Source organism: Musca vetustissima, unplaced genomic scaffold (assembly GCF_032173495.1).
Source record: "Musca vetustissima isolate MV318-11 ecotype Yass unplaced genomic scaffold, APGP_CSIRO_Mvet_v1 utg22263, whole genome shotgun sequence".
Classification (NCBI taxonomy): Eukaryota; Metazoa; Arthropoda; class Insecta; order Diptera; family Muscidae; genus Musca; species Musca vetustissima.
Window position 1 is genome coordinate 157358 of NW_026878523.1, and position 72089 is coordinate 229446.

Genomic DNA, 72089 nt, shown 5'->3' on the forward strand with positions numbered 1-72089 from the left:
TATCTGCACTCTGCACTGGATCAAAGGAAAGCGGTACACCTGTAGCCACCACAACACAATTGGATGAATATAAAATCTTGGCAAGGACATCCTTGGGGGCACTGGAGAAAATGGAAATGAATTTCAATGAATTACTTTTCGAATATTCTTCAGACACGTACATTTCAGCATTTTCATTGTCTTGACACAATGGCAGGCGAAACAAGACATATTCAGTCATACCCGTCCATTTATTTGTGTGAAATGCATGAATTCTAGTTATCTGAATGTAAGGGTGTGTCGGTGTGTTTGTGTGTGTGCGGTGAACCCATATGAATGTTTCCTTTCGTCGTCTAGTGACAGATGAGTGGAATTTGGATTCATGGAAGAGCACTTCCACACATTCATTTTGCGAGGGGTATTCAACGACAGCGCCAATGTTGTATTTCTGTAAAGCCCTACAAAACTAAACCCAACTACACTGACTTTTTGCTTTTAAACACAAAATAAACTAACCGACACACCAACCCATACACAATTTACACAATGCATAAACATCATAACCGGTAGGTGTGTGTGTAGCTGCGGCACAATACACGTGAGAGTGTTTGGAGCGCATTACTGTGTTACTGCTGTATAAGTACATTTCTTTCAGTTGGCTACCACACTACCACTACCAAAAGCGTATATGTAATGCACACTCGTCTTATTTGAAAGTGTAACAACAATTCACATACATTTGCGTACTAAATTTACAAGCAAATTGAAATACAGATGTGTTGAATACAACAGAGCTTTTTCACAGAAAAACTTGTGACTTAGTCTTTGCACTAGTAACTGAATACATTTCACTTTCGGTGATTAGTTTTGGGCGTTTATTGTAAACTATATTGAACCCTACATAAAAATTTAGGACAGGGTATTTGTTTGGAACATGTAAACAATTTGAAGATCTACTAAGAATCACCTTCGGAATCGATTAATGCGTATCCATCAGTCTATGATATAAAGGTCCTTTTTCGAAGAAGTTTGGCAACAAATTGGCTTGTGCAGTGAAAAATTTAAATTCATGAAAATCGTAACAGAATTAGACGAAGCTACCATATATACATTTTTGTTTCACCAATGACGTTATTGAGGTCCGGATAATATTGACATTTCGCAAATAAAATGATTTGCGCTTTGTGGGGGTAATATTATTGAACGTATGGAGTTACAACGACTAAGTTTCCAAGGTCGTAATTAATTCGGAACGAAACTCTACACAAGTTTCAGATACTGATGTCGATTTTGTACCGAAATCGGAATGAAATGGTGTGACGGTACTATCGAATTCGGAATGTTTTGTCGGCAAAATCGGAAGAATCATTAGAATTTCTTCACAAATTCTAAACCAAACTCGAGTGAAAAAGGGGAATTTTAGATGTTCTGCAAAATATCGAACAAAACTCTAAAGAATCATTCGAAAATGGGCAGAAGATAGGAAGCAATTCCAACAAATCGTTCCTTTGATTTGAAATTTGAGCAGAATTTCGAAAAATTAACGGTTGCTTGATCCAAAATTGGGAAAGAACTCTGAATACTTTCGAAAAATTTATTCGAAAATCTTAAAAAATACTGACATTTGTCGGTTGTTTTATAACCCAGAATTTCAATGGATTATAGTTTTGAGCTGTTATCGTTAATCTGATATAGTTTTAAATATTACCATGCCTCTTCAATAGCAAACGCCCCACATGTTTTTAGACCAAGTAATTTTTCCAAAACTACATATTGTCAAGTCTTTACGCTTTTATGTCTTGTGAGGATAGTCGATGTGAGGATAGTTTTTTTTAACTGTACAGCACATTCTGTTAATATAACAACATTTCTTCGTACGAATTTAAAGTGAGTAGACAAACAAGTTTATGCCATGTCGTTGTTTGTGGACTCAAATAGAAAGCCTCAACTGGTCTTCTATACATTGTTAGATTTTTCCGGGACAGTAGTGATACATCCAACAATGACCCAATCCCTTCATCCTCTTACACTGTGGCAGTAGTAGCAGTTCGTGTGCATTATTCCATGCAAAAACTTGCTTTTTATATAACCTTTTTGTATTCATGGTCCATATTGTTAGATGTCCCCTGAGTTCCTATGGTTTAGACAAATGCTGGTGTGTTTGTGTGGGAGGATGTGCGTACGTGCACATTGTCACCGAGCGGATATGCACATACTGCCAAAAGCAGCACTAGGCGACAGTAACATTTTTCTGCTCTTACTCAGAACATTATGACAAGAAATATTGTTGACAGTAATTGTAGGGAAAGTACATTCTCTTTCATGTACAGGCATGGTCCTACAATTTGAAGCATTCCTTTAACAGAAAACAGGATAATCGTCGTCCATTGAATGCAAGCAAGACAACAAAACTGGAGCCAGAGCTATATCTAAAATTAATTTTCAAATGAATGTTGCTGTTGCAGACACTCACACAGTTTCCGAGTTTCCTAGATGCACATTTACAACCAATTACGTATAGATAGTCTATGTCAATGAGAAAATGACTGGGAAATAGTACTTCTAAAACAAGAACATTGACTTCTTCTTGGTTTGTAATGTAAATTTAATTGAAAAATTTGCAAACATTTACTTAAGCCAGCCCACAAACGATGATTGATATATGCATGTTTAAATCAAACAATGAAGTATTAAAAGACTGAATGAACAATTCTGTGAAATCTCATATCAAATTATTGGAATTTAATATCTACACAATAAATAAATGTGTGTTTGTCTGTGTCTTCCATGAAAATATGAATAATACTGAATGTCAAATGAGTAATTTAAAAATGATTGAGTTTAATTAAAATTAAATGTAAATTATATTAGTTTATTAAAAAAGGAAATCACAAATAGATATATATGCATGTATGTTCATTTATAAAGACATTTAATACAAAGAAAATGTGGCATATACCTGCAAGTCTCGTCTGATTTGACTCCATATTAATATCATAGTTTATAGTGAACTGGACTTGATTATCTTTACTTTTTTAATAAGAATTAAAAATGACAGGTGTGTAGTGGTATTCCAGTAATAATAATATGTGTTTACAATGATCAAATCAGTAATCAATATATCAATCATATATACAATTTACATATGAGGAATGCTTGGGGCAAAGCTTTTCGCGATTTTTTTTTCCAGCTCCATGCCTTCTTGGCATTTTCTTTGCGATTTTCAAAATGAAACTAAATTTCAGATTTTCAACTAAATTGCAGCATATTTGTTTTGAAAACTGTTTATAAAAAAAGCTCGTATTATAAATACTTCAAATAGGTCAATTATATTTTTTGCGATAAAAATTCATCCTCAATGTGGCTTCAATAAAGGTTATACACATTGAAGTGTAAATATTATGAAGTTTTCGAAAATTTTTCCAATCCCTACATAATGCATGAAGAGAAATTTTAGAGTTAAAGCAAGAATTATACGAATGCAGTCGACAACTAGCCTTTTGTTTAAAATGCATCAAAATAAAAGATAAAATGATATTAGCCTTTTCTACACTTCTATGTTTCCATTTGTTGATTTCAACATCTTTAGATATCACATTACTAAACTGCCAAATTTTCAATAATATTTATTTAATTCAAAGTGTGTAAATCAACAATAAATATATTTACAACAGCACACTTAATTAATTAATTGCATTAAAAGATAATCAGATGAAGTATTTCGCTATGTAATTGTGGTATCATCAATAAAGCTTACAAACTTATGGATATTATATTCAAACAAAAGCCGATTATTTTCATTAATTATTTCGAACTATGCAATTCGATGAATTTTCGACATTTCGGATTTACACATTATTTTCATGCATATATTATGCCTTTAGCAACACCAAGTACACACAAACCTGAGATAAACGTGTGTGTGTTCTTTTAAGCGTATTTACAAAATGTCTACATTCCAGAGAAATGCTCTATTAAATTATAACAGTTCCTGCATTTAATGGTTTGTACGATCTGCTATATAAGCACATATTTTCCATGCATGGCTTCGTGACCCTTTTTGCCCTAATAAGTGGATCGTACAATATGTTTATATTTTAGATATTAAAAACTCAAATTCCAATTTTGCTACAATTTTATTTAATTTTCGAGGGATTACAATCTTTCGCATTCAGGAAATGTGTCCGTACAAAACCTTTTACCACACCGGGCGAATTTAATTTTTATGCAACGCCAAACATAGACAACATTGTTAAAAACTTGATAATGTCTATTTTCCAAACAATTGCTTTTTTAATCATTTTATGTGAATTACAACACAATATTGACTAAAATCGGTCAAAATGACCTCATTCTAAAAGAATTTTTATTGTGTAAAGATTTTTTAAACCTATTTTTTAATATTTTTTACATTATTTACAATCATACAAAACGTTGTTATACCCTTCACCACACTGTGGTACAGGGTATTATGTCTTTGTGATAGATAGATAGACCCATGGTTCCTTTTGAGAATATGCATAGAATCACTTTCTGAGTCGATTTATGCATGTCCGTCCGTCCGTCCGTCTGTCCGTCTGTCCGTCTGTTGATGTTAAATTGTAAACAAAGTACAGGTCGCATTTATAATCCGATTTGGCTGAAATTTGGTACAGCTCATTTATTTGGCCCAAAGACGAACCCTATTGAAATTGGGAAAAATTGGTTCAGATTTAGATATAGCTCCCATATATATATTTGTCCGATTTACGGACTTTAGTCCCTGAAAATCTTTCGATTTGCACGAAATTTGGCATAGCGTACTGAATTGAGCCTCGAAAGATGTGTGCCAAGTTTCGTGAAAATCGGTTCAGATTTAGATATAGCTCCCATATATAGTTTCGCCCGATTTTAGGTAAATGGTGCACCAAAGTCCCAGAAAATCTTTCAATTTGCACGAATTTTGGCATAGCGTACGGAATTAAGTCAAGAATGACGTGTGCTAAGTTTCGTGAAAATCGGTTCAGATTTAGATATAGCTCCCATATATAGTTTCGCCCGATTTTAGATAAATGGCCTACCAAAGTCCCTATATATCCTTAGATTTGCACGAAATTTGGTATAGCCTACTGAATTAGATCTAGAATGATGTGTGCCAAGTTTCGTGAAAATCGGTTCAGATTTATATATAGCTCCCATATATAGTTTCGCCCGATTTTAGGTAAATGATGCACCAAAGTCCCTGAATATCTTTTGATTTGCACGCATTTTGGCATAGCGTACTGAATTAAGTCTAGAAAGACGTGTGCTTAGTTTCGTGAAAATCGGTTCAGATTTAGATAGAGCTCCCATATAGTTTCGCCCCATTTGAAGTTAATTGTCTACCATAGTCCCTATATTCTTTCGATTTACACGAAATTTGGTATAGCCTATTGAATTAGGTCTAGAACGATGTGTGTTAAGTTTCGTGAAAATCGTTTCAGATTTGGATATAGCTTCCATATATAGTTTCGCCCGATTTTAGGTAAATTGTGCACCAAAGTACCTGCTAATCTTTTTATTGGCATGAATTTTGGTATAGCGTACTAAATTAAGTCTAGAATGATGTGTGCTAAGTTTCGTGAAATCGGTTCAGATTTAGATATAGTTTCCATACAAAGTTTCGTCCGATTTTGGGTAAATGGTGCACCGAAGTCTCTGAAAATCATTCGATTTGCACGGATTTTGGCATAGCGCATTCAATTAAGTCTAGAATTATGTGTACACCTTCTATATATATTTTCGTCCGATTTTAAGTAAATTGTGCACTAAAGGTCCACAGCTAGGCCGATTGACACAACGTAGTGAAATTAATATAAATTAATCTCGGGCAAGGTTTGCTTCAAATAGGTTCAGATATAAATATATCGTAGCTTCCATATATAATTTCGACTTATTTATGTCTATTGTACACCAAATAATCAATAGGTGTATGATTGAGATTAAATTTTAAACTGTGCAGCATACCGAATAGCGTGTGTCAAGTTTGCTTTAAATCGATTTACACAAATCTGTCCCACTGTGCGCAAACGACTCTAAACTTGCCCAAATTAAATGAAATTTAGCATAGGTTCCAGAAAGACATAACAATCATATATTTAAGTTCGTTCAATTTCATGTCAAAATTCCTTCGAAAAGGCGACGTCTTTTCTGATACATATGTTGAATATACCCAAGGTGGTGAAGGGTATGTTGCCCAACTTTATACTTTCCTTACCAAACGGTTTTCGATGTTGTTGTACTGATCTGGTTATATAAGAAATTTACTTTATACAATAATAAAAGTAGTTTGATTATTTAATATTTCAATGACCGATTTTATTAATATAGGTATAGCACATGTGAATACGGGGAATGAAAAAGAGGGGATGCAGCTACTATTAATTAATAAACGTAGTAATTAATAAACGTAGTTCTATGTGGCACAAAAAGTCACCAAATTTTAAAAAGCTGTGTCATAATATACACAATTGTTTTTGTACTTGAAATCGATCAAAATGACCGCCCTCGTTAATCTAGTGTCTGTGCGTACCATCGATGCAGAAAATCAAAGCTCGATTGTATGTCTTTTGTCAAGTTTCCACAGCACATTGAAATTAAAATTGCAAATTTAGTTGCTTAAATAATAAATAAAAATTGCTCGTTTCTTAAATTCTTCCTGTTATTCTTTTTCTTCCATTTTCTATTTAGAGATCAGGAGCAATTTCTGTGCATTCCACATCAGTAGATTTGCACAGAGCCCCAGAACTCAACGGAAGGAAATAGACCAACGAATCAACTACAAAAACAAGAACAACAACAGAAACCACCTACAACTCAATAATCAACCTACACGCAACCAGAATACGCACCCCAGAGAACGAACGTTGTGTAATAACTGCTTGAACACGAAAATAACAATAAGGAAAAAAATAGAAAACATATCGGACTACAAACCCCCTCCGAATACGCAAATCAAAGTGCAAGTGACATTTCGCGAATAATCCAAGTCTTGTGTGCCACAACCGGGTATGATTTCCATAATTGAACACAGCCACCAAATGTAAAGTACCAAGCGAGAAATCAACATATCTTTGGCTTAGCGCTCCGACGAAAGACATCAACGTGAAATAAGCAAAAAACTAAAATTCGATTATAGTTGACCCCATCTGACATCATCTATCATTTGGCACAACAAAGAGCATCACTTGATATCCTTGCCATGAGGGAATAAAGGAAACGACATTCCAATCGACCAAGGGAACACAAAAAAACTGAAAAAATACATGAAAAATGATACAACCTAATACGATTATGACCAACAAAAATATTCGCACAATAGCAAAGTATCATATTCTGGACCAATAACAATAAGCATTAAAAACCAGGGGAAGCATACAAAAAGCGCAGGAAAATAAACAGATCTCCACAAAAACGAAGCAAAGAAACCCATCAGCAACTATCACAAAAACGAAGAAAATGTATACAAAATAAAAAAAACACAATCGAATTAATTTTATTGTCATTACAAAACAATACAACAATCATCGCTCACACACACAAAAACGAACAAACGCGACAAAGAAAGGAAACAAAAAAACAACACTCAAGAATTACAAGCAAAATAGCACATTAAGGACGACATTTATCCCCATGCGTCATTTGTCATTACAACAATCGTAGAAGAACAAAGTGCATTGTCATTGCCAGCCAGCAATACGACCAAACGATTTGTTCAATTCGCATTTAGTTTCCTCCTGTCAGATATTGGACGTTAATATTGCAAGACAAAGATCGAATCGCGAGGAGACACGATCGCATTGCCGGCAATACACGAATAGGCCACGAATGCTAAACGTGTGACAAACGCCTTCGGGTTCTCCTCCACTGCACCAATATCATCATTGGTCTTGTAGCAGGAAGTACAATTGAAGGAGCTGCCACAAATGTTGCCCACATTAACGCCAATGCATTTGCTGGAATTACGTCTCATCTTACTTTGCCTGCCATCCATTATACTGGCCACAACACTGGAGCCAGGTAAGTGGAACCAAATATTAATAAATATATTGCCATTCGTTCAGTGCATCAGTTTTTATTTATTGATTTTTGAAACATTTTTAATCATCCTGGCAATGAAAACATAGTTCGAAGTGCTCTTTTTAAACCTATTTTAATATTTCAATAAAATAATTAACCATTTCATGGGCTATTAATAAATCAACGAAATCGATTGACAAGTTTTTAGTTTTTTATAGAACTTACGTGCAATTTAATTTTGTTCTTAAATCTCTTACAATAAATTTCATTTATATTTGTTAACAGAAAACCTTTTTACATTCTCTTTTAGGGAAATTAATTTTATAAGAATGATTTGCAAATATATATATTTTTTTACCAATATTATAGAATAGTTTAGCCAAAAAATAACAATTTTTGAAATTATACCAAGTTGTGAACCTTTACCGATAATTATTTCTAAGTCCTTAAAAACTTCAGCCAATTCGATTTGAAAATGTGACTGTGATTATAACAGCACCCAAAAGATAAACCCAGGCTACAACTCGAATTTCCCATTGTCAAAAACCGCACCCAATTGAAATCTAAAACAAATATGCTGCATGGTTGGTTATTTTTTCGTGGTGACTAAAACTCAATTTATAGTCCATGAAAAAAACAAACGCATTTTCATGTATTAGAAATTTAATAAGATCAAAAAATTACCCATATTTTCTTGCAAATACTCACCGACAAGTCTTTCGAATGTATTGAGCAGCACTGATATTTTATTAATCTCCTTTTGGTATGATGACTTTATATATCTACATATCCTTGTTATGTAATAGGGATAGATGCACACCATCCATGGCACTATAATATCCTCACCACTTTGTTCAACAAAGCCGTCTGGACTCGAATATTTGTAAGAAGAGAATCGTTCATAAACCCTTTGAAATGCTATAAAACCATTAGGTAATTAATTTTTCATGGTTTTGCTTTGATTTGGTGTTATTTGTACTTTAGCAAATACATGCATTAGACCATTGTACCTGCTTGGGTGCAACTGCAAAATCATGAAGTAGTTGGTCCGTCAATTTGGCCCGTTTGAAACAAATTCCTCCTGGTACAGGTGGCATTTCTTATCCGGATAAGATAATTTATTGGCTCAAAGTCGAAACCAATTGAAAAATCCGTTTAGGTCTACATATAGTTTCTATATATTTTTACATATAGTTTCTATTTTTTAGTAGACTTTAATGTGAATGGTGCACCAAAGAACCAAAATTTGTATTAATTTCTCTTTCGAAATGAGCAACATGATCGAAGTTGCAATGAAATGGAAAGCCAGAGCGATACTACATTCCCACCATTACGCGACGCGTTTCGCCGTTGGTTAAGCGGCTCATCAGGCATATTGTGCAAGGTGTCTTACAAATGTCGTTACTTGATATATTGTATTTATGTCGAATATTGTTGCTGAATTGCATCTACGATTTAAATTCAACCGTGTCAAGGTTCGGACATTTGGCATCACACCAGAACATTCCTTTTCATTCCTTGTCTCATTAACATATCCCGTTTACAGTTGACTCTATCATGGCCTATATTAAGTTATATATATATATATAAATATATATTTTCGTCTGATTTAATGTAAATGGTGCACCAAAGTCCCTATATATCTCTCCGTTTGCACGAAATTCGGCACAGCGTAATGAATTAGGTATAGAATAATGTGTGTTAAGTTCCCTGAAAATTGGTTCAGATTTAGATATAGCTCCCATATATATTTTCATATCGCTCCCATGGGGTACCAGTCCCTTAATATCTTTCGGTTTGCACGAAATTTGGCACAGCGCAATGAGTTTGGGTTAATTGCTGTGTGTTAAGTTTCCTGAAAATGGTTCAGATTTAGATATAGCTTCTATATCTGACCAAATGAAAAATTTAGTATCGGTTGCAGAATGACATATTTATTGATCCAATTTCATTTTACTGGTCCTTTAAAAATGCGACGTCTGTTAGGATTCATCTGTTGAATATACCCAAAGTGGTGAATGGTATCATATAGTCGGCCCCGTCCAACTTTACTATTTTCCTTACTGGTTATATTTAGATTTAAGGGCGCAGGAAGAATTCAGTGAACATTTTTTTGTTTGCATTCCTGCAATCATATCTAACATAACTAATGTTTTTTCCATCATATATATTACCTACTAAAAAATTATTATAAATTTCCGTAAAATGCCATAGGTGAGGCACATTTGAACTTGCCCAGTAAACTCCAGTAAAAAAACTGATTTATTAATTTTGGGCTTCGATTTTTCTACATTTCAAATGGGTTAATAAGACTACGAAATTAACTGTAATTGTAACTATATTCATTTTTGGTATTTAATTTCATCTCTTAGTGTCCAATTTATTCCGAATTTTCATTCATCTTCTTCATTCATCATGTTCATCTTCTTCTTCATATTTTCACAATTGAACTACGATTTTGTATTGCTTACTAAATACGTTCAGTTGATGTCTAATATTTGGTATTTAAAACATTCAATATTTTTGTTTAAACTTTCAAACATTGTGTTGGTGGTGTGCAAACCATTGTCAACCAGATAACGCAATTTATAACAACAACGTGCAGATGTACAAATAAACAAACAAGATTTTCCATTTACCTTCATTCTCGCCATTCTAGAACTGAAATGTCCATAACGAATTTCAGTTGTGACGTGTAATAATTCCTTGGCCCACTTATCTGATTAACAAAATGTAATAACTTTTCAATTTAAGTCCTTCCGCCTACCTCCAAAGATAACTTCAGTCTTGTGGTTAAGGTAGATCATTTGCATTTCCATAAGATTTGCCGCGGCCTTTTTTGGGTCCACTGTCCTCCCATTTACTGTTCGCACAAATAATTTATGCCGTGAAAACCACAACAATTGACAATGGAGCCAAAATGTGTCACTACTGTTGGTTGCCAGGGGATGTATGGTGCGGTTGGTAAACACGCTTCTAAGGCCGCTATTTTTGTAGAAATATTTTGAAATTCGAATTGAAATTTATGCAAAAAAAGGGAAGTCCAACACAAATCCCAAAAGTTAACATAAACAAGCATACCTGCCCAATCCCCTTCTACTTCGACATGGCATTAACAAACGGCTAAAATCAGTTGTTTGCCGTTGTTGTTTTGGTGATGGTGGTCAGAGCTGACAACACCAGCACAAAATTCACAGATAATGGCGACAAATGGCTTGAACTGCTAGTCACTGGCACGGGAGACAGTGGCAAGGACAGCCATGTCCTTTGTGCTAAGTAATTTTACTTGTTGGCGTAGGTATCTGTTAATCTGTCCCCAGTGTCTTTTTATTACACCTTATTATTACGCAGCTACACTTGGTGGATGTCGAAAATTCCCATCGTACGATTGTTTTTGCAGCTGCACGATGGTGGGGTATCTGTTAGCTGGGCACCGCCAAATGAGGAAAAGCAGGCGTTCTTTGTTACCAGTTAAGGTCACACCAAAAGGCCCTCCAACAAATGTCGCGACATGAGATGTACATTTCAGATACTTAATATTTTGGAATTGCTTCGCATATTCCTATTAGTTTTGTTGGTTTCCAGAGATACTGGCAACGGCCGAATTAGTATTCACATTTCAACGACACTGAAATGCTTTGTGCGGAATAAAGAGGTTGGTAATTTCTTTATTAATTTTTATTTGATAACACTTTAAGGGCAAACTTTGAAATATTTTAATGGCCATAAATTATGTTTTTGTGAAATATATTAAAAAGTTTCGCCTGCTTATTTGGTTGTGTTTGGCAAAATAAATCAAAACCTTTTTATGATTTACAGACAAGAAAAAACAATTTCCTTATAATTTAAACTTAGCAATTAAAGCAATGGTGGCGGAACACTCTACACAATACACCAGGTGCTATGGCGAAACATAATAAATATAATGGAAACATGAAAAGACTTTCAGAACCAGCAAAATATATTCAAATGGAACACTCAAACCCTGATAAAGACTACCGACAAGAAATTGCATCCAATAAATTTGTGAAACAATTTTATTGTATGCAATATAACTAAAATCTTTTAGCAGATATTTATTTTTTGTAGTGCTGCTTACCGAGAAATAAGATTTACGTTTTAATTTGAAAATTTGTTAGTTAATATAACGAAGCATATTTATAGGAACATGATTTCATGCATATGCTAAAGAGTTATTATTCATCGGGTAAAAGGGATGGAGTCTTGTAATTTTTTCTATACCGCCAATTGTTCTCTTAAACATATATATATATATATATATATATATATTATATTTGCATCACAATAGCTGGGCCGAATTAAATATTTTACAAAAAGATGTGAATTTGTATATAACATGCAAAAAAGATGATTTTATTAACTTTTAAAATAAACTAGAAATAACTATTCTTAGCCGCTGACCTGTACGACCATCCAATGCCAGCACGCCTACTGCAAATAAAAATGGGAAAGCGTGCTATATTATTATTTAAACCCAATTAATCTGAAATTTTACACTGTTTATTTATTATACCCAGGATGAAACCCAGTTGAAATTGGAATTGGAGAATCGGCTCAGGTTTAGTTGTAGCCTCCCAAAAAAGCTCTGAAAACCACATTTTTGGCCGATTTTTTGTAGAAACAAAATAATTCTATCTTTAGTCCTGCGCACATCATTAATTTACGAATATATAGTTTGAAATTGTTTCAAGTCCATTTTAGGTTCTGAAAGACATATCTTGGTTTTCTAGTAAAGTTTACAAAACATATTACGTTATATATTCTATCATGTGGCACAAAGCCACAAACAAAATACCACTTAACAATATTTTTGAAACAAATCAATACATAAATTTCTAAATAAAAAAAATCTTAAACCACATTAAGAAATTTTTAAACTGACATTAAACGGCTCAAATATTAATTTCTGACGATATAATAGGGAGAATGCATCGATATAATTCCAATATGGGAGAACTTAATAAATTTAAGACCTCCTATATGTATTTATTCTGCAGAGCGTCTTTCAGATTCACAGAACAAATTCGACTGCTTCTTTTAAAGTTTGTGCCATTTCTGGAACAAAAAAACTTGTTCGCATTTCGATATAAATTAAAATTTAATATGTTTTGACAGCGGCGAATTGAATTTTAATCTGCTTACTCTAGCTGTGGTTGTTCCAACCTTAAAGGAAATTATATTACTTCGGGCAAGGTTGATGTCTTTACATATTTTATTTCTTTATCCGTTAAATGCCGCTGGCAGAATCATATCTTGCATATCATCAAAGAAAATAAAATGGCAATTGACGCTTTGATACTCAACCAAAGTAACAAAAAACGGATATTAAAACATGTCAGCTGAACAGTTTTTTACAAAAATAATGATAATAATATAGAAGATTAAGTCAGTGGTGGTATTACTATACACAGCTCGGCCCAATTATCTATGAATGTTTCTAAGAAAACATGCGAATGTGGTGCCTATAGCTTACATAAACATAAAAACGAGTTACTCTATAAAATATTAAAACAATAAATAGGGTTCGCAACTTTACATAACATAATAATGGGAATGTGAAACATGTCTGCGAAGAGAGTTTTTATCCTATGAGAAAACGAAATACCAAATTACAGACATTCGGGCAAGACCTGGACCTACATTGACAATTTTCTGCGAAGCCTAGAAACTACAGTTACTTTGTTTAGAAAATGTAGCTAACATCCTAAAAATACAAAAATGGGGCAGTTTTAAATGTTTTATGGTGGAGGGTATAATATTCAGATATTAATTAATTAAACGCGTTTTTGTTTTAATTTAAAAATAGATAGTATTTAATAAGGAATATAATAAATAACAATATAATATAAATCTACACATGCAATGCAAATTTAAAACTATTTAACACACTGTAAGTACGAGCGAAGAAAGTAAACATAACAAGGTTTTAATCTAAAGGTACGAGCGTCTAAAGATTTTCTACATTTCAGTTGACATACATAAGTATTTGCTTACTACACAAATGTACATATCTTTTGGCAAACAAGGTCAGAGCTAAGTTAACATTCTTGGAATTCATCATTCTCGCATTGCTTCCTATGCTCGGCGCTTAAAGGTATCAATTTCCATTAGGCCGCATTCAGACACATTTGCCGTGTTTGCATTACTCTTCCAAGTTCAAATGAATTGTGTATTTTATGGTGAATGGTGAACGTTTCCTCATGTGTTTTACAATTTATGTTAAACTCAACCGATAAACGGGCCAATGACAAACCAACCAACAAATGAGGCAAGAAAATATGTTTTTATGGCCTGAACCCATTTGAAAATGATAGTCATGGTGCGATAAGTGTGATGAGTAAAAAAAGTTTGATACCATGCAAACGAATGGATACTAAAAGTAATGTGTAAGAATTATAATAGAATCATTTTGAAAAAAAAACTAAATCGAAGTTATTCTTCTCGATAAGAAACATGTATTTCGGGTTATCCAACAAATTATATATTACATATTCTCTGGATTCAATGGGCTATTCGATATTTGCAATATTACTTAACACTCGTAACTATATTGAGTAGCGAAGGGACAATATTATGTTGAGTAGCTCATATATGCATGTTAATGCATACATGAGCTAATCAATATAAATGACTGAACCGATTTAAATCCTAAATATCTTTCTTATTTGATATACGTAACGCTCTTGCTATAGGAATAATGGTACGGATTTATATAAACAGTGGTTTGTCGTTTCTTTAAACAAAACATACATGGAATGGAAGACAGACGGGCGGATGAAAATAAATACATATATCGTCACAGAATGTGATTCTTAGCAGATCATCACCCACCCGTCCCATTGTATGATGTTAAACAAGTAGTATTATTTTGCAGTTTTTAATACCCTTACTTACTTTTCAACCAGACAAAAAATTCATAGCAAAATATAATATTACCTTCAATGTTGCTAATAGCTAAAAGTATATGGTGACATTTCGACCTAACGTAGAAGAGGTTAATGCGGATTGTAATTTCAAATGACTATATACGTTGGAAAACGGGTTCTACTTACACATAAAAAACATTCAACTGTTTATAGCCAAGTGAAGTGTTTTTCTTTGAAATACAATTTCTTTTTTTTCCTTAGGGTATGTATAAAATTATTCTTCTTTTATCTTTGTTTTTTTGCCTTTATTTAAAACAAAAACGTTAAGTACGAATGTGAACTCAATCCTTATATCTGCCTTTATGCCCTCAACCGTGAGGAGAGAACTTCTTATGATGGCTATTTCATTGTAAATTTACTGATAGTAGGTTATTAACGTGGGGAAATGAAATACCAATAACTCGAAAATAGGTCTGGTCACCATGGAGAAAAATTAATAATTTTCGCAAATATACTTTTAAAATTAGGCCACTTTAGTGGGAAAATGCTTCTAAAACTTTAAACACAAATTGGTGGAACCTTAATATGCTGTCATTGTTAAAATACAGGTCTATGTAGAACATTTTCGGCATACATGTGTAATATAAGGGGGGAATCTAGTAGTACGACACTCTAATATGGGGCACCTAGTAAGGATTTTCGATTATGTTATATATTCGACATTAGTATTACATTATATCTTCCTACTATTTATATACATTATGAGAACATGAATATACCACATTCCCGTACTGCCAACGAGTTAGTTATGTATGCAAATACATGTGTATATCAAAAATTCTTTATACTTATTACTTATATATCATACATCAAGCAAAATGCCTTTTACAGTTGTTGCTTATGACTTTATTCTATCCTGATTCAATTCCATCGCCCTAAACACAGCTGTCGATAACGTCAGCGAAAAATGATTGAATGACTGCGAGAATGCTGCATAAATGTGTTCGGAGTTTCAATTCCAAAGGCATGATCCATACATCCGGTGGAATGTTTGCGAAATATAGCCAAATGTTCGAAGCGTCGTATTTACACCGACATAAAACGAGCTGGTCTCACAATCATTTAACACATACCAATGGATTTCGACGGAATTGGTATTCATAACGAGCTCTATTGAAACCATTACATGAGAAGTAAAGACCAGCAAGGAAATTAATAACACTACGCGCTTTTTTCATACCAAAATTTGAAGCGCACACTAAGGCTGCTAGAACTTGCTTCTATGCCCTTTTCTAGATTTTCACTTTGTGGTTTAAGGTCAGGCGGATATTCACCCCCTGTATCAGTTTATAAACGGACGTTTATGTGTTCAAGCTTCAATGCACGCACAGCGCATAAAATTTTTCATTTTATGGCACAAATGTCAGAAGTTTACAATGCAAAGAACAAAAAAAAAAACTCATAAACATTGTCCCTCCTTAGACAACCGTGTAGTCGGTCGTTTATTCAAACGTCTAATAAAAACCATTTGCAAAATAATCTGCAATGACAGGAAAGTTTTAATTAATAAACAAATACAGAATTGCTTTTGTGTGAAAACGATTCGTAGGTTTTGGGCAAATATCCCGTATACCGATGCCCTTATAACGACATTGTCGTAATTGTCGCTTTGCTAAAATTTAAACAGAACAATAAATAAAAATCATAATATCTGAAAGTACGGCCCACTTGAATGCCATGGTTCAGATAGCTTCAATTAATTAAACTAAAATGGGCAATTTGCGTAGCCTTGAAAATACAAACAAAAACTTTTTTTTTACCACGAAAGTTTGTTTAAAATAAGATTAAATGTTTACTATACTTATGAAGTGTCAGAGCTCAAGAGAACGTTTTCATTTGCAAATGTATGTCGTCTATGTAATGTACTGGGTATAATACAGTTCATTTACGAAGCACACAAGAAAAATGTATGAAAGGAAACCATTTTTACCTCAAAGAAATCTCCAATTACAAACATTTTAGAATCTTTCATTCTGGGATAGTATTTAGTTACATTTGTATATTTAACTAGCATAGGCCCGCTACGTTGTTAGCGAAACTTTTTATAGTTAAATAAATAAACATTATTTTAGCTACGCAATATACTTTTGGATTAAGTACAAATTTGAAACATTTTTATTATAGGTTTTATATCTTAATATGTTTGTTTTAATCTCAGATCTTTCTCCGTATTTCTTTCGTACAGAAACGTTAATGCTTCTATCCTACTAAATCGAGTACAAGTTCTGTAAGTTTACTATTTTCTCGATCGTCCCGATGGACTGATGTAAAAAGTTCTATAATACTGTGTTAACCTTTTTTGTTCCTTCCGGTAATTTAATACTAATAGTAAAATATCTAGTTCGTTTTAGTACTGATAGTAGTACCCTTATAGTACAAATTACAATTTTGCACAGCGCATCATTTTTTATTCAGAGACCTGCCTTTATAGTGAAGATTTCCATTAAAATTGCAGAAATTTAGTATTTCTGGTGCGTTACGTATTACAAAATACTCAATGGTATTGTCGGTATTTTTAGTATATCCTCATAATAATTATCCAGCCCATTATTCATTACATCAAAAGATCGATCCAATGTGGTTGGAAACATCATTGGAAATATCAGTATTGTTATTTTAGAAAATTTGGAACTTTAGCATTTAAAATTGACTACACTTTAGTACTTGTGATGTTCAGCGGCTTATTGCATAGTTTCACTTATTTGTATTTGAAGTCTCGCCTGTTTTTCACTACACTAGAAATTTTAGCCAAAATTCACATAATCATTCGCTGTAGTATAGATTCATGTGGGATTCGAAACTATATTTCATATAACCGTATATATTTCCATTAAACATTTTATTTACCATAGTCAAAGAGTAATACTAAAATTCGGATATCTTTCTCTAACATTTTCTATATAGTACTTTTTACTAAAAATTAAAAAAAATACTTTTTTTAATTTGTTTAAACAAAATATACATACAAAATTTCAGGACTCTACCTCTACTCGTTCTGTCGTATAAAATATTTAGTACTTTAAGTACAAATGTCAAACAATATTGCCAAAAGCATTGTTTTTATATCCACCCGCACCGCCGTATACAATGTGTTGTACTTTTTAGTACATTTTAGAAGTTATTAATGCAAAATTTTTATGTATAAATTGTTATTGTCATAGTTCCAGATAATTATTTAATAACAGGTTCCTATCTTCATCCATTCTACCGTATACAATATTTAGTACTTGTATTCGATTCGTATTCTATTTGTTTATAATATACAAAAAATGTTCCCATACTGTGCAATATTTTGTATTAATGATGCCATTTAGTACGAATTTTCAATAAACCAAGCCTGTTAATTATAGTTGGACATTTTTGTACTCTAAATTTACATTTATATTTTTTACCATTCACTATGGTACAATATTTAGTACAATTTTGTGCATATCGGTCTATTTGTAATAGTTAAGCTACATACTAAATTTCAGATCTCAATCTATGACTTTTCCATTATAAGTTAATATTTTGTACCATTTTAGTACAAATTTCAAAAATATATTAATATATAGCATAGTATTTGTAATAATTAAATCTATGTGCCGTGTTTCAGATTTATATTCCTACCGGTTCCATTATACTACAGTATTTAGTACTAATTCCAAAAAGTTATGCTTAGAGTAAGCTACATACAAAATTACAGATTTCTATTTCTACCAGTTACATTGTATTTACATATTTAGTACTTTTTATCGCAACTTTAGTGCTAAATTCAAAAAAAAAATGACATAGTATTCTATTTGTAATAGTTAAAGCTATATGTGAAATTTCAGAACTTTTTAATATATTCTAGTACTAATTTAAAAAAAATATGTTTGCCCATCATTCTACTTGTAATAGCTTAAGTAACATACCAAATTTCAGATCCCTATCCCTACCTGTTTCATCGTAGTTCACACATTCTGATTTGTTTATAAATGACAAAGCTGCATACCAAATTTTAGAGTTGTAGTTCCAACCGTTCTGGCGTAATACAGTTTTTAGTACTATTTAGTACCATATTTGTTCTAATTTCCAAAAAATATTTTTTGTACATCATTTTATTTTTAATGACTTAAGCTACATACCAAATTTCAGACATCTATCTCTACATTTTCCATCGTAGTATAATATTTAGTACATTTTAGTACCTTTAGTACTAATTTCCATAACTTGTTCACAAATTCTGATTTGCTAATCACTGACAAAGCTGCATACCAAATTTCAGAGTTCTACTTCCAACCGTTCCGGAGTAATACAGTTTTAGTACTTTTTAGTACCTTTTAGTACTAATGTCCAAAAAATATTTTTGCACAGTATTCTCTTTGTAATGGCTTAAGCTCCATACCAAGTTTCAGTTATGAATCTTCACCAATTCCATTCAAATACAATATTTAGTACTTTTTAGTACATCTAAGTACTAAATTCCAAATTTTTTCACAAATTCTAGTCCGCTCGCCATAGACAAAGCTACGTGTCAAATTTCAAAGTTCTACATCTAACCGTTCCCGCGTAATACAGTTTTTAGTACTTTTTAGTACCTTTTAGTACGAATTTCCAAAAACCCCGCCTTATCACACGCCTACTCACCAAACCCCACCTACATGCCAAATTTCAAACTTCTAGCTTTAGCCGTTTCGTCTGGGCGTTGATGATCAGTCAGTCACTTATAACGCAACTCTTTTATATATATAGATAAATGTAAACTTCTACTACAGTAGTCAAAAATATGTTGCAATATTTTTATAGGAAAAACTATATACGAAAACTATAACACGCAACCAACTCAGATCCGAGAAAAACAATGAAAATACCGAAAATTCAATTATGCTAATGCTCCAAAACCGAAATTAATTGCAAAAACTATTACTGAATAATATATTAATATTAATAACATTACTAAATATACTTCGAGGTTAATATATTATAGATTTAATTGTTGCCTTGTAAAATGATATTCACGTTTATTCTACAGACCGATCACTGAATGGTTATGTGTTATTATGTATTACTATTTTACGTAAACTAAAATCTTCATCCTGCATATTTTATATTTCTTATAATTATATTAATTTGCTGAAATAGTAATAATTTGTTATTTTTCCCATTGATAATTTCTTTATCCTCATGTGTATATACCTTATATATCTCTATATATGTATATGTAATTCAGTGAATGAGCTCTGAGCAGTATCCATTCAATTGCTGTACTTGATTGGGTTCATTAGCTGAATGTGAAGTGAAGTAGTCGATATACGTTTCTCTGATTTTCTTTTTCATTAATTAAAGGGAGAAAATAAATCACTAACTTCGACAAAACATGGATAAATGTATTTTGACATACTAAGAATTATCAACCAACCACACAAACTCAAACTCAAAAGGGGCGATAATACAAATACAATTTTAATGAACTCAACTCAAAACTTTTAAAGAGAATGTGTATTATTGAGATACATGTGATTGTAAACTTACTTTAAACATGCGACGGCTGTTATTATTACACATTCATTATTACCTATTTTAATTAAGAATATCATAGCAAAAATATTTGAAATCATTAGAGTGTAATTAACTAGAGAAATAGGTGTGTATGCTATGCTATCGTGATACGGCAAGTTGTTATTTCTTATTCTCAGAAACTCTTAAGCGAGATATGTGCGTAATAACTCGTGAAAATAATAATGTCGTCGGTTAATTTCTATTTGACCAAGGAGTTGTATCGCACACTCATCGTTAGTTTAATAACATATGATGATTCCATTTAATTTCTGTTTACAAAAAATACAACTTATTAAAATTCTCATTTACAAAGTAAGTACTGTTACTTGCAACTACTTGCTTCCGACGTGTTGTAACTCCCCAATAATTATGTTGCAAAGTATTGAACTCAATGGGGTATACCTCTTCACACATTAACCTAATGCAGTACACGATTGACTTTGCATAGTAATTTGTGTCGATGTGATGCTCCAGAATTACAAATCCTAATTAGAGCGCATAAAGTTAGATAGAGGTTCTATTCATCTGTATAACGCATTGACATAAAATATGTAACGACAAGTAAGGTGATATCGATCATCAGATTGTCTGTGTAGCTCTTTGATTTGCAATTTCCTTATACATATATTTTCTTACATTTGACAATTGCATTGGCATTGGCATAACAGAAAAATAATTGAAACATGATTTGCTTCTAATTAAGGCAAAATGGAATAAAGTTATACTAATTAATTCTAATTAGGTAAAACCAGTGCAGTAAAGAACCGAAGTTCTGTTTCCTTAACAACACATTGCGAAACATTGATTTTGTAAGCACATTACTAAATGAATGCAAATAGGTTCGGCATGCCAATATCCATGAATGGTCCGAGTTTTTAGATATTCTACTGTCAAATCTTTATAAAATGCAGTAAATGTTACATTCTTCAACATTTTCATTGTTTTCAAGGGACTATCGCGAAATTGCTACTCCTCAAAATAACAAAAAAATAATAATAATTTTTTCGAAGCAGAACATTTTGTAGATGTATGCAATCACTAACGGAAATAACTCTTTTGTTGAAAGCCTAATGGATTTGGATAAGTTTCCGACCTTTTTGTCGAATGTAGGTCGAAAATATATATTATTTACGACAATGTTTTTCACCGGTCATTTCTACCAATACCATACCACAAAAATCACAGTTTTATAATCGTAGTAACAAAATATTGAATTATTACATGATTTATGTTACCAATACTTTATTAAAATTTGCGGATTTTCCTAAATGTGACATCTTTTAAATTTCTGCTAGTGTTTCTTTGTATCTAAAATATTAATTTTAAGTCTTCCGATTATAACGTTCACTCCCACAAACTAATATTATAATCTTTTTTTGTGTGTGAGAATATAGCTTTTTCTTTATAATGTAAACATATATTTTTTTTTTCAAATTGAACATGTATAATCTATGAAGTATGGATGCCATATTAAATTCGCAATTCCGTCATTCCTGCTTTATTTATTCTGGAACAACTGCAGATTCCAGAGTAGAGTTTTTTGACACAGACAATGACATCTTTTCTTCGCCCTTTTAAATTTCTTCTCATAGTGTTTCCTTGTATATCAAATATTATATATTTTAGAAGTTTAAGTCTTCCGATAATAACATTCACTCCCACAAACTAATGTTATAGATCGTATACTTCTTTTTTTTCAAATTGAACATGTATAATCTATAAAGTATGGATGCCATAGTAAATTCGCAATTCCGTCATTCCTGCTTAATTTATTCTGGAACAACTGCAGATTCCGGAGTAGAGTTTTTTTTTTTTGGCATAGACAATGACTCCAGCAAAATTGTCCAACTTTGTCGTCATGATTTGACTTTCTTCGAAACCTTTAGAATACCGATGGTCATCGTCGGATTTTTTCATAGGCAAAGTGACATATAATACTTTTGCGTGACACTATAAAAATTTATCAATTGCTATATCGCATCTTTACATTTCATTGACAAAAACAAAAATTGTATATAGTTTATTTACACTTATATCGCTTAGGTTGAAATTGTTTATTTTTACTCTAAACACACCATTCCCTTTTGCGATTAAACAATGCTTAATCAGTATATCATGGATAGCCACATTTTATTCAAATTTATGTGTATTGTGTTTTAGCTTTGGTTAATAACGATAATTTTATGGCTCATAAAATAATTTGTTAGGTCATAAATACCATTGTAAATTCACATGCACGCTCATCGCTTTAACAAACGAACCCCAGCACGGTTGCTAGCGATAAATCTAATTCTGACCAGTATCGTTGGCCGTACAGTCCAATTACGAAGACGTTGTTGTGGTGTACGAACATTGCCTCAAGGGATACTTGGACTTTGTCCTTTTTCACGAAGTACAAGGAAGCATCGCTACATCCATTTAAAGTGCCACTCGCATCTATTGGCCTATTTAGAAGGAGGCGGAGGTTTATTTAAGAAAGTGTGAATTATGATAAATGAAATAATAAAGTGCCCAAATCCTCTGCCACTGCGGCATTCAATATTCCATTCGAATTGTTTTTTGATACTATATGTGTGAGTATATACTTTAACGACAAATTAGTCCACAAAAATTCAATGGAATTTCGTATCTGTCACATGAGACGTGTTAAATGGAACAACGAATGGCTGGCCAACCAATATTATTATTAAAAATAGACTGATAAATAATGTGCCCAGCATCGAATATTTTTGTCACATCAATCATAATATTTCATAATTGTTTTATCATTTATCAAAAACAGACATGGTTTTTCAATAATCCCCATTTTTTAAGACATAACATCTTCATGTTCTGGGAAAACAAATTATGCTACTGAATAATATTTAACAGGGGAAAATATTAGGAAATGTTTACTGCCAAGTTCTAATATTGATAAACAACGTTTTCTTAAATAAAATGGAATTTTTATGGGAAAAGGCCTCGTTCCTTAGACGAGCCAGTATTTAAATCACGGAGCAAATTCAGAACTTGATATCAAGTTTATTCGATTGAAATTCTTCAATTTTGTATGACCGCACGCAGTATTGACTACATTTAATCGAAATCTCAAACAAGTGTTTGAACGCCGTTTCGAACATTTTATACCCTTCACTATGAGGGGGGCATTTATAAATGGCGTGCTATGCCATAGACATTTTTGATATGAAGATTTGGCACCCAATTAGATCCAAGTCGCGTAAAAAATGTGCCCAAAAAAATTTTTTTTGATTTTATTCGACTCTACAGTAATTCAAGAATGTCCCTACAAAATTGCAAGTGAAAATCTCAAGAACTCTTGGAGATATAGATTTATTGTGTCAGCATCAAGTGACTGCTAAAGGGTTTCTCAAACTTTAAACGCGTTTTTCTTTTTTGCGAATGGCGGGCACGATAACTCAAAAACTAATAATCCAATCGGTTCCAAATTTTTACAGTTTCTCTGCGAGTGTATAGCTCTCGTATGAACTGGGATAAAGCTAATCGGTGAAGAACTTCCATATTTTTTAACTTAGTTTGTGGTAAAAAATAGGCGATTTTCCAAAAATACTTCTTGTGCGAAGTCAATAATCCTAGTTCATACGAGAGCCAAACATGTACTCTTTCTAACACCGTTGGAATTTTCGGATTCCGATGTTCCAGTGAGGAGTTATCATGCCCGCCATCAAAAATAAGGACTTTTCTTTGATCACAAAAAATATTCCGAGCCTGGGCAATATTTCGTGATATTTGCACCCTCTTACCCGATTAGAGGTAAACAGCACCTCTTCCTTACACTGACATATTTTCCGAATATTACGAGTATTCAGTACAGCTATTGTCCAGATTCCCTTCACCGTGGGTTGTGTTGTGATGTTCGGCTTTCACTTGTAGTCTATAGATCGACTCGAAAATAACACAAAAAATTAAGTTTTCGGTCCACTTTATTCCAAAATTATTATCTGGTCATCACCGAAAATTATAGGCGTTGTCCTTGACCATAACTGAAACCTCATGGAACATTTCAAAGCGATCAGCGCTATAGTACCCCTCTGTAGAGTGATAATGGGTTACTAAATAATATACGAATACGGAGATACCTGTAAATATTTAGGTGTAACTCCCACATCGGAGCACATACAACAATATAATTGGTATTAATTTAAAGGTCACCCACTCCTCTTGGATATAATATAAACTTTTCGGGTCTATGTCCTTCAGGGGTAAATATATACGCTATAGAATACAAATTTTATCATTTTTCACACAAAAGTCAGGGTCAATTTGTCCCGCTAAATGTTGACCGATCTTTATGAAAACAGGCATGCTTATTCTTTGGTCTGATCCCCTTCTCCATGGAAAATTTCACGATGTTCGGGACACTATTGCGGCCTCTGGAGCGACCAGAAAAACGGACAAAAATTTAGTATTTGGTCCATTTCATCCTAAATATTAACCGATCTTTCCCAAAAACAATAGGGGTCTTCATTGGCCAGAACCCATCCTACATGCAAAATTTCGTGAAGATTGGTCCATAACTGTGGCCTGTATCGTGTTTACAAATTATAATGGACAGACGGACGGACGGACGGACACACATGTTTAGATCGACTCAGCTAGTCGAGATATGACGATCGGTATACTTAAAGGTGGGTCTAGGACCAATATTTCGCGGCGTTACAAACTTTTGGGGCTGCACAAAGCTATAATACCCTGACAACATAGTTGTGTAGGGTATAAAAATGTTTGCAGACATTTTTCGATGTAGATGCATCTTTTGCCGAAAAACCATTATTAAGTGGGACGCGAAGTGGCTATTATTTGGCATTCCGGATTCCCAATGAATAAAAAACTCCTTTCCAGGAAGTTTCTAATTAAGGATTATGTTTTTCCTCATCGCTCCCATACAAAGGCCGCTTATTATTTTTTTTTTTTTTAAATTTTACCAAATAAACAATCTACTAGCAGGCAATGTTATAGTAATCATATGAAGTACCCGACCATTCTTGAGAACATTTTAATACGCACCACATGGCGCATGGTAAAAACTGTTGTGACCGGCCGAACTTTAAGATTTTTTACTTGTAAACAGATGTACTGACACTTTTTTAACATTGGGAAATCACACTCACAGCAAGGGAACACTTTAATGTGTCAATTTGAAATCGAAATACTACCCCAAATTTTAACTAATTCCAGGAAAAAATGAAAATGTTAATAAATGTGCTAGGTCCTAATTTTTTTTTGGCTGCTAAACGAGTTTAAAAAGTGCTAAATTGGAAACACTAACCCCAACAAAAAGTTCCTGCCCCATAATTAGATTTTTAACCAATAATTTGGATGGGTACAAATGCACCACAAATATTGATCTACATAGGTAATTAAAAGTACAAATATATAAAAATTATATATATGGGAAATAATAATATTTGTTCATCAATTATGAGAAAAACTCTTATATGTACATAATTTTTAACAACAACAAAAAAAAACAGTGTGCGGAGCAGTATAGTCGGACGGGGCCGACCATACGATACCCTACACAACTACCACGGAACTCAAATTTTCTGCGGATGTTTATTCCGAACCTGGACAATATTTCGTCATATTTGCACCCTCTTGCCCGATTAGAGGTAAACCGCACCTCTTCCTCAAACTGACATATTTTCCGAATATTACGAGTATTCAATACAGTTATTGTCCAGATTCCCTTCACCGTGGGTTGCATTGTGATGTTCGGCTTTCATTGTGATGTTCGGCTTTCATTTTAGATCGACTCGAAAATAACACAAAAAATTATGTTTTCGGTCCACTTCATTCCAAAATTATTATCAGATCATCACCGAAAATGATAGGCGTTGTTCTTGACCATACCCGGAACCTCATGGAACATTTCAAAGCGATCATTGTATAGTTCCGCTCTCTAGAGTGATAATGGGTTACTAAATAATATACGAATCCGAAGATACCTGTAAATATTTATTTGTAACTCCCACATCCGAGCACATACAACAATATAATTGGTCTTAATTTAAAGGTCAATCACTCCTCTTGGATATAATATCAACTTCTCGGGTCTATGTCCTTCAGTGGTAAATATATATGCTATATAATACAAATGTTGTACTTTTTCACACAAAAGTCAGGGTCCATTTGACCCGCTAAATATTGACCGATCTTTATCAAAACATTCATGCTTATTCTTTGGCCCGATTCCCTTCTCCATGCAAAATTTCACGATGTTCGGGCCATTATTACGGCCTCTGGAGAGACCAGAAAAACCGAAAAAAAAAAATTAGTATTTGGTCCATGCCATCCCCTAAATATTAACCGATCTTTCCCAAAAACAATACGGGTCTTCATTGGCCAGAACCCATCCTACATGCAAAATTTCGTGAAAATTGCTCCATAACTGTGGCCTGTATCGTGTTTATAAATTATAATGGACAGACGGACAGACGGACGGACACACATGTAAAGATCGACTCAGCTAGTCGAGATATGACCATCGGTATACTTAAAGGTGGGTCTAGGACCAATATTTCGCGGCGTTACAAACTTTTGGGGCTGCACAAAGCTATAATACACCTATGTGTGTCGCATGGTCGGTGCAGCCCCAAATGTTTGACAACATAGTTGTGTAGGTCAATTATAATTTGTAAACACGATACAGGCCACAGTTATGGACCAATCTTCACGAAATTTTGCATGAAGACCCCTATTGTTTTTGGAAAAGATCGATTAATATTTAAGGGATGAAATGGACCAAAAACATTATTTTTGTCGGTTTTTCTGGTCGCTCCAGAGGCCGCAATTATGGCCCAAACACCGCGAATTTTTGCATGGAGAAGGGGCTGAATAAGCATGCATGTTTTGATAAAAATCGGTCAATATTTAGCGGGTCAAATGGACCCTGACTTTTGTGTGAAAAATGACAAAATTTTTATTCTATGGCATATTTACTTCTGGAGGATTTAGAGCCGAGGAGTTGATAGCATATTAACTTGATACCAAATATAGTGATGTATCTACTCGGATGTGGGAGTTACAGTCAAATATTTACAGGTGCTTACGTATTCAGATACTATTTAGTAACCCATTACCACACTAGAGGCGGAAATATAGCGCGGAACGCTTTGAAATTTTCCACGAGGGTCCAGGTGTGGTCAAGGATAACGTCTATAATTTTCGGTGATGATCAGATAATAATATTGGGATGAAATGGACCGAAAACTTAATTTTTTGTGTGTTTTCGAGTCGAGTATAATCCGAAAATCGCAACACAACCCACCGTGAAGCTAATCTGGACAAGTAATTAGAAGGACTGTACTGAATATTCGAAAAAGTAAGGAAGAGGTGTTGTTGACCTCTAATCGGGCAAGAGGGGGCAAATATCAGGAAATATTACTCAGACTCGGAATAAATATCCTCAGAAAGTTAGAGTTCATGGTAGTTGTGTAGGGTTTCGTATGGTCGGCCCCGTCCGACTATACTGCTCCGCTATTGGTCGCATGGTTTAAAATAACAGAAATCATTGCATTCTGGAACTTTGGGTTTCTTCAAATTACTACTATTTATATAAATCTTCATTTAACATTATGAATGGTTTCATTTCACATTAAAAATATGACAAATATATATTTTTTTATATTCCATGAAATGTTATATTAAATTTGTAAATGGAATACATACATCAATAATGGATTTTAAATTCTTTTGAAATAACCTTTGTCGGTTCTTAAAAACGTATGGAATTCCACTTAAGACAGCTGCATTCACACATACATACTCATTATGTTACAAACGAAATTTCAATGTTGCCTTGAGCTCTCTCCGTGCTTTTATTTTTCTTTTTTCTTATTTTTTTGTCTCCGAAAATATTTATATCCGCATTATACAATTTAATGATGCAATGTACAAAGAAAATAAACTGTCGTTTTCTATGGAAATGACCTTCAATGGGAATTTGAATTGACATTACAATTTACTTCATCCTTTGGCATCCGTGGCAAACATAATTATTGTTATGATAATAATGGCGAATGTTACTGTCAACCTTTCATAACGAACCACTTTTCTGCTTGTCTTATTTTCAATTACAGATCAAAAGTCAATACTTACCGATAGCGATTGGAAGAAATTATGGATGCGAGGAGGTATAAATCCCGATTCAAGATTCGATAGCAACAATTTAGATTCCAGCGACAGTCCAATGTTCGAAGACAGCGAAGTAAGTATTATGTAATGTTACTGTCAAAAGCAAAACCGAAACAAAAATGGAAATCACACAAAAATTGTACGAAACGTCGGAAGAAGAAATATTGACAAAAGAAAACTAAACTAACTGTTATGTTAAGTCCTTGATTACAATGGCCGTTGAAGGGGTATTTTAAAGAGGTTACTTTTTTTATGTTTACAATTCAAATTGCAGGACTAAAACCAAAGCATGTTTATAGGATTTCCTAATTTTTATCAAATATTCGTCATAACCCAGAAAAATAAAAAATACGATTTTTGATATATACGGAGTCACTATAATTAATCTTAGAATTCATGATTTTAATCCATAACATTTCGATGAAAATGTCATTCATTTTTTTGTGAAATCATATTAAAGGTTTCAAAAATATTGACAACTATGACAGCGTTATTTGCAATTTGTCTGTGATACTTTCACCTCAAGTTTAAGAGTCCGTGCCTAGTACAAGTGACAGACAGTTTTAAGCACATAAAGTCCTCATCACTGTAGCTTCTGTAAATATTATAACCTGTAATAGGTAGCTTTGCTCTGATTGCCGACACAGAACCGCTTTGATATCCTAACCAAAAGGCATCGTAAGCAAATTAAATTTTTTCATTGATATTCGTGTTTAAAAAAAAAAAAAAACTTCACACATTTCTGTTATAGTCGGACCATCTAAGATTGAAACAAATTTAATTAATGGTAATGCCTCTATTTACAGTTTATTAATTTCAATTGTCTAAATGGGTTATGGTTTGAATACAAATAAATATGCCGTGCGTTTTTTATTCCTATTGCTCGGCCATTTTACAAATCAAATATGCAAAAGAAATTCACAACTAAATTTCATTAAATTTTATTTGTGAAACAAACTCTTGGTTCTGCCAACACAACCAGCCAAGCGTTGCATAACTTTTGTCATGGATTTATTTAGTTTTGTTTCTTCTTTTAGCGATTCGAATGTTTTTGTGTGATATATATATATATATATGGGAAATTACAAAAATCTTTTAAATTCCTTGAAGCTGGGGTTTGCAAGGTTATAACTCGCGAAATATGAACATATTGCATATAATTAAAATTCAATTCTATAAAATGAAGTGTTCTTGTCAAAATCTTAAAATATTGGTAATAAATAATAAGTTGCGTGGAAGCTGTGATGGTGGTAATGTAAAAAAATGGGTGAAAATGTGTTGAAGCCAACGAGTTTTTTTGTGTTCCTTCCTGATTTGTGGCTAAACTACACAACGCACGCACATGTGATCAGTGACTAAGTTGCAGAATACCCCATGGACAATATGGTTCTAATGTATGATTTTTCGATGTAATCACTGCATCCACCCAAAATGGATGCTGACATTTTGAAGCCGGATTTTCCGTGTTTTTTTAATTTTTCTTATAATTAGGATGCGCATCCAGATAATAGAATAAACTAATTATAGGATTGTAGAACTCGTGATTCTGCTTCGTTTAGTGTATATCTCATGAATGTGCTCACTGTAGCTTATTTGCAATTGGGTTCCAAAGACGAAAATTTGGTGCGTAAATTTTTATAAAAAACATATTTTTTGAGTCTAAAATTAACAAACTCCATTCAAATTCCGTGGAACCCCGCGTGATTTTGGTTTTTTTACGTGCCGGATCTAATGAGCCCATTCATGTTCAATTCCGCCCAATAAAACGGCGGATACAGGTACCTTGAATGTGGGAAAAACTGCAAAAACTTATTTTGACAAATTCGCGTAAATAATCGCGGTTTTCTTCGAATTAATTTTACATGCATTTATGCTTGTATTGTCAAATTCGCGAATCTGTGTGGAAATAGGTCAAAAATTCATCGATACGCGAATAATATGCGTACTTTATCCAAAATTGATTGTGGAGGCACATCCGCGGTTCTTAACCGATCTTTTTAAAATAGGTGTCCTTTTGTGTATTTTCATAGGAGATTACTGAAATCGGATGCGCATAAAAATCGTATGCACGTTGCGTGATTTTTAGCCATTTTTAGGGTTTTTGCATAGTAAAGTGCATCGAGTGGCACACTTTGACCGCTATATTAAACATCGAAAAATTCATAATTATTGAAAGACATTGATTCGGTTTATACGAAAATCGCATGCGCATCAACTGATTTCAACTAATTCGCGAATTGCAAGCTTTTCAATATTGATAATTTTTATGTATTGTAAGTGCAATATATTTGGCCATTAATGACGTCGAAACTCGTATCAGATGAATCTACCGATATTTAACAACCATCTAAAAGAATTTGCAGAAGAAAGCGTCGTATATTTTAGAAGATTAAGGCAAAACCGTATCCTCTTAACCATACTAAAAAAATCGAAAATTAAAAAAAAAATTGTTTTAATTCAAAATTTAATTATTTTAATTTTCCGATATCTTCATGTTTCTATTTGTTTTTTCGCGACTATTAAACCGTATTTCAGTGTGATTTGACTAGTATGCAAAGAAAACAATGGTGTTTAAGCATTTGTGAAGAAATTCGCGAATTACAACGAATAGGAATCCATTTAATTTATATTTGAAATACAAGATTTAAAACCGCTATAACTTTTGTGCGCAGCATCCGAATTTGTGAACGCGAACAGATTTCGAATCAGCATATTTTTCTTAACCTATGTACCAAAAATCATAAATGTGCTCGCAAAAAAATTTTTCATATATATATATAATTTTTTTAATGAAATTTTAAAAGAATTTTGTAATTTCCAGTTAGGTGGAACATATATATATGTTTTAGTCTTTCATGTTTGTCACTGTATTCTCCTCTATGGCATCATTTATTTGTCATTTAAGTGGTATTGTTATTTTTGTCGCTTTTTTCCCGTTGTAAACTAAAATTTTATATTTTTGATTACAGTTGTTTTTGTTTCTCATTTGAGTTTGTGATGTGGTTTCATGGCGAAAAATAATATCTATCTACGTACATGTTGTATGTATGTACGAATATATTTAAAGTTTATTGTAAAATTATTTGTTAATTTTGATCTAATCTGGAATACACGGTTAGGATAGGGTAAAACTGCTAAAGTTCGTTTCAAATTTCAAAGAATCTGACTGCATATTAAATTGGAATAGCGAATCTAGAACGGAAATAGAACGCCATGAATCATGCTTTATAAGTACCATAATGACCAAGGCTAAGAACGTTATATATATATATATATATCCCATGCAGAGATGGTCCGTCAGAAACATTGACATACATTTCCAACATGTAATACATACTTCGAAAACCCCGTTTACTACATTTTATACTAGTATATGATTTTTTTGGTATTTAGAAATTTTCGACAATCGGAAACATAAAAATTCGTCAGCTCTACCAAAATTAAAAAAATATTAAAGTTTGCATTGCATAGCCATCGTATGGAAAAAAATTTATATTTTTCCAACATTGCTGGTTTTCGAAATTTTAATTGTAGTCTACTCTGCAATTAATGATCTTGTATATAAATATAATTTTGCTTAATTATATTTCCAAAAAATATTATTTATGCTACGTGGAGTAGTTTCACCTTTTACGGTAAAATTAGTTCTGTATGATGTATATTTTAATTCTGTTCATTAGTGGCGTCGATCGCCTTGAAATACATGTGCAATAAACAAAATGAAATTAAAATATTGCAATCAGACAATTATATATATTCATATAAACTTTCCTAATATAAAGCAAAAGGGGCGTGTTGTACACATACAAATTTTATAGAAGACACGTGTTATCTCAACTACGTTTCAAAATGAACCACATAAACTCTGGTTAAATATGCCATAAATTCTTCTCACACTTTCATATGTTATGTTCTTGTATTTGGTTGCATTGTGTTGTGTGTGTGTCTGTATGTGTCTATCCTAAAAGTTCAAGTTAATATTGCCATCTTTTGTATATCCCTGTTCTTTTGGAATGACACTTTAGAATCAGATATCCTGGATTCGTCGTCGAGATTGGCATATACTGTCGTCGGGTGCTCAGTTGTACACAAACGATGAACGCTTTGCTATTCTGCATACGCCGGGATCAAATATGTGGACACTGCAGATAAAGTTTGTGCAGCGACGAGATCACGGCATGTACGAGTGTCAGGTGAGTTTAAACTTGTTTTATTTATCAAAACTAGGTTTTTTTAATAAACCTCAATCCTGGTTGTTTATATACTTGTCGACAATATTTTGAACCCGAGGGAAATTATCTTCTATGTTTCGTTTCGGAGGAAAATAGATGACATTACAAAACTCCGTGTGTACTTATGTATATAGGGTGTATATTTTGAAGTGCCATATTTATTCCATATAAAGTACTTTATTTTATACGTGTCGCTTATAAAATAGAGATAGGTCTGGGATACCCTGTTAATGAAGAAAAAACATAAAAATCATCAAAAAGGATAAGTAGTAATTCATCGCATTGATTTGCATATCAATTGAGAATGGTTTAAACCAATACTAGCAATGAGGGAACACAGCAATGATATAAACATATATATACACATTACCTTGGGTTGTGGTCATACTATTCTAACTTTAAAAACTTTTATGAAATAGTTTCGTCTTCTCTGTTCGAAGATAAACTGTCATGTGCGTGTTCGTCTTTGGCAGCATTGCCTACCACACACATGTTCGAATGTGTGTAGGTTAGTACAAAAGGTCAAGACCACTTGGTATTGCACAAAAAAGTAAATAAATAAATTTACAATGGATAAGAGTTTGTGTGCACAAATACACTGGCCTTTTGTAGTAGAAACTAAAGAGAATCGAGCAAAAACAATTTATTTAAAGGGAATTTAGAGTAATTTGCGGATATACAGCATTTTCGTATCAACACAATGACAGATCTGATAGTTTCCTTTTTTCTTTTCTAAACTTGTTTGCATTTCCAATTTGCAAATGAATTCCAAGTACAGTCATTAAGAGGAAATTGTTTCTAGTTGTGACATGAACTGAAATAATCGGAAATGAAAGAATATACATTGTTCAAATATCTTTTTTATACCCTCCACCATAGTATGGAGGGTATATTAATTTTGTCATTCCGTTTGTAACTCATCGAAATATTCATTTCCGACCCTTTAAAGTAAATATATTCTTGATCAGGGTAAAATTCTAAGACGATCTAGCCATGTTCGTCCGTCCGTCTGTTGTAGTCACGCTATCTTCTGAAGGAATTGAGATAGGGTGCTGAAATTTCGCATAGGGTTGTCTTTTGTCTGCAGGCAGGTCAAGTTCGAAGACGTTTAGGCATTTGCGGTTCTTGAGCGCGTTTTTCATCCGAATTCGCTGCAATTTAGTACAATGGGTTCCTATTGGGTACTGAATGTCTCCACAAAAAATTATGAATATAGGTCAATTTTTTCTGGTAGCCCCCATATAACGGTGCCTCTTAATTTTCAGTATTTTGGGGGTTTTGATCGCATTTTCTACCGAATTGGCTGTAATTTAGTATCTTGAGTTCTTATTGGGTACCAAATCTCTCCACAAAAAATTATGAATATAGGTTAATTTTTTCGGATAGCCCCCATATAAGGGTACCCCCAATTTTGGGGTTCTTGAGCGCGTTTTTCTACCAAATGCGTTGCATGAAATCAAAATTTTCTGAAACTAATTTGGTCCAAAGAAACATGGGGTCTAGAACCAATATTTCGATGAGGCTAATTTTCACCATGTCAAAATGTATACACCCTCATTAGCCATAAGGCTGAGGATATAATTATCCATTAAAAATTTCTGAAATTTGTATCATGGTTTACATAATCGGTTTGTAGAAAAGTCGGTATGAGTCCACATTTTGGTATTTTCCCTATATTTTCATTTCAAGTACCTGTCAGTATATCTATGGTGGAGGGTATCCAAAGTTCGGACCAGCCGAACTTAACGCTTTTTCACTTGTTTAACAATACTTTAGTTTAACTTATCCATGCTCCTCTACAGTATCATTGGGTTATGGATCTAATTTAAAAAACAAAAAAACCTCTGAGTATGCAGAGTACTTCAAATATTCCACAGAAAATTGTTATAATTATGTAAAAAATGGAATAACCACATTAATGTTTTAATGTGTCGATTAATATAATAATGTAAAAACTAATTAAATCAAACAGATCTCGCACAACTGGAGAAACATATCTGTTAATTGAAATATTATCTTCTCATTAATTTGCAGGTTTCAACACCCACTGGCATTATTTCGCATTTTGTTAACCTTCAAGTGGTTGTGCCAGAAGCATTTATTTTAGGTTCTGGCGAATTACATGTCGACATGGGATCAACAATCAATTTAGTTTGCATAATTGAAAAGGTAAGTGAGAATCAATGTTATATATATTTTTATTGGTGATATATTTTTTTAATTGTCAATATTTTAATGAAAGACGTGACGAAATTCGACCCGACCGGACTTTTTATGCCCTCCCCCATGTGGTGTACATTCATAATTACTTTAAAAAGTCTGGACATTTATATCAATTACCTTTACATTTATACCCTATGAAAATTAAATACCAAATTTCAGGCACTAAGGTTGGAAAACTAGGATGGGAACTTTAATATAGCAAAAACTATGCGGGATCTCCTATGTTATACATATTCTGAGGAGATGTATTTTCTTTACTAAAAACCTGAAATATAAAATTACAGCTTTTTGGTTCCAATTGACGAGAGCTCTACCAAAGCTTTGAGCGACATGCCCAATTTGCAATACCAAAAATCCCAGGAGTAATAGCAATGTCAGTGCAATAATTCAAAGCTCTAAATTAAATATTGCGATCTCTATCATGATTCCCCAAATGAACTGCCAATCCTACTTATTTTGAATATGCCCACAATTATTTCGAGGTGTTGCAAATGGAATGACAAATTGAATATATGCATTCCACCTTATTGTGGAGGATATAAATGATGCAATGTAGTACCGACCCCTTGATTCATTCTAATCAGTAATGAACAAGTTTGCAGATTTTTTCTCTTTTAACAAATTTACTGTTCATAATAACTGTAGTTGACTTTATTTTGGACAACGGCCTGCAGAGTCAAACCAATCTTGGCTAGGCCCTGACAAAGTTCTCAATTTCGCTCTCTGAAATATAATGTAGAGCAGGGAATTAGATACATATCTGCCAACGAAATAACTAGAGTATTAGAATGTCATTGTTCAACTTAAGTTCAGGGACCGAACGGTTTCTCGCTTGAAATACATTTAGGGCTTCATGTATTTTAAAATCCTAGTAGAACAGTTTATTTTATGGCCAAAAATGTGAAGTGTTACGTGAATATGTTCAGAGTCTCGCCAAATGATCGAACCCCTTCCTGAATTCAAAAATGTATATCATTTTTTGTTATCAACGATTTTTCTCTTTTTCGGAACCTGTTTTATCTATTATTTATTCGTTCGTTTTTTTTTCGAAAAATATAATAAACCAAAAATATTTTTGTCATAAATGACACGCGCTGTGCAATCAAATAGTTTTAAGTCGCTGCATTGATCCTTGAATTATTCCATTGTGTGTCAGTTTGTGGTACTTTGCAAACGTTTGAAATCATTCTTACAGATATGTATGTGAATCTGATTCTCTTATAAAGAACAACTTTTACAATGGACTGATGTCATAAAACTTGTTTTGCTTATCGTAATAACTTTGTGAATGATTGTGAGTGTTTTTTCCTTTGATGAAGTCAACAACTATGCAAAGGACGTTCTCTGGTATACGAGGGTACGAGGTCTCATCGTCCCTCTGTAGTTTGAGATTCATATTCCTTTTATTATTTATTTGGTATTTTGTTGTTGTTGGATGTTTCTTCTGTCATTGTTTTACCATTTTACTCATTGTTATGCATGAAAATCAAAGAGGGTACGTTTGTGAGATTTGCGAATCCGCAATATTTTACTTCAACATTGGTACAAGTTTGCAGAATTCTAAGTAAAAAACGTAACGCCTTATATTCCTCTCTTACCCCTTCAATTTTGTTTATTTTTTTTTTCATTATACTACCAACCTGGCAAATATTTCTCATACCACTTTCTCTCCATCCAATCTGCCAGCGTAGAACGGTTGAATCGTTGAGATACGAGTCTTGCTTAGTGGCGGTATAGACAGAAATGGGTTAAAATATATACTCTGTTATTATTATTTTATTATATCCGATGTTGCTGGTTGGGGTTCTGGCAACTACTTCTGTTTCCATCCGTTCGCTTTTTATTCTTTGTTTGGGCCAAGAGCAAAACTTATTATGCAAATTGATTGTTCTCTTTCATATGGAAATTGCATTCAATTTGAGTTTCTCATAGTTTTTGTTGTTTTGTTTAATTATCTAAAATAAATACTTATGAAGAAAAAAAAGAAAACAGAATTATGTATGAGTATTTTTAATATACACGAGTAAGCAAAAGTGAAAAGATTTTATTAGTATTTAAGGTAGAGATTTTCTAAGAAAAGACTACAGCTTTGTTTGTGAATCAACAATTCTTGCAAGTCTACAAGAAAAAAAACATATTGAATAATAATTGCTCTTGGTAAAGATTTTAATTATAAAAATAAAAAACAATATACGATTACATTAAACCCTTCTTTGCTTTATACCGTATTTATTTATTTGCACTTCAGGAATGAGTTCTAAGAATAAAAAAATCCTACATAAAAAAATCCTACATATACAAAAAGTGTGAATGTGTATGTAATGTTTTCAAAAATACAAATATATATATATATATTCTAAAATCCATATGTTTAAAGATGAATTTTACAACATTGGTAAGAAGAAATTTATGATTTGTGGATGCATCAATGTCTAAATCACATTCCTGACTCGATTTAGAAATGAAAACCTGACGTTCCATTCAATTTTCGCGTTTTTGGTAAAAAGTAAAAAATATGTTAAATGAACAGAACGACTTGCTGCATTTGTTAGCCCACAAGGTAGAGGTGTATTTTTTCTTTGTTGATAAACTTGTATAATTGTGTCATGATTATTATACATATAATTATCCCCTTTGAACATATTTATTTGTTATCAGATAAACATAAAAACACGAAATTGTTAGAATGACGCTTAAAGAATTAATTACATCCCACGAATCATGTTTGCATTCTATTCTTGCTGTAATATGTAACGTTGTTGACAATGTTGACGTATACGGTATGAATTCTCCTAATGCTACCCATGGGAACCTGTGGACATGTTCTTCATGTAGCACATTTTTATTTGAAAAAAAAATCCCGTATATATTCTCATTCGATACAAAAAAAACATCAACGAAAGTCTACCGGGAAGTCCGCTTTATATACCAATTACTCTGCTGCAAAAATAAACTTATTGTATAAAAAAAATCATTCCCGCCATAAAAAGGGTAGTCGTGCAAAGAGAAATTGTAAATTTCACAATCAGTTTTACTACGATTCAAACGGAATATTGAATAATGTATTTCATTTTTTCTATTAAATCAATATAACAAACTTGTATCTTGTTTTATCATAATTTATTTATAAACTATATTTCTTTCAGAGTCCAACACCTCCGCAGTATGTGTTTTGGCAAAAGAACGAGAGATTAATTAACTACTATGATTCCAGGCGGGATATTTCAATAGAAACGACACCGGGTCCGCGTACTCAAAGTCGTTTAATAATAAGGGAACCACAAATATCTGATTCCGGGAATTACACATGCTCTGCGAGCAACACAGAACCAGCCAGTATATATGTATTTGTGTCAAAAGGTAAGATGAATTTTCCATGTTTTTATCAAAAGTTCCATCTATACTGTGTCACATTAAATTAAAAAAAAAATAAAATTCTGCTTATCAGAATTTTACTTAAAATAGTAATAATATATTTAATTACATTCAATATCCTATTATATTTGTAGGTGATAATATGGCTGCTATATCGAGAAGAAAAACATCATCTGCCGATCGTATCGCTGCCATTTTTATGTACGTTGTGGCACCATGTGTTTTGGTGAATACACTAGGAATGCGGTAAGTTGTAATTGCAACATTTATTAACTGTGACACGGAGTTAATCAATGTTATAGTGAAATTTTTATAATATATCCATAAGTTTTTGTGTTATACTACACATTTGGCAATATTTGGTAGCCTTAATCGTAATATGTCATTCCATTTGGGATATGCCTATAGTTTCGATTTTGAAGATGTGAAACTTTTCAACATTATTGGATTTTTATGATTATGATTAAAATTTAATTTTGCCTTCTGTCTTTTTGTTTGAAGAAACGAAAAAGGATATTTAAATATGTTGTTGGGTTTTATTCGCATTTTTCCAACCCCTACCTACCGAGGCGGCGACCTCCCTTTTCGTAGCGATGGTATAGGCACCATAATCTCCATCATGATGGAATATGAAGAGGGAATAGGAAACCAGCTACGCAATCTACTAACAGCCAGTTTATTATTAAGTTAAACTACTAATTTAGAAATACAATTAAATTAGTTCTACATTCTTGCAAAAATCTACATAAGAATATACAGAATTAAAATCAGTACACATTTTAGTGAGTGCATTTTCCATAGAATAATTTGTACGATGAAAATCTACATATAATAGTTGATAATATCTACTAGATCGAAAAGGAACATTTATTGTAATAGATGTAATGAGGAAATCTGAGGGTATATTCCCATTAAATATTTTTAGTACCATTATTATGTTCAACATAATACGTCTACTTTTTAATGTAGGTAATCGAATTAAATTAAACCTGCTAATGTAAGAAGACAAGACAAAATCACTATTCCAATGTTAACCTCTCAATGCAAAAACTAGAAATTGTTTCTGCACTGATTCGATTTTATCGGAATATATTGCCATATTCCTCTATAGGTCTATCAAGAGACGTGTATAGTTGTTTTGTTATAAAAGGATCCGAGAATTCTTTGGCCCACCGTTTTATAAAACCGAATACACCATAGGCTTTATTTACCATAGAAATAACATTATTGTTAAAGTTTAACCTTGGATCCATTACAATATCAAGATCCACGTTAATCGATTTCGAGAAATGTTCTTCAAACAAAACTAGCTGTGATATATCTTGTAAGTAAGACAATATCCAATTAACTAAGTTTATACTGAATGTAATTCATATAATAAGAGTTCATAGTTAACCCTATGAAGAGATTTACTAAAATCTGTATAAATGGTATCAATTTTATTTCGCTGAGCAAATCCCTTTTATTACAATTGAAGTAAACTGTATAAGATTTGTTATAGTTGAAAGGCCACTACAAAATCCATGTTGATATGGACATAAAATGGATGGAATTTTGGGCGAAATTTAATTTTGCAATTCCTCTATAGTTGGAGACGTTTGATAGACTACAATATTTATTCCAAATAGTAGGAAAATAACAAAAATTTAATTTTGGCGTTGCCAAACTGTCAGAACAATAATTGACAATAAAGCTATGTATACCATCTGGACCTGGACATTTAACATCTTGACTTTGTACTAAAGGCATACATATTTGATCTATTTTGGATAGTTCATAAGGATATGAAATTATATTTGGACAGACTGCATATGAATAAGTAGAGGCGAAAAAAATTGCAAAACATTCTGCTATTTTCTGGTTTTTACGAAATCCTTATTGTCGCATTTCAAAATTGTGGGGTTTGAGGAGACTTTTATTTTGATGTTAACAAACTTATAAAATGACTTCGGATTAGTTTTAAAATTATATGTGATGTTGTTGAGGTATATATGGTATATTTGGTCCTAGCAACAGAATAATTAGCGTAGTCTATAGATGACCCAGACTTTTTATATTTTCGAAAAAAGTTTGTCTTTAAAATTTTTAACTTGATAACTCACGCAAAATCCACGGATATTTCTAATTCTAACAGTTGGAACTCATTCTGAAATAAATGTATTTAGAGTATTATAAAATGTGTCTATTATAAATTCACAATCAGACAGACTCTTACAGTTGTCCAATTTACAAACAAAATAATTAAGCTTTCGGAAATTTGTTTTATTAGTTTATTGCTGCTAAATGTTGATTATAAATCAAGAAAAACAAACAATAACAAGTGAAAAAGCGTTAAGTCCGGCCGGGCCGAACTTTGGATACCCTCCACCATAGATATGCTGAGCTGTACTTGAAATAAAAATATAGGGAACATACCAAAAAGTGTACCTATACCAACATTTCTAGAACCTATGATTCTTTGGACCAAATCCGTTTCAGAAAATTTAGATTTCATCCAAACTTTGCCCATCTTATTATTTCTCCAAACTTAGTTCAAATTCGAAGATGGGGAAAATCTGTCCACTCCTTCTGGAAATTCCACACAGAGACTAGGTCTAATTTTTTACCTCGCTATCCTCCGCAGGTGAAATGACTACAACAGAGTCTTAGAACCAAACTCAAAACGCGGAACAAATCAGATAACTATTTTAATATGAAACCAGTAAGGAAAGGAGTAAAGTCGGACGGGGCCGACTATATGGGAATATTCAACAGATGAATCCTAACAGACGTCGCATTTTTTAAGGACCAATAAAATGAAATAGGATGCATAAACATGTCATTCTGCAACCTATAATAAATTTTTAATTTAGTCAGATAAAGAGTTGGTTCTAGCAAGGGCACAAAATTGTGAAAATCAATTTAAAGCAAATATCAATCGGACACCCGTTGATTATTTGGATAAATATCTGATAAACATGAGGAGGAAAATATATACAAAAGCTTTATGGAAATCTAAACCGATTTCATCGAAACTTGTCACAGGTTAGGTTATACTAATTTCAGTATGTGCATATCGGCCGCATTTTTGAGTTCTTGGAGCATCATTTACTTAAAATCGGGAGAAAATATATATGGTAGCTCCATTCAAATTTGAGCCGATTTCAACAAAACTTTCCACATGCTGGTTTTTTTATTAACTTCAGTACGTTGCAACGTACTGAAAGTTTGTCCTTGTTAACATATATTAACTACAGTTCATTGTACACAATTGCGTGGCAATCGGTTTGGGTTTTTAATGGACAATTTACATAAAATCGGAAGAAAAAATATATAGGAGCTATGTCTAAATCTGAAGCGATTTGCATGAAAATTAACACACATCATTCTTGGCCCAATTCAATACCTAATGCCAAATTTCGTGCAAATCGAATGATATATAGGGACTTTGGTGCACCATTTACCTTAAATCGGACAAAACTATATATGGGAGCTATATAAATCTGAACCGATTTTCATGAAACTTTGCTCACATCATTCTAGACTTAATTCAGCACGCTATGTCAAATTTCGTGCAAATCGAAATATATATAGGGGCTTTGGTACACCATTTACCTTAAATCGGACGAAAATATATATGGGAGCTATATCTAAATCTGAACCGATTTTTCTCAATTTCAATAGGGTTCGGCCTTGGGCCAAATAAGTGACTTGTGCCAAATTTCATCGAAATCGGATCATAAATGCGACCTGTACTTTGTTTACAATTTAACATCTACAGACGGACGGACATGCATAAATCGACTCAGAAAGTGATTCTATGTGTCTATCTCGTTTCCTTTTACCTGTTACAAACATATGCACAAAGACATAACACCTTGTACCACAGTGTGGTGAAGGGTATAAAAATGGGGTTATATGGGGACTACCCCAAAAAGGGGGCGAATATTACAAATTTTTGGTAGGGAGATTTGTTACCAGATACGACTACAAAGTACCAAATTGCAGCAAATTCGATTGAAAAACGCGCTCAAGAACCCCAAAATATCGAAAATTGGGGGTACCCTTATATGGGTCTATCTAAAAAAATGGACCTATACTCATAGATTCTTGTGGAGAGATTTGCTACGCAATAAGAACGCAAAGTACCAAATTGCAGCAAATTCGATTGAAAAACGCGCTCAAGAACCCCAAAATATCGAAAATTGGGGACACACTTATATGAGGGCTACCCGAAAAAATGGACCTATATTTATAATCTTTTGTGGAGATTTGATGCCCAATAAGAACTCAAAGTACTAAATTACAGCCAATTCGGTGAAAAAATGCGGTCAAAACCCCCCAAAACTGAAAATTGGGAGGTACCGTTATATGGGAGCTACCAGAAAAAGTTGACCTAAAGTTATAATTTTTAGTTGAGAAATTTGGTATCCAAAAAGAGCCCATTTTACCAAATTTCAGTGAATTTGGTTGAAAAACGCGCTCAAGAACCCCAAAATACTGAAAATTTGGGGGTACCCTTATATGGGAGGTATGCCTAAACGTGGACCGATATAGCCCAACTTCGAACGTGACCTGCCTGCAGACAAAAGACTCTGTGCAAAATTTTGGCGTTCTATCTCAATTCGTTTCGAAGCTAGAGTGATTACAACAGACAGACGGACATGCTTAGATCGTCATAGAATTTTACGCTGATCAAGAATATATATACTTTATTGGGTCGGAAATGATTATTTCGATGCGGAAAAATAAAACGGAAAAACAAAACTAATATACCCTCCATACTATGGGGGACGGTATAAAATGGGGTTATAAGGGGACGACCCGGGGGCGAATATTAAAAATTTTTGGTAGGGAGATTTGCTACCATATACGACTACAATATACCAAATTGCGAATTCGGTTGAAAAACGCGCTTAAGAACCCCATGGGGCTATCCGAAAAAATGGACCTATATTTATAATTTTTTGTGGAGAGATTTGGTACCTATTAAGAACTCAAAATACTAAATTACAGCCAATTCGGTGGAAAAATACGATCAAAACCCCCAAAATACTGAAAATTAGGAGGTAGGATTATATGGGTGCTACCAGAAAAAGTGGACCTACATTTATAATTTTTTGTGGAGACATTTAGCGCCCAACAAGAACCCAATATACCAAATTTCAGTGTATTCGGTTGAAAAAACGCGCTCAAGAACCCAAAAATACTGAAAATTGGGGGGTACTGTTATGTAGGAGCTATGCCTAAACGTGGACCGATATATCCCATCTTCGAACTTGACGTTCCTGCAGACAAAAGATAAACCTATGCAAAATTTCACCACCCTACCTCAATTCCTTCTGAAGATAGCGTGATTACAAGAGACAGAGGGCCGACATGGCAAGATCGTCTTAGAATTTTACCCTGATCAAGAATATATTTACTTTAAAGGGTCGGAAATGAATATTTCGATGAGTTACACACGGAATGACAAAATTAATATACCCTCCATACCAGCAACGTACACAGGATTTCATTTCGGGGGGGGCCCGGTAGTACAAAATGAAAAAATTCGCTGTTGCAAACATAAATTTACTGTGAAAAAAAATCAATTGGGGGGGGGGGCCCGGGCCCCCCGGGCCGCCCCCCTGCGTACGTCCCTGCTCCATACTATGGTGGAGGGTATACAAATGTTACAACAAGCAACTAAAGGAATGTAGGAAATAAATTAATTTTTATTGTTTAACACAAACAAGCCATCAGACCAATTATCACCGACAAAACAGAAATAAATTCTAAGCACTGTTAACACTTTTAATATTCAAAATTGGTTCAGTAAACACAAAAAAATAATATATAAAAAACACGGAGTACGACAAAAATTTATAAACAATAACAACAGGTTATAAAAGGAATGTAGAAATTTTAAAAGTCAGAATATGCTTCGTTAGAAATCGAAACACCCGTAAGTCGGTGGAAGGCAGCGTTGAAAATAAAAATAAAGTTATACAACTTTAAAGACTTCGCAAGGAGTATTGTGCAAAAAAAAAGTTTCTCGAACAATATGAAAGTGGTGCTTAAATATATATATATATATTAAATATGGGAAATATTTACCCTGATTTTTGACACATTTTTCAACGGAAAATTAACGTCATCCAAAAGGTCGGGTTTTCACGACAAGTTAGGTTCTGATATGTACAATTTTCCTAGCAAAAAGACTAGCAAACACTTAATGCATAAAAAGAGGTGGCAAAACAAGGGTCTGTTAATTACTCGTAAAATGTCAAAAGCACTAGTCTAGTTTTGAAATAAACCGTATCGCATATTAAAATATTAAATTATAATTAAGGACCATACCATAACAGAGGTTAATAAAATCAGTATGTTATTCAATTCTAAATGAAGGTAACACAGTATAAAAACATTTCCAAATAATTTTAGTCGTGTACTTTGTGCACTTATACAATAAACATTTCTTATCTTAAATGTAATGGTAAAATATTTATATATAAATATTAATACAACATCATTTCTACCCTTTTTTCATTACAGGCGTATATTTCTTACTTAAGACTTTTTCGTGTAGCCATCTCTAGATGAATGCAGTGTTAGTAAATTAAATCCTATTTAAGTGAAATTTACAAATGTTAAGATTTAATATTAAAATCTAGTCATGTATGTACAAAACTAACTAAAATTTATGTATATTTAGCAAATATTGTAATTAGTGTTTATCTATTGTTTAAACAGTTAGCAAAACCCTGTCTCACACACACATACAAACAAAGCTAAAATAATAAATATATATGTAAATTTCTAGTAAACTTCAAGCAGTGTCAAAAATCACCACATGTCCACAATAGATTTACTCAACCTAATAAAATATTGAAACAAAAAATAATTTGTTATAACTCAATTAATTGAAAATTGATTGGTTTTATGCCATGCTTCCATCCATACTTCTCTCCAGGAGATATTTATATTTATTATTGTATCCATCTATTTCCATTGCCATTTCCACTTCCGCCTTCCAACTATCAACTCGTGTACAGATCCAGTCTGATAACATTTCCAAAAACGTCCTTAGCTCCTGTTCCAGACATTCGCATTTAATTACATTTAAATAAATTGCCGCATACCATTTTAGTTGAATATCTTTTGTAAATACTTTCGGTATAAATTTAATCTAAGATTTGTTTGTTTTAAGTGTGTTTGCAAAAACTAACAACAAAATACAACACGAAGAATTTGTTCGAATGCATTTTTATAATTACAATCTAAGTAAGTTCTAGGCAAACATTGTGACATTGCAAATAAACAACTGAACGACAATTGAAAACAAACCAACCAACCAACCAACCGACCGACCGACCCAACCAACAACCAATCAAGAAACACGAAAACTAAATTAAAATTGAAATCATACGAACGAAATTCAACATTAATTATGGATAGTTATGAAAATGCAAGTATGTATGTATGTAGGTGTGCGTGTGCAAGTGTAAGGATTTTAATAACTAATGCCCTAAAACTTTTGTATGACAAACATGTTGTTGTTATTCCGAAAATATTTCGAAATATACTTTCTAATGATAATTGAAATACCACAGATAGAAATTTAAATTAAATTGCAAATTCATAAATGGAATTAATTTCACAAAAATGTACACACAAGCATATGCATGTGTGTGTGTGTGTGTGTGTAATATTTCTAGAGAACATTCCAAAGCGTAGATATTTTCTTTTACAATGCGCCAACCACAACGTTAGGGTTTCGGCTTTAATTTAAGAATGAATAATGAAAAATAACAACAAAAACAAAACAAAAATACAATCTGTCATATTCATAAATAAAACTACATTATTTATGCTAATGAGAAAATATAAACTTGTGAAACCAAAGCAAACCCCAAAAAACTAATATATATATTTAATTGCTTGACTGCAAATGATATATGAGCTGACACGCGAATATGGGCTTGGCGAATTGACAAAAGGAAAACAAAAAGTACTGTCACATAAAATCAAGAATGGCTGTATTCAAGGTCAGCAACATTTAGTGAACTATTTCCACGCTGACCTGTTGAAGAGATTGTCAAATGTTGATGACAATGAGAACCTTGTTCCAATTATTTCAATGAAATGAAATCTATAATCACTTGTGGGAATTTAGTGTTGACAAATTAAGTTAAAGTCACATTTGGCAAAGTGACAAATTTAATAACTGCCTTAAATTTATTGATTGGATTGATATTAATAATATTATTGCAATATTTAGTCCAATATATTTTTTGTATGATTCGATATCGTCCTGTATAAATAGTATAATTCACTTTGGGGTATAATTTGATATATTCACTATGTCATTAACTAAAAATAAATGGGTCACAAATCTATACTGACTTACTAAATGACTTAACGATTCATCAACGCTTAGACGTAACGGCTGAGTCTAGAATCTTGAAAGTTTGGGTGAGGCTCACTTTTAGTCCGAAGGTGTCATATAAGGCTGGGTTTATGGACACTAGTATTAGAACGGCACGAAATGTCATAAAAAGTACTACGTATGAAGAATTTGAAATCAGATGGATTGCCGGATAGATGTACTAAAGAGATTTATTTGGAAAATTAAACTATATGAGAAGTATGAGAAACGTACTAAAATTTAGTGCTAAAAACTTGAAATTTAGAATGCGAATCAAGGTTGGGATGTAGGGTTGATATAAGGAGGTGGTTTTGAAAACGTGTACACATGTATACGAAAGGTACTAAACTGTATCAAATGTGGTATAATTTGAATTTGGAAATTTTTTACTTATGTGTATGAAAAGTACTAAATCGTACTAAAAATAATACAATCTGGATATGGAATATGATTACTGTGGAGTGTATTTTGGAAATTCATCCTTATGGGTACTAAATGGTACTAAATTTGGTACAATTTGAATTTTGGGTGAACCGATAGAGCTGGACTCCTGAAATTTGGAGTTATCATTAATGTTGGGGTGTATGATTGAGCTATGTAAGAAGATTTGGGAATTCATACTAATGTGTTCTAGATTGGTATAATTATATTTGGATGAAGAGATCAGGAAAATATGAATTCTATGAATTTTTATTAATGTCTACTAAAAGGTACTAAATTTGGTAAAATTAAGATTTGGGTGACCATATAAAATTCGAATCATGAAATTTGGAATAGTTTTAGAAATATGTACTACAAGAGTATGAAAGGCACTAAATGGTACGAAAATTAGTATATAGTTATATTTGGGTATATTGAAAATATTCTCTTGTTAACCGTGGGATCTGTAAGTCTAAGTAGAATCAATTACAAGCTCAGTATTTCGTATTGATCGAACAGACATGAGTGCATCGTTAATAGAAAATTAAAGAGCTAAATATACACCGTTCATCTAGACTTCATTTTGTAGGATGTGCAATTTTTCTGTCGATCAGAATCCATCTAAATCTGAACTGAAACTGACACACTTTGATTCTAAGCCTAAACTCAGTCCCCGTATCCTCAAAGAATAATAATAAATAATTAAAGAATATTCGAATTGTGTGTCTGATGACATGAAACAATACTCTAATAGGTAGAATAAGAAACTTGTGAAGTAGTTGTTTATTTTGGATAATAATTTTCTGGAAGTAGATCCGGACAAGAAGTCAGCATTCATAGTAGAGCCTTTTTTGGAATTAAACCATAGGTGTCAATCTTGAAGTTCACGCAGAACATGCAAAATTTCTTAATAATATTGACAATATCAGAATTGTTAGACTCCTGTAGATATTTTAAAAATCATGTTCGGGTCCTAATTGGGGCCTCTAGAGCGACTAGAAAAACCTACAAAAATAAATCGATCATTGCAACCAATACCTGCCATCTTTTTTTGTTCAATTTATTCTAGTTTCGTATTGCAAATTCGTTTAGGCACAATAGATACAATTTTTGGATATAAGTTTCAGGCAAAACAGAACATTGTAAAATAGAACATTTCATATTTTACGCCAAACAAACATAAATTAATTTGTAAGGCATCACAACCACGTGCTGAATTTACACATGTATTCTCGCGGATATATTTCATGTTTACTGTCATTAACATAAATTATGGCGCTACAAATCGCATGATTTATTTTACACATTTTTTACGCACTTTGGTGTTCAACACACTCAAATACTATCAATTAATTTACGCCATTAATATTTACATCATTAATTATTTAAAGTGCATAAAAACAATAATAACAACCACTAACATGAAGATGGTTTATGTAAAGGCCATCGCTGCGAAGGTCGGATTTTTAACAATAAATAAAATATTTGAATATTTTTTGAGAATTTCATATACATTTATTGAAATAAAATAATTGAAATCGAAACATTGCTACTGTCTTGCATAATTTGAAATATGCGAAGAACAAAACAGAGATACGGAGTCGAAAATTTCGCCGACGAAGGTTTAGAAGTCGGAAAATCGCCTTCGGAAAAAACTATATTAACATTTTAGTTATGAATCGTAGTAAACTTTTATCTTTTTGGACAATTTTCGGAACAGATGTTAAAAATGAGGTTCGGTTGAGGACTAGCAAAAAATATGAGTGTTCAGTGATGTCAAAAATTCTGCATTTGAATTTTTTTCGTCCATTTGCTACAAACATTTCCTCGATGCCATTGAATGCCAATATAATTATTTTTCGTATATAACAAACAGTTACACATACTTACATACATATATATGTGCTTGCATTTAAAACCACCATACACACATAGTTAAACATATGAATATAATATTTAAGTAGATACCTAACGTGAAATATCAACCATGAACTACTCATTAATTTTGTTGCCCATCTGTAATTACCAATTGTAAATATTAACATAACCACATGACCATAAAAAAGTATCGATTGCATAAAAATAATCTAAAAATAACAAAAATGCAAACGCTCCTCCATTCGGAAACAGATGGAATAAAAATATTCAAACAAAAACAAAGAAAAATAAAAAAACACATCCATGATCTACAAAAAGAATCCGGAAATAAATTAATTTATTTAATTATTTATATTATAAAAAAAACTATGAAATTAAATTATAAAAAAACGAGTGTTAAATAAATTATGATGTAATAACTTTTAAACATTATGAACAGAAAAAAACAAATTTCAAAAAGCAAAAAATACATAATAATTGAAATAAAAAATAATAAAACACACACAAAACTAATAATAAATGTAACAAATACATTCTAAGTGCAATATTGTTTTATTTGTAACCACGGATTATGGCGTTGGGGTAAGTATGATCAGGCCCTAGTTATAAGCAAGTCTAAATATTTTTACGAATCCTTGTAATTTGAGACCTGACAAATTTCAAAATATTTACAAAATATCTCGGTATGATCGGTAATTTCCGATCCTATAAGGTATATATATTCTTGATCAGCTTAAAATTCTATGACGATCTAAGCATGTCCGTCTGTCAATTGTAATCACTCTAGCGTCTAAACGAATTGAGATAGATAGCCACAGAGTCTTTTGTCTGCATGCAAGTCAAATTCGTTATGGTCCTGGGTGGGCTATATCGGTCCACGTTTAAGCATAGCTTCCATATAAGGGTACCCCCAATTTTCGGTATTTTGGGGTTCTTGAGCGCGTTTTACGTACTTTGGGTTCTTATTTGGTACCACATTTCTCCAATAAAAATTTTAAGTATAGGTCCACTTTTTCTGGAAGTCCCGATATAACGGTACCCCAAATGTTCGGTATTTTGGTTGTTTTGGTTATATTTTCTACCGAATGGACTGTAATTTAGTACTTTGAGTTCTTATTGGGTAGCAAATCTCTCCACTAAAAATTATAAATAATTATCTGGCATTACTGGTTTCAGGCAAAGTTTCTGTATGTTCACGGTTCTAATTGAATTTTACAAACTGAATCTGTTATTGTGTATTTCGTTTTCAAGTGGCAGCACTTGTATACGACATAACCATCATATAAACTTCCGAACAGATTTTAGATATATTGACAGCCCGACCGAACTTTTAAATTTCAAAATTACATTTTTGAAAAAAAACACACACAGCAATGGACATGCAATTTTTTATATTTACATTTTTATTTGAAAATATACTCATCAAATTATGAATTTCGTAGAAACAGTTCTCTAACTTCCCCCAAAACATATATTTTACTTTGCGATTCGACAAATTTTTATTAAAAAAAAAGTATTTTGAAGAACATTGTATACACAATTTTCTGACTTCTGTCGGCAGCACCAATTTCTTAAAATACATTTTTGTACCACCAACTTTATTTCATCAATGTACCATTTTTTAATACACTTCTCAAAATTGAGAAGCCACTAACATTGCAGCTGTCTGTTATATTTTCACGTTTTGAGCAGTCTATTCAGATCGTGCAGACTTTGATCGTGCATCAGTGTGAAAAAAGTCATATTTTCGTATTTATTAATTTTGACTATCGCTACATTAAAAACAAGTATATTTCACAAATATTATCTTCCTTTCGATATTGAATAACTATACGAGGCGTTAGGCGAAATGGGGTAAAATTGCAAAGATATATTGTAAACCCCTTGAAATTAATCTCAGGACCTGCTCAACAAATAATTAAACGATTTCTAAAATATGGAAGATACTAGCGATGGAAAATAATTGAAGATCTTCATATTAACCCTTTGAACCTCTGTCAAATGTTTAAAAACAATCTGGCAATGGATGTGGATCCTTATGCAATGAGAACATTACATTACATTAAAAACATGGAATTCATGGACACTATAGACCTATAGAACCGGGCTACCGCTCACGAATATTCTCTGAAGGTCATGAACTATTGTGAATATTCTGCTTCAGTTTGGCAATCTCCCGCATCAGGCTTGACAATATCCCATATCAATCCAGGGAAAACGATGATATGATCTATCTCCAAACGAACGTTTCCTTTTGTGAATTATTCACTTTCCCAAGAATGACAAACGTATTGCTATGTTATCCCTCATTGGAAAATACCCATCATCTATATATATAAAAGAGCTTAGTGTTAAGTGAGTGAGTGAGTGACTGACTGACAGATCATCGCCCAGACGAAACGGCTAAAGCTAGAAGCTTGAAATTTTGAATGTGGGTTGGTGTTGGTGTGTAGGCGTGAGATAAGGCTGGGTTTTTGGAAATTCGAACTAGAAGGGTACGAAAAGTACTAAAATGTACCAAATATGGTACCCTTTGTATTAGGCGAACGGAAAGAGCTAGAATTCTGAAATTTGGAATGTGGGTCACTGATGTAAAGTTAGGAAGATGTACAAAAGCGTTTTTGGAAATTCGTACTAGAACGGTACGAAAAGTACTAAAAAGTACTAAATGTGATACCATTTGTATTTGGCGAACCGGTAGAGCTAGAACTCTGAAATTTGGATTGGTGGTCGCTGAGTGTAGGATAGATGTACCAACGGGTTTTTGGAAATTCGAACTAGAAGGGTACGAAAATTACTAAAATGTACTTAATTTTGTACAATTTCGTAGCATGTGAATTGATAGAGCTAAAAACTTGAAATTTGGAATGCGACTTAGGGATGAGATGTAGAGTCTATTTAAGGAGATGGTTTTGAAAGCGTGTACTCATGTGTACGAAAAGTACTATATGATACTATATTTGGTACAAATTTAATTTGGAGATACAAATCGAGCTGGAATCCTGAAATTTGAAATTAACATTAGGAGTTGGACATCTGAGTGTAGAATTGGGAATGTACGTAGTTTTGGAATTTTTTACCCAGTTTCAGTAATTTATATTCATGGGTACTAAATGGTACTAAATTTGGTACAATTTGAATTTTATGCGAACCAATAGAGCTAGAATCATGAATTTTGGAGTCAGGATAACTGTTGGGGTGTAAGATGTAGATATGTAGGAAGTTTTAAACATTTTTACTAATGTGTACTAAATTTGGTACAATTTGAATTGTGGGTGAACCGATAGAGTTGGAATCATAAATCTTGGATTTAGGATCAGTCTGGGGGTGAAAGTTTGGGTTAAGTGGGACGTTTTGGAAATTCGTACTACTGTGTACTAAATTTGGTACAATTTGAATTGTGAGTGAACTGAAAGAGTTGTAATCCTGAAACTTGGATTTAGCATCTCTGTTTAGGGTAAGTAAGAAGTTTTCGAAATTCGTACTACTGTGTACTAAATATCGTACAATTTGAACTGTAGATGAACCGATAGAGTTGGAAACCGATAGAGTTGGAATCCAGAAACTTGGATTTAGGATCACTGTGAGGGTGTAGGATTGGGGTCTGTAGGAAGTTTTGGAAATTCGTACTACAGTGTACTAAATTGGTACAAATTGAATTGTGGATGAATCGATAGAGTTGGAATCTTGGAACTTTGATTTAGAATCACTGTGGGGGTGTAGAATTGGGGTATGTAGGAAGTTTTGGAAATTCGTACTACAGTGTACTAAATTTGGTACAAATTGAATTGTGGATGAACCGATAGAGTTGGAATCCTGAAACTTGGATTTAGGATCACTGTGGGGGTGTAGAATTGGGGTATGTAGGAAGTTTTGGAAATTGGTACTACTATGTACTAAATTTGGTACAATTTGAATTGAGGGTGAACCGATAGAGTTGGAATCCTGAAACTTGGATATAGGATCACTGTGGGGGTGTAGGATTGGGGTCAGTAGGAATTTTTGGAAATTCATAGTACTGTGTACTAAATTTGGTACAATTTGAATTGGGGGTCAACCGATAGAGTTGGAATCCTGAAACTTGGATTTAGGATCACTGTGGTGGTGTAGGATTGGGGTAAGTAGGAGGTTTTGGAAATTCGTACTACTGTGTACTAAATTTGGTACAATTTGAATTGTGAGTAAACCGATAGAGTTGTAATCCTGAAACTTGGATTTAGGGTCACCGTGGGGTTGTAGGGTTAGGGTAAGTTGGAGGTTTTGGAAATTCATACTACTGTGTGCCAAATTTGGTACAATTTGGATTGTAAGTGAACCGATAGCGTTGGAATTCTGAAACTTGGAATTAGGATCTCTGTGAAGTGTAGGTTTGAGTTAAGTAGGAAGTTTTGGAAATTCATACTACAGTGTACAGTCATTATGGGGGTGTAGGATCGGGGTATGCAGGAAGTTTTGTTGGAAGTAGAAGGGTACGAAAAGTACTAAAATGTACCAAATATGGTACCCTTTTTATTAGAGAACGGGAAGAGCTAGAATTCTGAAATTTGGAATGATGGTCACTGATGGATGGAAGTTAGAATGATGTGCAAAGGGTTTTTGGAAATTCGACCCATAAGTGTACTAAAGGTATTAAACTTTACAGAATTTACTTCCTGTTGTATATATATTGAACATATATAGCATGAATCATGACATATGAAATGGAATACTGGTTGGGAAGTAGTGTTGATATACGGAAATAAGTACATTCGTACTTATGTGTATAAAAAGTGTAAAATGGTACTAAATTTCGTACTATTTACATTCAGTTGAGTGTGTAGAGATGGAATCTTGATAATCGGAATTAGCTTTAAAAAATCGTACTTATTTGTACGAAAAGTACTAAATGGTACTAAATTTGGTGGAAGTTGGATTTAGGTGAACAGACAGAGCTGAAGTCTTCAAATTGGGAATTAAAATGACTGTTGGAATGTAGGACTGAGGTAGATTATGAAATTCGTACTTATTGGTACGAAAGGTACTATATGGTACTAAATTTAGTACAATTTGGATTTTGCTTGAAAGGATAGAACTGAAAACCTGAAATTTGGAATTAAGATTTCTGTTGAAGATTGAGCTATAGAGACATCTTTGGAAACTCGTATTTATGAGTACGAAAAGTACTAAACGGCACTAGATGGATTTGGGTGAACGGAGAGAGCTGGAAACCCATAATTTGGACTAATGGTTGATGTTTGAATATAGAATTGAGATATGGAAGCATAGTACCTATGTGTACTAAATAGTACTATATTTCGTACTACTTGATTATGTGTGAACGGATAGAGCTGGACTCCCGAATTTTTTAATTAAAATTACTGTTGGAGTGTAAGATTGACATAGTTTAGGAAATTGTTAATTATAGAAACAAAAAGTACAAAATGGGTCCGGAAATCTTACAAATGTGTGAACGGTAGGGCTGTATTCTAAAATTTTGAATTAATATTACAGTTTGAGTGCAGAATTGAGATATGTCGGTAATTCTTTAAAATTCGTCATTATGTGTACTAAATGGTAAAAAATTGGTACAATTTTGATTCGAGTTAACGGATAGAGATAGTAAACGTAAATTTGTAATTAAATTGCAAGATTAAGGAAGTATTGGAATTTCGTACTTATGGATACGAGAAGACCTAATTGGTACTAAATATGGTACAATTCGTTTTGTGTGAGCGGGAATCCTAATATTTGGACTTAAAAATAATTTGGAACAATTTGGACTTTGGTGGAAGTAAGATTAGGATTGATGGATTGATGTAGTTTTAGAAATTCTTACCTATGAGTATGAGAATTCCTAAATGGTACTAAATTTGAAGCAATTTGGATTTGGTTAAATCTTGAGATTTGGAACTTAGATTACTGTTGAAGTGTGGTATTGAGCTATGGAGACAACTTTGGAAACTCGAATTTATGTGTACCAATAGTATAGAATAGAAAATTCACTAAACTTGGATAACGGAGAGAGCTGGAAACCTAAAATTTAGAATGTTGGTCATTGACAGAGAGTTAGAAAGAAGGACCAAAGGGTTTTTGGTACCAAATTTAGTGGAGGTGACGGTGTTCGAAAAGTTCTAAATGGAATTACATGTGGAACCTGTACGTTTTTGCTAAAGTGTGGATTTCGGAAAATAGTGCTTATGTGTATGAAGAGTAATTATTGGTAATAAACTTGATATTAAATGTAGGAATAGAGGTGGAATTCAGAACTATAGTACAACTAATTATACGGTATTCACCATTTCCATATGAAATATTTTTTTATTCCCTTTCCGCATACGAAGTAGCGGGTACTTTGCTAGTAATTTAATAAAACATTATTATATCTACATATCTATATACATATATAGTCTATATGTATATATAAATGAATTGCTGTTCGTTAGTCTCGCTAAAACTCGAGAACGGCTGAACGGATTTTTCATATCTTAGTCTTGAAATGTTCGTGGAGCTTCAGGGAAGGTTTAAAAGGTGAGAAAAAAATCGAAAACCGCGAAAAATTCGCAAAAAATTTTATGAAGCATATTTGCATTTCCACGAATTTAGTATCGATTTATTATGATTGCATCACGTCGTAGTTGTTATTTTCAGATATTTTGGGCAAAAATTGGTAGCGTATCAATCTTATAAGCCTTCATTTGTAAATTATTGAAAATTTTCAAAATATTTTTTTTTTCAATTGGATTGACGTTGTATTGAAAATATTTCAGAATACAAAAAATAATTGAGAAATATATCATTGAATGTACACGCGAGTATTGTATGTACATTAACGTACGTTTTGGGACAAATGCAAAGTTGGAATATCAGCAGACATTCTGAAACGAGTTCGCATCCATTCACGGAAGTCTGTGATGCCCTAGATTATTTTGGTTGAAAACAATAATAATAATAGTTCCATGTTGTTCCTTAAAGTACCTAAAGTGTTGCTATGTCATTGGTAATATGAATCACAGAGAAAACTAATATAAGAAGACATTTTGAATTAAAATTATTGTCTGCCTTATCTTTTCATTGCAAAATTCGACTATTAAACTTGAATGAGAACAACTAGAACAACTAACATAATTTACCGGTGCCATTAACGGTCCTCCAAATGATTTTTTCCGCTTTAAAATAAATGAAAAGCACACATATGTTCAAAAGCCCAAATTACTGAATATTACCTGATATGAATTTAATCAAATTTTTCTCAAATATATTTATAGGACTTTCTGATAACTAATATTAAGTAAGGTTTTTATAGGATGCCCTCAGTATATCGATAGTTGGCATGTTTGTAATTTTATTGTCAACCCTTTAAAACGAAAGAGCTCGAAATATCTTTGAAATTTAGCACATACATTGCTATTACTCCTAGGATATTTGGTATAGAATATGGGATATATTGGTAAACTAGCAATACAAAACATGAATAATAAGCATAATACCTAATGTGAAGGATATACCAAAACCGCAGTCAAATAAATAACATAGAGTCTCATGATGCCAATTTGTTTTAAAAATACATGTTTTGCATGTCATTCACCGATTTATAAAATGAATACATCTAATAACAAGTAAATACGTCTCTAAGTTCGACCGAACCCAACTTTTATACAAGTAGTCGTTTGGGACTGGGGTACCACTACATGGTAAGGGGGTTTGTTACCAACAAGTAAATACGTCGCTAAGTTCGCCCGAACCAAACTTTTATACAAGTAGTCGTTCGGGACTGTGGTACCACTACATGAAGGATATCTTAAAAAATAGACCGATATCCATGACTTTTGTTAAGGGGGTTTGTTACCCAATGGAACTCAAAGTATAAAATTACAGCCAATTGGATTAAAAAAGTGTCTAAATATTGGGGGCACCTTTATATGTGGGATTACCCCTAAACTTGGGTCAATATTAATGTCTTTAGTAAGAAGGTTCGCTATATATCGAAAACCAAAACGCCAAATTACAGACAATTCGGTTGAAGAACGTGCCCAACATCCCCGATATATCCCATTTTCATTATCAAACAATCAATTAAATCTATCTTAAATATTGCGATCACTATCGTGATTTCGACAATAATAATATATACGAATCAATAATATATACAAATACTTTCTGGGGTCTCAAGGTTTCAAAGGGAATGGCAAATTTAATATACACTTCACCATATGGTGAAAGGTATAAAAAGCTTACTTAACATTGTGCTACCGTCATGTGGAAGTCGTATCAAATATGGGGAACATATTAATTAAATACGACAATTCCAGCTCTTGATGTCGAACTTATATATCTTTTCTCAAATTCATTTTCCATGAATTCAATTGTTACCAAAAGTTTATCCCCTAAAATTTTAGAAGGGAAAACAATGTTTGCCTGTTCGACAATTGCACCGATTATAACTCAAGAACAAAAGTTGTAAAATATCCGCGCACACTTTTAATTGTAAATGAATTTATTTCCTATAGCAACAACTCTCGGTCATAAACATCAAATAGTAGATACTCAGTACTGTAATGTTACTTTAGGTGAATGAAATGGTATTATAAACGATGTCTATAGCTTCCGATGTAACGATCAAGATCGGTATATGGGAAGAAATATAAAAAGTTTATCTATACCAAAATGTTCATAGATATTTCTTACCCAGAAAGTTTGTTTATACAAGTATGAATAGAAATTCAAAAACAAGTCTGGAATACCGAAAATTATTCCTTAACAATATTGTTACGGCAAGACAACGTTTGCCGGGCCTGCTAGTATATATATATATATATATATATAAATGAATTGCTGTTCGTTAGTCTCGCTAAAACTCGAGAACGGCTGAACAGATTTTTCTTATCTTGGTCTTGAAATGTTCGTGGAGCTTCAGGAAAGGTTTAAAAGGTGAAAAAAAACATAATTTAAAAACGAAACCGAAACCCGCTAAAAATTTGCAAAAAATATTATGAATCTTATTTGCATTTCCACGAATTTAGAATCAAGCTATTTGGTTGCACCATATCGTAATTGTTATTTTGAGATGATTTGGGCGCAAATTGGTAGCGTATTATTCTTTTAAGCCTTTATTTGTCAATTATTGAAAATTTGGAAAAAAAATTTCATTTGGTTTGAAAATGTATTGAAACTTTTTTTGTGAGAATTCAAAAAAATAATTCAGAAGTATATCATTGAATGTACACGCGATCATAGTGTGTACACGTTTTTCATAGAATGTACGTACATTTTGTTACAAATGCAAGGATGAAAACCAGAAGACATTCGGAGTAGAGTTCTGATTCTAAGAGCCATGCCCTATATTATATTTCTTAAAATAATAATAGCTCCATAGGGACATTTTATTCCTTAAAGTACCTTAAATGTTGCCACCTACCGATATATTAAATTAGGAGATCTAATAACATATAACAACTTTTCACCTACCTTCTCATATGTATATTCCTTAAATCGGTCGGGACATTTATATGTCCATGGTCTTTAAAAATAATGTTCTTAATTACACACTCTGGTTGGAAAAAGGAGTTAAGAACGTCAACATTAAACGGGAAATATGTATGTATATCGAAACGTGGTGGTAAATAGAAATGTTTTCTCAAAAATGTGTTTGGTATATTACAGCTACTGCAATGGGAATGTATATATATTAATTTTTGAAAGGAAGATTTGACACCATATGAGAAAACAAAACAATGGGGATACCATTATATGGGGGGCTAGACGGAAACTTGGGACAATATTGATAATTTTTGGTAAAGAGGCAGCTACCTCAAAGAGTGGACCAATATAGATGATTTTAGTACTATTCTTTCTACCAAATAAAACAACCAAATACCGAATGTTAAGAGATACCGTTATATGGGAGCTATCCGAATAATTTGGTCAATATTGATATTAAGGGAGATTTTCTGCTCAATAAGTTTATTTTCAATATCAAATATCTTATATGTACCAGAAATATACGTGCAAATTTCAGAGTTGTTTTTAAATCGTGGAGCTTACAAAAAAACTAGCTTTATTTTGCGCTACCGTTATATGGAAGTCTTATAAATATATTGGGAAAGTTGAATTATGTCCGAATATATGAATTTAAATTTATTTTTCATGAATTCAATAATTCATAAACTTATATCCACCGAAACTTTACAAGACAGAAATAGCAACATGACTCGCTCATTACTTCAAGTGTGATCTGATAAATACCAAAGTAATCCAAAAATCTGTATAATCCACCTGATGGTGGAATAAAAACAAACCTGAAATGCCGAAAATTATACAGCAACAATATTGCTAGGCAAGACAACGTTTGTGTCTTCTTACAAATCTGGACTAGAATCTATTCATTGAGATTCAAAATACCTTTTTTTAGAAATGTATTCATAGACACAGAACGGTTCAACAGTAACCAAGTATAATAATTCGAATAAAATTGTTCAATTAAATCAATTCAGAATGAATGGCATCTACAAATAACAGTGACAACTTAATTGCACTAAATCACCGCTGGTGCTTTCCTGTCACTTCTCCTCACTATAGTTAGTGATTGGTGACTGTGCAAAAATAATACTGGCCTATGTGAATTGATGGGCGGGCTGTGAGTTTGATAGATTTACACGTGTATTTTTATCGAAAAGTGTAAGGCAAGTGTTCGAAGGCGCACTAATGGCACGGCCTGCACACAGTCAACGCAAATAATAACAGTGACCGTTGTGTTGATGGCCTGTTTTGGCCTTTATGATGGCCGTAGACAGCAATCATAAACACACTGAAATCATGGCCGGAAAGGAGGAAATGAAAATATAGAAAAATTACGGTAATAAATTGTTCGTTATGTGGAAATGAACTTTGGGGCCACACGGTCAACTCAATTTATAGTATTGTGAGTTTGTGTCGAATGTCATAAGACTAGCTACCACAATAATCGCACTCACACACATACCAAATATTATATACATAATTGTGGTGATTTGTATATAAATTTATGTATATGGTACAATTATGCATACTAATATACATTTTGGGAAATAATACAAAGTACTATTCAGATTATTATTATCTGTAAATTGTGACAAGGCCAATTAACACCAGGATATAAGTGACGCACAAAAATATACACAAATAATGTATTTAACCTATAGAAAATTCTATATAATTATCTGCTGCTTAGTAATATGAAATAACAATACGAAGCTTATTAAAGAGGATGTTGTTTTGTTGACTATTTTAACAATGGTGAGCTATTTTTTGGCCAGTTCGATTTTTTGTCAATCTCTGTCTGGAATCTAAAAATTACCCCTTAAAATAATTACATTCATTATTTTCTTTCCAATATGTCTAAAGACTTTCCCCTGTTAATTAGGCGAAACTAATCTCGAATATTCACCCACAAATATATAGCTCACTACGGTACTAGGGGCGACATCGTAGATATATATTTTGGAGATCTCTCACATTACAGCGCAATATCGATGAGAATGCGATAATGTCTGAATGTCTGTTTATCCATTAAAATTCAGGAATGACTATTTGCAGTTATATGTAGGCTATAATTTTTAAAGAAATGCCCTTAAAGTACCAACTTATGTTTATGACGTCAATAATTTTGAAAATAACAATAACAGTCTGTTATGACTACGATATATAACGGAAATGATAATTATTGCGAGGGTTAACAAAGGGAACGACAAACTTATATTATATTCTATCTTATGGTGGTGGTTAAATTCTTTCATATAGTGGCAGTTAAAATCTGCATTTCATACTTAAAAAACATATTTTAATTCCACTTCGCAAATCGCTAAGAATTCTCAAGGTCATTATAGTCCACATGGCAGGACTATCCATCTATTCCATCTAACACCATGCAGAAATAAATAACCCCAATTACAAAAATAATAATTTTGAATGGACGTTTTGTGCCAGCCGGATTATACTCTTCACCACACTGTGGTACATGGTACTATATCTTTGTGCATGTATTAGTAACATACAAAAGGAAACGAGATATACTCATAGTTTAAGGCGAACTGATTTAGGAAATAAAAAAAGATGACATCAAGAAGAAATTAAACTATTTACGTTGATTATTTTTTTTCATAGTTTAATGAAATAATTATTATAGTCTTTAAATGTTATTTTAAAATCACAAATAATTTCCATTAATAGAAGATTTATGTAGGTTCTGAAAGAGAGAGATTTATTTTGTTATTGCAAAATAGTAAGGCGTAATCTCAGTTTTTTGTACGAAGTACGAAGCATTTGAGTGAGGTGGCATCGCTGGTAACAATGTGAGTACTTCGATTCGTTACAAGAGAAAATTAGAGAATATCCCTAACCAAAAAATTAATGGAACTGATGAGGATCAGTGGCGAGATTCCCCGCCTTACTCCTTGATGGGCAATAAATAGTTGATTTTATAAAAACAACAAACGGGGAATAAGCCTGACAATTTTGCAATAAAAAACACAAATGGGATCGCAAATAACCCGCCAACACTACTCCTACATATATATATAATCTTTATTTCAAATCAAATAGAAGTATTTTTATATTTTTTGATATGTGATCAGAATTTACTTCATGGTATTTGCATTTGATTTTTCAGATAGTTTTTTAGTTTCAAATATTTTTCATAAAATTGTATGATTTCTTTAAAGTCTTTAAATTAAAATTTTATATTTCTCGATAATGTCTTAAATATTTTTTTTTTCATTTTCCAGAAATCCGCTTGTCATAGAAATTTTAGAAAATATACTTCGAATTTCTTGAATCTTCGAATCTGCATTTAAACTTAGTTATAAAATGTGAAAATAACAGTGAATGTATAACGCCGAAAAGAATTTTGATTTAATAATAGTCTGCACTCCACTTTAACTGCCTGACATGTTATACGCTGCGTCATATCTTCAAAACTGTTGGATCCAAACACCTTTTCCTGTTAATCCTTCTAATTCCACGTACCAAAGGAAACATTCTTTGATTCTTTTTAACAAGGTATTGCTGTATTCTTCTCAGTTTTAACGTATATTCCCGGAAAAGGTCAGCTATCAATATGTATTAGATTTTTGACAAGATATCTAAAAAAACCTTGTCAAAAATCTTATACATATTGATAGCGGCCCTTTTCCGGGAATATACGCTAAAACCGTAAAGCATACAGCATTTTTCACTTCTTCAACAATGGGTGTTCTCTCCAAACTTTTTAAATGTTTTTCATCACCATCAATCTCTATATCGTAACAGCGCTTTTAAATTTTCTTCATTTGGGTTATCTACGTCTAACAAAATACCTCTGCGTCTTTACATCGCCTCAAGGCGATGTTTTCCCTTCCACACAATAATTTTGTCTCAGTAATAACTTTAACTTTATACTTTTGTTCTTTCAATATATCGGAAGCTTGTTTGTCCATAATATGTTCCATACGTTCTAAAATATCTTTGATAATAAGATGCCGACATTACAAAAAGATACCATACAAGAAACCCGGGGGCCGGGTATAATTAACACTAAAAATAGCTCAATTCGAACACTTTTGCAAAAAAACTAAAAATTTTCTGTTTCGATTTCCATTCACAAAATATAATCTTTGACGGCTCTTTCATAATATTAAATTTCTGTTACATACTTACTATATTATTATTTTGTTTCTATTCACAGCGGTATACATTTATGCCTGACCACAATACACAGAGCACACCTCGGTTTTCATGAATTGTTCATTAACTTGACAACAGGGATTTTCATGAGGGGGTTATAAAATTCATGGATTAAAAATAAATGCAAAATTCTGCTGATTCTGCATGGTTTATAGTAAAGGACTTCAGCGAATCATCTCCGCCACAAAACATCTTCATCAGCGACTCATCGTCATCATCATCATTATTATTCGGTATGGTAGAAGTAGTAGCAATAACAACATTACCATTAGTCCCTTGACACAACAACGGGAATGTCATCAAGTTTTCGCCGGAAATATAAAACCTCAGTTGCGGAAATAGAAAATTGTGTTAAAAGAATTGTACATACATTTTCGAATATTGGTATGTATTCAAATAGTATCGTTAGATTGATTATTCGGCTGTATTAATTCGTATATTTAAAACGGCAAACAAATGGTTAAGCTAGTTTTGAGTGATCATAGAAATGTTTTATATTGCGGACACCGATGATTGCATGTTTGTACTATAAGCAAACATGCAAAAATAAAAGTAAAAACAAAAGAAATAAGTATATAAGTATATTAAAAATGTGCAACTTTCAAATTGTGTCGTTTTTATCCATCCTTATAAAAATTACTTTGTATGAAGGTTAAGCCTTCTTATCTACAAATCCGAATGATAGCGTCTCAAAAATACTTATTTCATTATTATACAATTTTGGATTTGTACAAAATCTCACCACATAAAGCAATCAAAATTCTTTTCGCATACCACACTTATATCATTATATTTCTCTTATCGTCTTATATGAGTCTGCATACTTACAGAACAAAAGCTTATTTTTGGACTATATTACCTTATTTTAAGTCTTTTTGAAATTGCTTGGATAGAGCACTTCATTTCAGTAAGTCGAAAACGCAACACTGTTCGCCACTGTTTGTAGTTCATTGATTGGAAACTATGCAACAGAAATTTACCTAATTGCAAGAATCTAGTCTGCTATTAGAAACAGAAATTTTATTATAGCTTAAAATGAGATCTATATTTCTTAGAAAATTATGTATGTACTTAAATAAGGAAGGAAATATAAATTAACAGCATATGTTGTCAGGATATTATAAGAACTTCACGAAATATTGGTACTGGACTCACATTTTATTATACGGATCGTCATATCTCGACTTGCTGAGTCGATATGTGTGTGTCTATCCGTTTGTAAATAAAGTAACGGTCATAGCTATGAAACATTGTCACGATATTTTCCATATCCAGGTCTGGTCAGTGGGGTCCCTTATTGTGTTCGGTAAAATCGGCCAATATTTGCTGGTTGAGGTCAGCCAAAAACATTTTATATGTTTTCTGGTCTCTCTAGAGGTCACAAAATTCTACATGGGAGAAACGCTAATGAATAAGCATATTGATCGAGTCAAATTGGCCAAGACTTTTGTGAAAAATACGAAATGTGCATTCTATGCCATATACATTTATTCTAGAAGGTCAGAGACCGGGTGTGGGAGCTATACGTAACTATTTAAAGGGGCGTACATATTCTAATAGTATTTAGTATTACCATTACCACACCACCATAAGGTGGAGTCTATATTAAATTTGTCATTCCGTTTGCAACACCTCGAAATATTCACTGGAGACACTACAGAGTCTATATACTCTTTATGAGAATAAAAAACTATGTCGATTTACGGATGTCCGTATGTTGAAATCACGATAGAGATCGCAGTATTTACGAAATTTGCACAGACATTGCTAATATTCCTAGGATATTTGGTATTGCAATATGACATTTGTTATATCGGTCCAAGTATTGGTCTAGACCCCATACAACGGTATTTTGTATTCTCATTAGCTTTTAAATCTCCCTTCCAAAAAGATCAACATTGATCTCTGTTTTATTATAGATGTTAGATGTTTTGAGAATTTCTCACGTATTTTTCGGTATGTTCAACAACCCATCATAACATGAGTTTTTTCCTAGGAGCCCCCATTAATTTTAGATATTTTGATTGTCATCCTTATGGTGGAGGTTATCGGTTTTTATATTACTTGTTATATTATGATATTGTAGTATTATTATAACACCAGGAAATGGATAGCCCACAGAAGTTTTCACCGACGCGGCAATTAATTTCGCAGATAATTTAAGTCTTGCGGTAGTTAAGTAGGGTATCATATGGACTATATGGCTCCGCTCACTGGAAAAATTTGGAAAATCAAATCCACCATGTGAAACATACGAAAACTTCAATGTAAAATCGAAAAACGAAAAATTTTTTGGAGTTATACTAAAAATTTTGAAAAAATCCTGGATCAAATTAAAAATGCTAAAAAAAGTGCTAGGTGCTAGATCAATTTTTTTGGTGCTAAACGAGTTTAAAAAGTGCTAAATCTAGCACTAAAAGTGCTAAATTGGCAACACTGAATACCATAGATCGTTGCATAGCCTAGTATACAAAATTCTGAATACTTTCGTATTTATAAAATGGACCGCCCTTCCGAATTTCTATAAAAATAAAAACCAGTTCTTGGGTTCTCTCGTCTGTTTTCGAGTCTATAAGGAACATACAAACTAATAACACAAACACATACACAAATAAATTTAAATCTCTAGTATCTTCGCAATGTACCACAATCAAAGTAAAAATTATTCGAATCATTCACGGGCAGTCGACGAATACACCCTGGAAATCATGTTCGTTCAATTTATCTTCTATCCCTATTTCATGGATTACTGGCATCAGATTCAACACAAAAAAAGAAAATGTATATATATATGTGTCTATAAATTACATCTGTTCAGCATGGCAGCAATTGATTTTTGAAACGGCGAATGAAAAAAGTGATTTTGTTCCAAACTAATTTTTTCAAGACAGCGTTGAGCAAACTCGCTAGGAATTTATATTCATCCACCAGATCTGGCTGACCGCCCAACTGGTACTGTTTGCTTGTTTGTTTGTCTCTGTGCATGACAACGAGATGCTGAATGCTTTTGTAATTTGTCTGTAGAACGCATTTCTCAACTTCCATCAAGTTAAATAATGGCAAGCATGTACACGAGGTCAAACTGTTACAAATGCTGGTGAAATTTTTAACAGTTCGTTTTAATTTGAGAAATTAAATAAATTGGCAGCCACCAAAAATGTAATTTTTTTTCTTCGTGCACATAAAATCGCCAATTTGTATGTGTTAGTTGCTAGTTAGAAATATACCGTATTTTTTATTCAAAATGCTACTTCTATGAGAAAACACTTAATCAAGTGTGGGGCTATTCTGACGAAAGAGAAGCATTTTAGCACAAAGGAAGATAGACTGGAGTCTGGAAATAGGGTACGACTTTTTCCAGTCTATACCACATTGTCAACTCGGAATAAACGAAAATAGATATCCGAGATATACGACGAATTTTTGGAGATGTGACAAAATAATGGACAAAATTAAATTACAAATTTTTATTTAAAACTTATATGGACACTCAAACGCTCGTTTTAGCTCCATATTACATATACAGAAGGTAAACTTTAAAAGTGAATGTGACATTATTTATTTGATGGCATGAACTGACATAACATATCACAATAGGAATTTTCAACAGAATATCTGTTTATGGCAAGTACAAGTAAAACATTAAACAACAGCCTCCAGTCTGTGATGGTTAATAATAAGTGCGTGTAAAGTCGTCTGGAGTGCAGACGTCATTGTAAGCCAAAGGTCCGTAAAGTTCGTCATGAATATGCTGAAATGTCTAATTAACGCTGAGTGTTATTCGTGCACACATAACATGCTAAAAAGTCAACATTGAATTATTTGATCGTACCCATTTTGACGGGAAATATAATGCCTCACATTTTTCTTTTTGCCACTTCTTCTATGTTCTTACACTCGATGGAGCTTTGCCTGAGTGTTGGGCGGCGGTAATTCATCACATCCTCCGTGCTAGGCATAATTTTACTGAATGTTTAATGGTTGCTATACACAAAAGTCCTGTCGCTTAATGCAGTATTAAGCCTTTTAACCACATTCGTTGCCTCGAATTGTTTGTTGTGCTGTGAGTGGTATTAAACACACACTTACATAATTCGTTAGCATATTTTGTAACCAGTGTACAAATGTATTTGCGCATTGGTATTTATGTATATACTGATGATTACACACAATGGGGCTTCCGTTTTTTAATGATTACAGAGAATGTAGTCCGCAATTTAATATATATATATATATATATATACTGATAGTGTATTGTGATATTGAATATATCGGTCCACGTGTTTTTATAGCCTTCATATAACGGTACCATCAAATTTTCAATATTTTGGGCATTTTAGGCACGTTTTCAACTGAATTATATGTAATTTGGTATGTTGAGTTTTGATTGGGTGACACATTTTCCTACCAAAATATTGGTCACTTTTTTAGATAGCCCCCATATATCGGTACCCCCACATATTCGGAATTTTGGGGGGTTTTGGTACGTTTTTGAACCGAATTAGCTGTAAGTTGGTGTTTTCATTATGTGGCACGTTTCCCCACTCCGAAATTTCGGTATTTTGGGTACGCTTACTACTTACTACAACTGACTATAATTTGGTATTTTGAATTCAAATAGGGTAGAAAATCCTCCTACAAACATTTTTCAATATTGGTTCACTTTTTACGATAGCCCCAATATAACGGTACTAGCTTTTATTAAGCATTTAGAGAATTTTGGGCTAGTTTTTTACGCGAATGGGCTGTAATTTAATTTCGCTTTGCAATGATGCAGATTAATCTACAAGATACCCAGTTATTGCCACTTCCCTGCCCTAACTGAGATTCGCGGGTGGACTCAGTCAAAACCGAACCCATCCTGATCAGAAATTCACAAGAATATCACTCTATTTCTCGTTCGTTCCCTTTTGCAGGAAGACGGCATGTCCATCAACATACTATTTTAATTAATACCACAGCAAGAGAGTAGACTTCAGACATCAGTTAGGGCCAGATTGTGTAGCAATCCCCACAGTGTTCTTCCGGGCCAAGTCTTTCCGGCTGGTCGAGGAGTTCCCTACTATCGTGAATAGTTCTAAGAATCCCATGTAAGTCGACCTGGCCATAACTTCGTCCTATCTGGTTTCCACCAGTCCTTTCAAAATAATGTTCCATCAGAATCGCCAACTATTTTTGGGATTAAACTTGATGCGCTTGTAACAAGTACAGCTTCATATACCAAGGCATCCACACCTAGAACAACCGCTTCCCGACGGTTATTAACTCCCTGCACCGTAACTTTATTGTTCGTCTCTCTCTTAACCAGCGCCGAACGAAGTAGCCCTATCTGTTCCCACACATGCAGAAACCCCCTTCCAATCCACCATCCGGGAAGACGCGCCTAATAGGAGAATGGCAACACTCCTAGAAGTATACTAAATGGGTACTTTTATAAATTCGCTGGAAGTTCTGTTAGAAATCAAATATGTAATACTATCACTATGTGAGAGTTATCCCAAATTGAGGCCTATTTTAAAACATAACCTATTTTCTATAGATTGAAGGTGTAGAAGATTCAAAGCGAATAACAAGTGTTAACGTAATAATTTTGGAATCTAAAATTGGGAAAACCAAATTTGAGAATATGTGGTCATCAATCTCCATTTTAAGTTATATTTATATTAATTCAAAGGGGAAAAAGTTTACCGGGTATAGCAGTATATTTATATTTCTGTAACTTTGCAATTATGTTGCAAATAATTGTAATTGCAGCATTTTCTATAATAAGCACAATCATTAGCACGCTTTACTTACTTGTTAATTGTACTCATACAACCCAGTTATTTTAACATATTAACTTATTAAGACATGTATGATATTCAGAAGATATGTTAATTTAAAACAACAATTATATCACAAAGTTACTTTAAAATGTTTACTCATCATTAAAGTAAAATTTATTTTACATAGGCTTGTAATAGAAAACTTTTTTACTTACTCCAGTACTGAAATGTGTGCTATTCTAATACTGAGACGATGTGCAAAACTTGTGACAATGGTGGTGCTTGTGTAAACTTTATCAATTATGCAAATTGCAAATTTAACACCTTCAGTAATCGCATAAGTTAGTTAACACTGACAGCTTACTACCTCGACCATGGGCAATAACAATGTAAAACGTCGCCACCTTGAATCTTTGTGTTGAGCGAGGTGCATGTTGAAAACACATCAGGTCATGTCATTTCATGCCGAGGTAAAATTAAAAATCGTTTCAATTATTGTTTACTAGGATCCATGTACAGGTAGCTTTTTATTTTGATGTCATTTTATTTGGACCATGTAACATCATATATGTTATATATGGATTGGTTTCATTAAATAAAGCAGAATATTTTATTTGATTTCGATACATAGTGTAATTCAAGTATTACCATCACCAGTCATCATCAGTAAGTATAAAGAACACGCATCCATAAACTTCACAAAATATATAAACGCACACCAAAGTAAAGTAAACTCAATAAAATTAGTTTTTATTTTCACGCCAACAATACGAAGGTAAGAAAGTCTTTTCATATCTGAACATTAAGGGGCCACAATGAAAATACTGCATAAGGCAAAATATCGTCTCTATTACAATTCAATTAACAATGTGAATTCAACATCACAATATAAAACAATAGATAATGTTTATCTTGTACTTAAGAATTCGACAGATTCAAAGAATTATAATACACGATTTTATCTATATTTATATCTATATATATATATATATATATATATGGAAAAGTCGTTAGTATGGTATATGCCCGGAATAGAATAATACCATTTTTGGGTACTTTTTGTGCAAATATTGATAGCTATCAATTATTTAAGCTTACATTGTTAATTTTTTAATTTTTTGTTAATTCTCAAAATAATTTTATTTGAATTTATCTATATATATAAAAATGGAGCAAGAAAAATGTATACTAACGCATCAATTGAGAACGGCTGGACCGATTTGACTCAAAATTTCTTTCAGTTGTCGGTAATTACAGTGGGAAGGTTTTTATGAAATAAAATTTTAAGAAAAATCCGCGAAAATCTTGCAAAAATTATTTTAAAGAAAAGGATGGACCGATTTGACTTAAAGTTTCTGTTAGTAGTATGTAATTGAAGTGGAAAGGTTTTAATGAAAGAACATTTTGAGAAAAACCGACGAAAATGTTGCACAATATATTGTGAAAGATATTAGCATTTCCACACATTTTTTATCGAACCTTTATGGTTTCATCTCTTTGTAGTTCTTTTTGGACATATTTTGGGTGAAAATGGGCGGCGTAGATCTATTTAAAGATCAATTATGGAAAATCGAAAAATGTTATTTTTTTACAATTAATTGGATTGTCATTGCCTTGAAAAACTATTGTATATGAAAATAAATTTATATTTTCATTAGAGTCAAATTTAATAATAAGAACTCGAAAATAGAGATTAAGATTAATCGTTATCATTATTTGCTCACGTTTTCCAAAAAAACAGATTTGTTTAGTTTGAAAATATAAGTTATGGTATGTGAAGCAATTTGCATGGTATGTATAAGTTGTGAAATTTTTCTCAAATAAAACACAGTAAGATATGATAAAGTAAAGATTAAGCGGTTCCATTATGTGAAGCCTATGCCAAAAACTATACCGGCAATTATGAGGCAAGTTTCTTACCCTATGCGGAATACCGAGTTAAAGGCAATAAAATGGATATTTTTTGCTTAAAAGCGCACAATAATGGAACAAATTGTTTTGAACTTATAAATACAACACATATCCCATGTGCCCTTAATAGGAAACAACATCAGGAATATTTTTGAGAAAATTGCCAATACATAGACATATATTGAATTTACCGATTTCACTCACGTTTACCTTCGGCTGTTTGTAATTGCATTGGGAATTTTTACGAAGAAGATGTTGAGAAAAACATCAAAAATCGGGAAGTTGGAATAATTTTGACGATTCAAAGGACTTATAAATCGTATGTGAGATTCCGCAAAAACAAATATATTAAGTAATATTTATAATCACTCAATTTTTTATCGAGCTTTAATGTTTAAAAAACTGTTGTTTTTTTAAAATAATTGTTTTTTGTGTTATTTACATCAAAATTTCTAATTTCATAAAATATGTGTATGTTCTAATACTAATAATGCGATCATTAACATCGACGAAAATAATGGTAATGATAGCATTATTAGTATTCCCGTCAGATATTTGAAGTTTTGTCCTATTTTCTTTAGACCCAACCTGTTGGATATGAAATTTCATTTACATATTTGTCAAAAAAGTGTTTTATTTTTTCGACAATGTTTCTTTTTTTGGCCGACAACTTGAAGTTTGGATGTGGACCTATGTAACCTTGAACAACAACTTATTCAAATTTTAAATTAAAATCAAGTTGTTAAAAAATGTGAGGATATAACAAATCCGATTACAACATTTTACGATTTAGAGTTAAGATATAAAACAGGCATTTACAATTTAAAGAAGGTATACCGCGTCAACATTGGCCAAATTTTCCTCCCTTAACTGCCAAAAACTATTTATAGAATATATAGCAAACATATACAAATATACAACGGCAATCTGAAAACTAATTAACAATTTGTTTAAAAAGGAAATATACAAATAACTGAGCGGAAACCACTAAATTTCTATGACAAATCAAAAATTTTTTGAGTTATATACGGATTTCAATATAAAAATCATGAACAAAATGATATTTTAATTAAGAATCCTTCAAGAAGGGACAAATAAGATAATGTAAAAACGTTGGAGCAATAAGAAAATATGATCTTCTATTGAAAAAAACATTTGGAGAAATAAGTTCTACCAAATTTTAAACTGTTTTGTGCTTGGACTGCATTGGGATACCATTTAATACTTTTCATTGACATAAACTTAGTGGCAAATATTTATTTAGCAACCTTATATTTATGCTATATTGACAAGGCAAAACAGCGTTTGACGGGCCAGCTAGTTTAAATTAAAATTAAACGTCCACGTAGCTATTATTTAGCGCACTTTGGGCCATAGATCCCATTTTTGACCCTAATAATACGCTGTTTACGATTCAGCATAAAATCAAAACGGTGAATACAAAATGGTGGTCAAGTTTTTTTTATAAATTTAATTAAGCAAATAGTTGTTGAATAAATTTTGTGGACCTACAAACGTAAAATCAGATCAAATAAAATATGTCAGAAATTGCGGATCAAATACAAGAAAAAATTAAATATTT

General features: G+C 32.7%; 1 protein-coding gene across 1 annotated transcript; it reads left to right on the plus strand.

Annotated features, from left to right (window-relative positions):
* Positions 1-7792: 7792 nt before the first annotated feature.
* On the plus strand, positions 7793-45209 carry LOC133323261 (hemicentin-2). The gene is made up of 7 exons (XM_061532203.1): positions 7793-8016; positions 28586-28713; positions 32666-32833; positions 34907-35041; positions 38242-38455; positions 38605-38716; positions 44987-45209. The coding sequence occupies exons 1-7, from the start codon at positions 7923-7925 to the stop codon at positions 45003-45005; spliced, it is 870 nt and encodes a 289-aa protein (XP_061388187.1). The 5' UTR covers positions 7793-7922; the 3' UTR covers positions 45006-45209.
* The last annotated feature ends 26880 nt before the right edge of the window (positions 45210-72089 follow it).

Bases quoted from the DNA above. Each gene is read 5' to 3' on its own strand.
- LOC133323261 (XM_061532203.1), top strand. From the start codon at position 7,923: ATGTTGCCCACATTAACGCCAATGCATTTGCTGGAATTACGTCTCATC. The intron at 28,714-32,665 runs GTAAGTATTATG...ATGACACTTTAG, and splicing joins CAATGTTCGAAGACAGCGAA to AATCAGATATCCTGGATTCG. The intron at 35,042-38,241 runs GTAAGTGAGAAT...TATTTCTTTCAG, and splicing joins TAGTTTGCATAATTGAAAAG to AGTCCAACACCTCCGCAGTA.